This window comes from Pseudophryne corroboree, unplaced genomic scaffold, assembly GCF_028390025.1.
Source record: "Pseudophryne corroboree isolate aPseCor3 unplaced genomic scaffold, aPseCor3.hap2 scaffold_628, whole genome shotgun sequence".
Classification (NCBI taxonomy): Eukaryota; Metazoa; Chordata; class Amphibia; order Anura; family Myobatrachidae; genus Pseudophryne; species Pseudophryne corroboree.
The window spans coordinates 178,982-248,019 of record NW_026970224.1 but is presented as its reverse complement, the minus strand read 5'-3'; the positions used below and the strand labels follow the sequence as shown (position 1 = coordinate 248,019).

The 69,038-nt window shown below is 48.2% G+C and overlaps 23 non-coding genes and 7 pseudogenes across 23 annotated transcripts; 1 reads left to right on the top strand and 29 right to left on the bottom strand.

Moving 5' to 3' along the window:
* Nucleotides 1–28,805: 28,805 nt before the first annotated feature.
* LOC135036012 (U1 spliceosomal RNA) lies at nt 28,806–28,969 on the bottom strand. Its single transcript, XR_010230857.1, has one exon. It is a non-coding gene; the product is annotated as a U1 spliceosomal RNA (small nuclear RNA).
* Nucleotides 28,970–29,661: 692 nt separating this feature from the next.
* Nucleotides 29,662–29,803, bottom strand: LOC135036041 (U1 spliceosomal RNA; annotated as a pseudogene).
* A 152-nt stretch (nt 29,804–29,955) lies between these two features.
* Nucleotides 29,956–30,119, bottom strand: LOC135036011 (U1 spliceosomal RNA). The gene has a single exon (XR_010230856.1). It is a non-coding gene; the product is annotated as a U1 spliceosomal RNA (small nuclear RNA).
* Nucleotides 30,120–30,790: 671 nt separating this feature from the next.
* LOC135036029 (U1 spliceosomal RNA) lies at nt 30,791–30,953 on the bottom strand. The gene has a single exon (XR_010230874.1). It is a non-coding gene; the product is annotated as a U1 spliceosomal RNA (small nuclear RNA).
* A 152-nt stretch (nt 30,954–31,105) lies between these two features.
* Nucleotides 31,106–31,269, bottom strand: LOC135036026 (U1 spliceosomal RNA). The gene has a single exon (XR_010230871.1). It is a non-coding gene; the product is annotated as a U1 spliceosomal RNA (small nuclear RNA).
* Nucleotides 31,270–31,964: 695 nt separating this feature from the next.
* LOC135036030 (U1 spliceosomal RNA) lies at nt 31,965–32,106 on the bottom strand (annotated as a pseudogene).
* A 152-nt stretch (nt 32,107–32,258) lies between these two features.
* Nucleotides 32,259–32,422, bottom strand: LOC135036021 (U1 spliceosomal RNA). The gene has a single exon (XR_010230866.1). It is a non-coding gene; the product is annotated as a U1 spliceosomal RNA (small nuclear RNA).
* Nucleotides 32,423–33,113: 691 nt separating this feature from the next.
* Nucleotides 33,114–33,255, bottom strand: LOC135036034 (U1 spliceosomal RNA; annotated as a pseudogene).
* Nucleotides 33,256–33,407: 152 nt separating this feature from the next.
* Nucleotides 33,408–33,571, bottom strand: LOC135036017 (U1 spliceosomal RNA). Its single transcript, XR_010230862.1, has one exon. It is a non-coding gene; the product is annotated as a U1 spliceosomal RNA (small nuclear RNA).
* Nucleotides 33,572–34,242: 671 nt separating this feature from the next.
* On the bottom strand, nt 34,243–34,405 carry LOC135036033 (U1 spliceosomal RNA). The gene has a single exon (XR_010230877.1). It is a non-coding gene; the product is annotated as a U1 spliceosomal RNA (small nuclear RNA).
* Nucleotides 34,406–34,557: 152 nt separating this feature from the next.
* LOC135036020 (U1 spliceosomal RNA) lies at nt 34,558–34,721 on the bottom strand. Its single transcript, XR_010230865.1, has one exon. It is a non-coding gene; the product is annotated as a U1 spliceosomal RNA (small nuclear RNA).
* A 674-nt stretch (nt 34,722–35,395) lies between these two features.
* LOC135036028 (U1 spliceosomal RNA) lies at nt 35,396–35,558 on the bottom strand. Its single transcript, XR_010230873.1, has one exon. It is a non-coding gene; the product is annotated as a U1 spliceosomal RNA (small nuclear RNA).
* A 152-nt stretch (nt 35,559–35,710) lies between these two features.
* LOC135036023 (U1 spliceosomal RNA) lies at nt 35,711–35,874 on the bottom strand. Its single transcript, XR_010230868.1, has one exon. It is a non-coding gene; the product is annotated as a U1 spliceosomal RNA (small nuclear RNA).
* Nucleotides 35,875–36,571: 697 nt separating this feature from the next.
* On the bottom strand, nt 36,572–36,713 carry LOC135036039 (U1 spliceosomal RNA; annotated as a pseudogene).
* A 149-nt stretch (nt 36,714–36,862) lies between these two features.
* LOC135036015 (U1 spliceosomal RNA) lies at nt 36,863–37,026 on the bottom strand. The gene has a single exon (XR_010230860.1). It is a non-coding gene; the product is annotated as a U1 spliceosomal RNA (small nuclear RNA).
* Nucleotides 37,027–37,697: 671 nt separating this feature from the next.
* LOC135036032 (U1 spliceosomal RNA) lies at nt 37,698–37,860 on the bottom strand. Its single transcript, XR_010230876.1, has one exon. It is a non-coding gene; the product is annotated as a U1 spliceosomal RNA (small nuclear RNA).
* Nucleotides 37,861–38,012: 152 nt separating this feature from the next.
* On the bottom strand, nt 38,013–38,176 carry LOC135036019 (U1 spliceosomal RNA). Its single transcript, XR_010230864.1, has one exon. It is a non-coding gene; the product is annotated as a U1 spliceosomal RNA (small nuclear RNA).
* A 695-nt stretch (nt 38,177–38,871) lies between these two features.
* Nucleotides 38,872–39,013, bottom strand: LOC135036038 (U1 spliceosomal RNA; annotated as a pseudogene).
* Nucleotides 39,014–39,165: 152 nt separating this feature from the next.
* LOC135036014 (U1 spliceosomal RNA) lies at nt 39,166–39,329 on the bottom strand. The gene has a single exon (XR_010230859.1). It is a non-coding gene; the product is annotated as a U1 spliceosomal RNA (small nuclear RNA).
* Nucleotides 39,330–40,000: 671 nt separating this feature from the next.
* Nucleotides 40,001–40,163, bottom strand: LOC135036036 (U1 spliceosomal RNA). Its single transcript, XR_010230879.1, has one exon. It is a non-coding gene; the product is annotated as a U1 spliceosomal RNA (small nuclear RNA).
* A 152-nt stretch (nt 40,164–40,315) lies between these two features.
* On the bottom strand, nt 40,316–40,479 carry LOC135036025 (U1 spliceosomal RNA). The gene has a single exon (XR_010230870.1). It is a non-coding gene; the product is annotated as a U1 spliceosomal RNA (small nuclear RNA).
* A 671-nt stretch (nt 40,480–41,150) lies between these two features.
* LOC135036031 (U1 spliceosomal RNA) lies at nt 41,151–41,313 on the bottom strand. The gene has a single exon (XR_010230875.1). It is a non-coding gene; the product is annotated as a U1 spliceosomal RNA (small nuclear RNA).
* A 152-nt stretch (nt 41,314–41,465) lies between these two features.
* On the bottom strand, nt 41,466–41,629 carry LOC135036018 (U1 spliceosomal RNA). The gene has a single exon (XR_010230863.1). It is a non-coding gene; the product is annotated as a U1 spliceosomal RNA (small nuclear RNA).
* A 695-nt stretch (nt 41,630–42,324) lies between these two features.
* LOC135036040 (U1 spliceosomal RNA) lies at nt 42,325–42,466 on the bottom strand (annotated as a pseudogene).
* Nucleotides 42,467–42,618: 152 nt separating this feature from the next.
* Nucleotides 42,619–42,782, bottom strand: LOC135036013 (U1 spliceosomal RNA). The gene has a single exon (XR_010230858.1). It is a non-coding gene; the product is annotated as a U1 spliceosomal RNA (small nuclear RNA).
* Nucleotides 42,783–43,453: 671 nt separating this feature from the next.
* Nucleotides 43,454–43,616, bottom strand: LOC135036035 (U1 spliceosomal RNA). Its single transcript, XR_010230878.1, has one exon. It is a non-coding gene; the product is annotated as a U1 spliceosomal RNA (small nuclear RNA).
* Nucleotides 43,617–43,768: 152 nt separating this feature from the next.
* On the bottom strand, nt 43,769–43,932 carry LOC135036024 (U1 spliceosomal RNA). The gene has a single exon (XR_010230869.1). It is a non-coding gene; the product is annotated as a U1 spliceosomal RNA (small nuclear RNA).
* A 695-nt stretch (nt 43,933–44,627) lies between these two features.
* LOC135036037 (U1 spliceosomal RNA) lies at nt 44,628–44,769 on the bottom strand (annotated as a pseudogene).
* A 152-nt stretch (nt 44,770–44,921) lies between these two features.
* On the bottom strand, nt 44,922–45,085 carry LOC135036022 (U1 spliceosomal RNA). The gene has a single exon (XR_010230867.1). It is a non-coding gene; the product is annotated as a U1 spliceosomal RNA (small nuclear RNA).
* Nucleotides 45,086–47,973: 2,888 nt separating this feature from the next.
* LOC135036027 (U1 spliceosomal RNA) lies at nt 47,974–48,129 on the top strand. Its single transcript, XR_010230872.1, has one exon. It is a non-coding gene; the product is annotated as a U1 spliceosomal RNA (small nuclear RNA).
* The last annotated feature ends 20,909 nt before the right edge of the window (nt 48,130–69,038 follow it).

The window sequence follows — 69,038 nt, the reverse complement described above, 5'->3', positions numbered from 1 at the left end:
AATTGTCGGAGGAGAAGCGTAAACTTGCCAATATGCCATTTACCACACGGAGTGGCAAGGAACGGCTGAGGCCCTGGCCTATGTTCATGGCTAGTGGTTCAGCTTCACATGAGGATGGAAGCACTCAGCCTCTCGCTAGAAAACTGAAAAGACTCAAGCTGGCAAAAGCACCGCAAAGAACTGTGCGTTCTTTGAAATCCCAAATCCACAAGGAGAGTCCAATTGTGTCGGTTGCGATGCCTGACCTTCCCAACACTGGACGTGAAGAGCATGCGCCTTCCACCATTTGCACGCCCCCTGCAAGTGCTGGAAGGAGCACCCGCAGTCCAGTTCCTGATAGTCAGATTGAAGATGTCAGTGTTGAAGTACACCAGGATGAGGAGGATATGGGTGTTGCTGGCGCTGGGGAGGAAATTGACCCGGAGGATTCTGATGGTGAGGTGGTTTGTTTAAGTCAGGCACCCGGGGAGACACCTGTTGTCCGTGGGAGGAATATGGCCGTTGACATGCCAGGTGAAAATACCAAAAAAATCAGCTCTTCGGTGTGGAGGTATTTCACCAGAAATGCGGACAACAGGTGTCAAGCCGTGTGTTCCCTTTGTCAAGCTGTAATAAGTAGGGGTAAGGACGTTAACCACCTCGGAACATCCTCCCTTATACGTCACCTGCAGCGCATTCATAATAAGTCAGTGACAAGTTCAAAAACTTTGGGTGACAGCGGAAGCAGTCCACTGACCAGTAAATCCCTTCCTCTTGTAACCAAGCTCACGCAAACCACCCCACCAACTCCCTCAGTGTCAATTTCCTCCTTCCCCAGGAATGCCAATAGTCCTGCAGGCCATGTCACTGGCAAGTCTGACGAGTCCTCTCCTGCCTGGGATTCCTCCGATGCATCCTTGCGTGTAACGCCTACTGCTGCTGGCGCTGCTGTTGTTGCCGCTGGGAGTCGATGGTCATCCCAGAGGGGAAGTCGTAAGCCCACTTGTACTACTTCCAGTAAGCAATTGACTGTTCAACAGTCCTTTGCGAGGAAGATGAAATATCACAGCAGTCATCCTACTGCAAAGCGGATAACTGAGTCCTTGACAACTATGTTGGTGTTAGACGTGCGTCCGGTATCCGCCGTTAGTTCACAGGGAACTAGACAATTTATTGAGGCAGTGTGCCCCCGTTACCAAATACCATCTAGGTTCCACTTCTGTAGGCAGGCGATACCGAGAATGTACACGGACATCAGAAAAAGACTCACCAGTGTCCTAAAAAATGCAGTTGTACCCAATGTCCACTTAACCACGGACATGTGGACAAGTGGAGCAGGGCAGGGTCAGGACTATATGACTGTGACAGCCCACTGGGTAGATGTATGGACTCCCGCCGCAAGAACAGCAGCGGCGGCACCAGTAGCAGCATCTCGCAAACGCCAACTCTTTCCTAGGCAGGCTACGCTTTGTATCACCGCTTTCCAGAATACGCACACAGCTGAAAACCTCTTACGGCAACTGAGGAAGATCATCACGGAATGGCTTACCCCAATTGGACTCTCCTGTGGATTTGTGGCATCGGACAACGCCAGCAATATTGTGTGTGCATTAAATATGGGCAAATTCCAGCACGTCCCATGTTTTGCACATACCTTGAATTTGGTGGTGCAGAATTTTTTAAAAAACGACAGGGGCGTGCAAGAGATGCTGTCGGTGGCCAGAAAAATTGCGGGACACTTTCGGCGTACAGGCACCACGTACAGAAGACTGGAGCACCACCAAAAACTACTGAACCTGCCCTGCCATCATCTGAAGCAAGAAGTGGTAACGAGGTGGAATTCAACCCTCTATATGCGTCAGAGGTTGGAGGAGCAGCAAAAGGCCATTCAAGCCTATACAATTGAGCACGATATAGGAGATGGAATGCACCTGTCTCAAGCGCAGTGGAGAATGATTTCAACGTTGTGCAAGGTTCTGATGCCCTTTGAACTTGCCACACGTGAAGTCAGTTCAGACACTGCCAGCCTGAGTCAGGTCATTCCCCTCATCAGGCTTTTGCAGAAGAAGCTGGAGGCATTGAAGAAGGAGCTAAAAGGGAGCGATTCCGCTAGGCATGTGGGACTTGTGGATGCAGCCCTTAATTCGCTTAACAAGGATTCACGGGTGGTCAATCTGTTGAAATCAGAGCACTACATTTTGGCCACCGTGCTCGATCCTAGATTTAAAGCATACCTTGGATCTCTCTTTCCGGCAGACACAGGTCTGCTGGGGTTGAAAGACCTGCTGGTGACAAAATTGTCAAGTCAAGCGGAACGCGACCTGTCAACATCTCCTCCTTCACATTCTCCCGCAACTGGGGGTGCGAGGAAAAGGCTCAGAATTCCGAGCCCACCCGCTGGCGGTGATGCAGGGCAGTCTGGAGCGACTGCTGATGCTGACATCTGGTCCGGACTGAAGGACCTGACAACGATTACGGACATGTCGTCTACTGTCACTGCATATGATTCTCTCAACATTGATAGAATGGTGGAGGATTATATGAGTGACCGCATCCAAGTAGGCACGTCACACAGTCCGTACTTATACTGGCAGGAAAAAGAGGCAATTTGGAGGCCCTTGCACAAACTGGCTTTATTCTACCTAAGTTGCCCTCCCACAAGTGTGTACTCCGAAAGAGTGTTTAGTGCCGCCGCTCACCTTGTCAGCAATCGGCGTACGAGGTTACATCCAGAAAATGTGGAGAAGATGATGTTCATTAAAATGAATTATAATCAATTCCTCCGCGGAGACATTGACCAGCAGCAATTGCCTCCACAAAGTACACAGGGAGCTGAGATGGTGGATTCCAGTGGGGACGAATTGATAATCTGTGAGGAGGGGGATGTACACGGTGATATATCGGAGGGTGAAGATGAGGTGGACATCTTGCCTCTGTAGAGCCAGTTTGTGCAAGGAGAGATTAATTGCTTCTTTTTTGGGGGGGGGTCCAAACCAACCCGTCATATCAGTCACAGTCGTGTGGCAGACCCTGTCACTGAAATGATGGGTTGGTTAAAGTGTGCATGTCCTGTTTTGTTTATACAACATAAGGGTGGGTGGGAGGGCCCAAGGACAATTCCATCTTGCACCTCTTTTTTCTTTTCTTTTTCTTTGCATCATGTGTTGATTGGGGAGGGTTTTTTTGGAAGGGACATCCTGCGTGACACTGCAGTGCCACTCCTAGATGGGCCCGGTGTTTGTGTCGGCCACTAGGGTCGCTAATCTTACTCACACAGTCAGCTACCTCATTGCGCCTCTTTTTTTCTTTGCGTCATGTGCTGTTTGGGGAGGGTTTTTTGGAAGGGCCATCCTGCGTGACACTGCAGTGCCACTCCTAGATGGGCCCGGTGTTTGTGTCGGCCACTAGGGTCGCTAATCTTACTCACACAGCTACCTCATTGCGCCTCTTTTTTTCTTTGCGTCATGTGCTGTTTGGGGAGGGTTTTTTGGAAGGGACATCCTGCGTGACACTGCAGTGCCACTCCTAGATGGGCCCGGTGTTTGTGTCGGCCACTAGGGTCGCTTATCTTACTCACACAGCGACCTCGGTGCAAATTTTAGGACTAAAAATAATATTGTGAGGTGTGAGGTATTCAGAATAGACTGAAAATGAGTGTAAATTATGGTTTTTGAGGTTAATAATACTTTGGGATCAAAATGACCCCCAAATTCTATGATTTAAGCTGTTTTTTAGTGTTTTTGGAAAAAAACACCCGAATCCAAAACACACCCGAATCCGACAAAAAAAATTCGGTGAGGTTTTGCCAAAACGCGTTCGAACCCAAAACACGGCCGCGGAACCGAACCCAAAACCAAAACACAAAACCCGAAAAATTTCAGGCGCTCATCTCTAATACTTACCCAACCCCTTCCTATCACCCCTCCCTCAGTAACCCACTATATCCCTGTCACCCACTATCTCCCAGTCACCCCGGCCTCAGTCACCCACTATCTCCCACTCATACATGCTTCAGTCACCCACTATCTCCCAGTCATCCCTGCCTCAGTCACCTACTGACACCAGTGCAGACATTTCTGCTGCGGCCTCTCCACTCTCCAGCGTGAACGTCCTGACGACTGAGGAAATCCGCTTCCTAGTTGAGGACTCCGGGAATGAACACTGCCGATATTGCTGTCAGATGACTTTCTACCCAACGGAGGATTTTTGATACTTCCAGCTTTGCCATGCAGTTTCGAGTGCCGCCTTGATGATTTGTGTACACTACCGTGGTGGCGTTGTCAGATTGTACTTGAACAGGCCTGTTCTGTACTAGAGGCAGGGCCAGTGTCAATTAATTGAACACTGCCTGCAATTCCAGAATGTATATCAGGAGGAGAGATTCCTCCCTGGTCCACCGACCCTGGAGAAAGTGTTGCTCCAACACCATGGCCCAGCCCAAAAGACTGGCATCCATTGTCAGGAGGACACAGTTGGAGATCCAGAAGGGATGGCCCCTGCTCAACTGTTGGTCCTGTAGCCACCAGCTCAGTGTCAGACGAACCTCCTGAGTCAAGGAGATCATTTGAGACATCATCCGATGAGGCAGGCCGTCCCACTTGGAGAGGATTAACCTCTGCAGAGGGCGGTAATGAAATTGAGCGTACTCTACCATATCGAAAGCCGACACCATGAGGTCTAGTACTTGCATCGCCGTGTGTATCAACACTCTTGGGCGAGAGAGGACGATACTGTCCTGAATTTTCAGGACTTTCTCTGGAGACAGAAACAATTGTTGGCTGTGTGTGTCCAGCAGTGCCCCTAGGTGCACAATGTTCCGAGCAGGGACCAGCGAGGACTTTTTTCAGTTGATGAGCCACCCGTGGACTTTTAGGAATTGGACCGCCAGTTCCAGATAACTGTGGAGAACCTCTTGGGAGTTCACCAGGATCAGCAAGTCGTCCAGATTTGGCAGGATCCTGATTCTCTGATGGTGAAGGGTCGTCATCACGGCCATGACCTTGGTGAATATCCGAGGTGCCGTGGCCAAACCAGAAGGCAGGACTTGAAATCCAAAAACAAACCAGGCACAACACTGCTTAGCTTCCATCATCAGATGAGATTGGACCAGTGGCGTAACTACTGCCCCCGCAGTCCTCGCGGTGGCTTGGGGGCGAGGGGCTGCGGGGGCGCCACTGATTTACAGCAGACTGACATGCGGACGAGCGTCCGCATGTCAGTCTGCAGTCTCCTTCCCTCCGCCGCTTTTTGGAGGGACACGGAGGGCACACAGCGCGCCTCCCTGTGTCCCTCCTGCTGCATCATCTCCGGCGGCCGCGGGTCTAATAGGGGGAAGTGCCGTCCGTGAGCTCTAATTGGCTCACGAACCGGCACTTCCCCCTATTAGACCCGCGGCCGCCGGAGATGATGCAGCAGGAGGGACACAGGAGAGACGAGCTGTGCCCTCCGTGTCCCTCCAAAAAGCGACGGCGGGGGGGGGGGGTAAATATCTGGCACTGGGGGCATATATGGCACGGGGGGGGGAGGGAGGAATATCTGGCACTGGGGCATTTCTGGCACTGGGGGAATATCTGGCACTGGGGGCATATCTGGCACTGGGGGGGATATCTGGCACTGGGGCATATATGGCACTGGGGGGGAATATCTGGCACTGGGGGCATATATGGCACTGGGGGGGGGGTATCTGGCACTGGGGGCATATATGGCACGGGGGGCATATATGGCACTGGGGGGAATATCTGGCACTGGGGGCATATATGGCACTGGGGGGAATATCTGGCACTGGGGGCATATGTGTACCTGGCACATGGGGGGGACGACTATATTTGGCACTGGGGCATGTAAGTACCTGGCACCGTGGGGGAATATCTGGCACTGGGGACATATGTGGCACTGGGAGCACAGCCCTAGCTACAAGGACTACCTCCTAGCAACGAGCATGACACCCAGTGCATGAAACATCTGGCAACGAGCATGACACCCAGTGCATGAAACACCTGGCAACGAGCATGACACCCAGTGCATGAAACCCCTGGCAACGAGCATGACACCCTGAGCATGAAAACCCCTGGCACCGTGCATGGAACCAAGAGCATGAAACCCCTGGCAACGAGCATGACACCCAGTGCATGAAACCCCTGACAACGAGCAGGTAATTGAAAAGTAATTAGAAGCCTTACTGTAGGACTTAATGTGTAATGGGCATTACGGTGTGTGGCATAATGTATCACGGACATTGCGGTGTGTGTCATAATGTGTCGCAGGCATTACGGTGTATGGTATACTATATCGCGGGCATTGTGATATGTGGTATAATGTCTCAGGGTCATTGCAGTGTGTGGCATAATGTATCACGGACATTGCGGTGTGTGTCATAATGTGTCAGGCATTACGGTGTGTGGTATACTATATCACGGGCATTGTGGTATGTGGTATAATGTCTCAGGGTCATTGCAGTGTGGCATAATACATAACGGGCATTGCGATGTGTGGCATAGGGTATAACGGGCAGGGCATTGCGGTATGTGTCACAGGCATTACGGTGTATGGTATACTATATCACGGGCATTGTGGTATAATGTCTCAAGGTCATTGCAGTGTGTGGCATAATGTGTCACAGGCATTGTATGTGCTATAATGTATCGGGCATTGCAGTGTGTGGCATAATGTATCACGGACATTGCGGTGTGTGTCATAATGTGTCACAGACATTGTATGTGCTATAATGTATCAGGGGCATTGCAGTGTGTAGCATAATGTATAACGGGCATTGCGATTCCTGTCATAATGTGTCACAGGCATTATGGTGTGTGGCATAATGTGTCACAGACATTACGGTGTGTGGCATAATGTGTCGGGGGCATTACAGTGTGTGCATATTGTGTCGTGCATTGTTGTGTGCGGCATAATGTCTAAGGGTCATTGCAGTATGTGGCATAATGTATACTGGGCATTACTATAAGGAGGAAAAATTACAAATAATGTAAGGGGCATGAATCAGGATTATTTTTCTTTCCTGTGGTGGCCAACGTAAGGGCATGCAGGTTGCAAAACTGGGGTATAAGGTAGTCTTTTCCTGCAATGCCACGCCCCTTTATGCGAAACCACGCCCACTCCAACAAAACCACGCCCATTTTTTGACGCGCACGCCTTAGGCGCGCGCATATTTATCCCTTTCTTGCTCCCAATTATGGAGCATGAAGGGGGGGGGGGGGGGGGGCGCCGAAGAATTTTTTGGCTTGGGGGAGAAAAATTTCTAGTTACGCCACTGGATTGGACATATCCAGTGTGATACGGCTGTAGATGATTTTTGCTGTTTCTAACTTCTACATCAATGAATAAGTTTCAAAATAGAATGCATCAAGAGAACGGTGTTGGTAGTATAAAACTACCTACAGCACCTGGTATTCCCAGGTGGTCTCACATCCAAGAACAAACCAGGCCTAAGATCAGGTGATATTGGGCATATACAGTGTGGTGTGGCTGTAGATGAGCTTAGTGGTTTCTGTTAGAGTTCTTCTACTTCTAACTACTAGTACATAAATGAATAAGCGGCCGGTTTATTAAACCTGGTGGAATGATAATTTGCATGGTGATAAAGTACCAGCCAATCAGCTCCTAATTGCCATGTCACAGGCTGGGTTTGAAAAATGACAGCTAGGAGCTGACTGGCTGGTACTTTATCACCTTGCACTTTATCAGTTCACCAGGCTTAATAGATCTGCCCCAATGTTTCAAAATGGAATGCATCAAGAGAACGGTGTTGGTATTGTAAAAATACACACAGCTCCTGGTATTTCCTGGTGGTCTCCCATCCAAGTACTAAAACCAGGACCAACACTGCTCAGCTTCCATGATCAGGAGAGATTGGGCAAATCCAGTGTGCTGTGGCTGTAGATGAGCTCGTGGTTTCTGTTAGAGCTCTTCTACTTCTAACTTCTGGTACATAAAAGAATATGTGTAAAAATTAAATGTACAGTACCAAGAAAAGGGTGTTGGTAGTTTAAAAACACCTAAAGAATCTGATAATACATGGATGGGAGACTGCTTGGTAGTAACAAAGTCCAATACTGCTTTGCTTCAAAGATCAAATGAGATTGGGCATATCCAGTGTGGTGTGGCTTTAGATAAGCTTTGTGGTTTCTGTTAGAGCTCTTCTACTTCTAACTACTGGTACATTAATGAATATGTATAAGGTTGTAGTTTATCCAATATCCCTTTACTACCTTACCTCCCCCCCCCCCCCTCCCTTCCTTATAGCTTCCTTTGTTCTCTCCTCCTCGTGTGTGCGTTATTTGTTTTCTCATACGTCCTAGAGGATGCTGGGATCACATTAAGAACCATGGGGTATAGACGGGATCCGCAGGAGACATGGGCACTTTAAGACTTTCAAAGGGTGTGAACTGTCTCCTCCCTCTATGCCCCTCCTCCAGACTCCAGTTTTAGAATTGTGCCCAGTGAGACTGGATGCACTACAGGGGAGCTCTACTGAGTTTCTCTGAAAAGACTTATGTTAGTTTTTCTTATTTTCAGGGAGGCTGCTGGCAACAGTCTCCCTGCTTCGTGGAACTTAGGGGAGAGAAGTATGACCAACTTCTAGTGAGTTCAATGGCTCTGCTTCTGGCTGACAGGACACCATTAGCTCCTGAGGGTGCTGATCGCTGAGTACGCCTAGATGCCCACTCCCGTAGCCTGCCATCACCCCCTTACAGAGCCAGAAGTCAGAAGACAGGCGAGTAGCAGAAGAACAGAAGACTTCTTCTCCAGTGACGGCATTCTGAGGTACCACGCAGCGAGCGGAATGCTGTGCGCCATGCTTCCACACAAACACAGGCACTGCAGGGTGCAGGGCATGTGGGTGGGTGGGGGGGGGCACCCTGGGCAGCATAAATTCCTCACAAAAGGCTGGCAAAAGTGGACATTAGTGCCTGGGCACTGTCCTTACCCTGCCAGCGTAATTAATTATTTGTTTCTGAGCGGGACAGAAGCGTGCCATTACAGCGGCGGGGCTTCTTCCTCACCTCACCAGCACATCTATAGAGCGTTACAAGTCTATCACTATAGAGTTTATTATTTCCCAGACTGTGTACTTTTGGCGCTGGGTTGTGAGCTGAAAAATCCTCTCTGTCCCTCTGACAGATTTACTGTAGGACTATCCCCCATAAGCCGATGTGTCTGTGGGTACTTGGTACATGTGTGTCAACATGTCGGTGGCTGAATGTTTTTCCCAAGAGGAAACTATATTAGGAATGCAGACATATGATGGTGGCCCTGTTGGCACCACCAATAACTGACTGGGTGAAAGTTTCAATAATATCAGAGTGAGGTTGGATAAATCTGTGTCCCAGACACAGACGTAGAGAATAGATGTGATGTTCATGGCTATGCTTCTTTTCCCTCAGGCCCGCAAAAATGTTACTACACACTGATACTGACTCGGATACTGATTCCTATGTCGACCATAATATTTCCTGATTAGATCCAATATTGGCAAGGAGCATTCAGTACATGATTGTGGATATTAAGGACATATTAACATCACTGAGGACCCTGCTGTTCCTGACAAAGGGGTCTATATGTATGTATATATAGATATATAATGAAAGCTGATGTAACGTTCCTCCATCTCTGTTTGAGAAAGTCTGGGCCAGCTCGACAAGATGGTTTCAAATCCCCAAAAGGTTTCCGATTGTTTATTCATTTCCTGCTGCGGACAGAATAAAGTGGGAGTCACCCCCTGTTCTGCACGGGGCCCTGTCACAAATCCAGCGGATCGTATGCAGGAAGCTACATTATTTCTAGTTATGTAACCACGGGTACATTACTTAGACCTGCCATTACATGCGCATGGGTGAGTAGTAGTATTCAAGAATTGGTCGAATACCTTGTCTTCCGATATAGATATCTTGGAGAGATGGGATACTCCTTACGTTGGATCATATCAAGGACACTGCAGCATACTTACGACTGCAAGGGATATAGGACTCTTGAGTTCACGGGCCAAATTCATGGCAGTCTCGGATAGGAGGGCATTGTGGATTCACCAAGGGAATGCTGATGCTGACTCCAAGAAGAAAGGGAGTCTCTTCCCTATGAAGGTGAAGCCTTGTTTGGCAACGGCCTAGTTAATTTGATCTCGGCAGCTCCCGCAGGTAAGTCAACCTTCTTGCCCTATGTTCCCTCTCAACGGATGAAGACGCATCATTGTCTAACGCAGTCATTTTGTCCCAATAGATATGCAAGAAGTTAAGATTCCCCTTTCTTTGCAGGTAGAGGAAGGAGAAGAGGGAAGAGGTCTGTAGCCTCTTCAAGATCGCAGGAGCAGAGATCGTCCTCTGCTTCTGCCAAATCCACTGCATGACGCTGGGGCTCTCTTGCACGAGCCCACACCAGTGGGGGCACGTCTAAAACACTTCAGTCAGTTCTGGATTAATTTGGACCTGGACTCGTGGGTTTTACAAATAGTGTCACAAGGGTACAAACTGGGGTTTCAAGACGTTCCCCCTCACCGATTGTTCAAATCGGCCTTAGTCAGCAGGGAGAAGGTTTTTATTCAAGCCTCTTCGTGCTCCCGAAGCCGGACGGCTCAGTCAGACCAATCTTAAATCTGAAATCCCTCAATTTCTACCTAAAGAAATTCAATTTCAAGATGGAATCTCTCAGGGTAGGGATCTCCAGTCCGGAGGAAGGAGATTTCATGGTTTTGGTAGACATAAGGATGCCTAATTACATGTTCCCGTTTAGCCACTGCATCAAGCTACCTGAGGTTTGCAATTCAGGATTGTCATTACCAATTTCAGACGTTGACGTTTGGTCTGTCCAAGGCTCCGAGGATTTTCACCAGGGTGATGGTGGAAATGATGGTTCTCCTTCGCAAGCAAGGAGTCACAATTATGCCGTACTTGGATGATCTCCTGATAAAGGCGAGATCCAGGGACCAGTTGGTGCAAAACATCTACTCTCCCTGACAGTTCTTCAACAACATGGTTGGCTCCTAAACTTGCCAAAATCACAGTTGGTCCCAATGACGCGGTTGTTGTTTCTGGGAGTCATACTGGACACAGAATAGGCTTTCTTCCAGTGGAAAGGCTATGGAGTTCCAGAGTCTGGTCAAACAAATTCTGAAACCAGCAAGAGTGTTAATCCATCAATGCATTCTGTTGCTGGGGAAGATGGTTGCGGCCTACGAGGCCATTCAGTTTGGCAGGTTCCATGCCAGAGTGTTCCAGTGGGACCTGTTGGACAAGTGGTCCGGATCCCACCTACACATGCACCGGAGGATAATCCTGTCTTCCAAGACCAGAATCTTACTCCATTGGTGGCTGCACAGTTCTCACCTCCTAGAGGGGCGATGGTTCGGGATCCAGGACTGGATCCTAGGGACCATGGATGCAACCCTCCGAGGCTGGGGAGCAGTCACACAGGGGGAAAACATCCAAGGAAGATGGTCAAGTCAGGAAAGTTTTCTCCACATAAATGTTCTGGAGTTAAGGGCCATTTAATAACTGCAGACACAGTACGCACTGGGACGGGTGCCCAGCATCCTCTACGGACTAAGAGAAAAGGATTTACCGGTAGGTATTAAAATCCTATTTTCTCTAACGTCCTAGAGGATGCTGGGGACTCCGTAAGGACCATGGGGATAGATAGGCTCCGCAGGAGACATGGGTACTTTAAGAAAGACTTTAGTTCTGGGTGTGCACTGGCTCCTCCCTCTATGCCCCTCCTCCAGACCTCAGTTTGATACTGTGCCCAGTGGAGACTGGGTGCTTTTCAGGAGCTCTCCTGAGCTTTCTGACAGAAAGTATTTTGTTAGGTTTTTAATTTTCAGGGAGCACTGCTGGCAACAGACTCCCTCATCGAGGGACTGAGGGGAGAGAAGCAGCCCTACTCTCTGAGTTGCAAGGTCCTGCTTCTTAGGCTACTGGACACCATTAGCTCTAGAGGGAATGGTACGCAGGATCTCACCCTCGCCGTCCGTCCCAGAGCCGCGCCTCCGTCCCCCTTGCAGATCCGGAAGATAGAAGCCGGGTGAGTATGAGAAGAAAAGAAGACTTCAGAGGCGGCAGAAGACTTCATGATCTTCACTGAAGTAACGCACAGCACTGCAGCTGTGCGCCATTGCTCCCATACACCTCACACACTCCGGTCACTGTAAGGGTGCAGGGCGCAGGGGGGGGGGGTACCCTGGGCAGCAATATAAACCTCTTTTTGGCAAAAATATAACACATATACAGCGGGGCACTGTATATATGTATGAGCCCCCGCCAATTTTACAGTTTAAGCGGGACAGAAGCCTGCCGCCGATGGTGCGGGGCTTCTCCCTCAGCACTCACCAGCGCCGTTTTTTCTTCACAGCACCGCTGAGAGGAAGCTCCCCGGACTCTCCCCTGCTTATACCACGGTAGACAAGAGAGTTGAAAAGAGGGGGGGGGGGGCACATAATTTGGCGCAAATTACATACAGCAGTACTACTGGGCAAACATTAAGTTACTGTGTATTCCTGGGTTATATAGCGCTGGGGTATGTGCTGGCATACTCTCTCTCTGTCTCTCCAAAGGGCCTTGTGGGGAAACTGTCTTCAGAAAAAGCATTCCCTGTGTGTGTGGTGTGTCGGTACACGTGTGTCGACATGTCTGAGGAAGAAGGCTATATTAGAGAGGAGCAGGAGCAAATGAATGTGGTGTCTCCGCCGACAGCTGATTGGATGGATATGTGGAATGTTTTAAATGCTAGTGTAAACTCATTGCACAAAAGATTAGACAAGGCTGAAGCTTTGGGACAGTCAGGGTCTCAACCCATGCCTGATCCTATGTTGCAGGGACTGTCAGGGTCTCATAAGCGCCCACTATCCCAGATTGTTGACACAGATACAGACACGGATTCTGACTCCAGTGTCGATTACGATGATGCAAAGTTACAGCCAAAATTGGCAAAATCCATTCGATATATGATTATGGCAATAAAAGATGTTTTGCACATCAGAGAGGAACCCCCTGTCCCTGACAAGAGGGTACATATGTACAAGGTGAAAAAGCCTGAGGTAACCTTTGAGGGGGTCACACGAGCTGAACGAGTTATGTGAAAAAGCTTGGGAATCTCCAGATAAAAGACTGCAGATTTCCAAAAGGATTCTTATGGCGTATCCTTTCCCATCAATGGATAGGTTACGATGGGAATCCTCCCCTAGGGTGGACAAAGCATTAACACGCTTATCCAAGAAGGTAGCACTCCCGTCCCAGTATACGGCTACCCTCAAAGAGTCTGCTGACCGCAAACAGGAGATTACCCTGAAGTCCATTTATACACATTCAGGTACCTTACTCAGACCGGCAATTGCGTCGGCCTGGGTGTGTAGTGCTGTAGCGGCATGGACGGATACCTTATCTGAGGGGATGGATACCCTAGATAAGGATACTATTTTATTGACCCTGGGGCATATAAGAGATGCTGTCCTATATATGTGTGTATGCAAACTACAGGTGGTGCTGCAGGGCTCACACCCTTTTACTTGTCTTGTAGAGCAACTCTGGAGCTGTTTCTGGGTCCAGCTGCTGCAAGAAATCAGCTTGAATGCTTCAGGGGCTGGGGCATGGCCAACATGAGCCCACACTGATGGGGGGTGGGGGTGTATAAAGCGATTTAGGGGTCATCCAAGCGCAACCCCACAAAGGCCGCCATGCCCTGCGTGACCCTTTTCTCTTTTCATATGCAGACGAGGGTTGCAGCCAACTATGCCCACTGCTTGGATGACATCACTATATGCAAATCCATCTGCTGCAGGCCTTCCCCCAGGAATGCTTGCAGTAGTTGTTGCATTTGGTTTGTTGTTTGGGGGTGCTTCAGTATTAGGCAGCCTTCTGCCCTCCCACATATGTACAAGGGAAAGAAGCCTGAGGTAACCTTTCCCCCCTCACACGAGCTGAACGAGTTATGTGAAAAAGCTTGGGAATCTCCAGATAAAAGACTGCAGATTTCCAAAAGGATTCTTATGGCGTATCCTTTCCCATCAACGGATAGGTTACGATGGGAATCATCCCCTAGGGTGGACAAAGCATTAACACGCTTATCCAAGAAGGTAGCCCTCCCGTCCCAGGATACGGCTACCCTCAAAGAGTGTGCTGACCGCAAACAGGAGACTGTCAGGGTCTCATAAGCGCCCACTATCCCAGATTGTTGACACAGATACAGACACGGATTCTGACTCCAGTGTCGATTACGATGATGCAAAGTTACAGCCAAAATTGGCAAAATCCATTCGATATATGATTATGGCAATAAAAGATGTTTTGCACATCAGAGAGGAACCCCCTGTCCCTGACAAGAGGGTACATATGTACAAGGTGAAAAAGCCTGAGGTAACCTTTGAGGGGGTCACACGAGCTGAACGAGTTATGTGAAAAAGCTTGGGAATCTCCAGATAAAAGACTGCAGATTTCCAAAAGGATTCTTATGGCGTATCCTTTCCCATCAATGGATAGGTTACGATGGGAATCATCCCCTAGGGTGGACAAAGCATTAACACGCTTATCCAAGAAGGTAGCCCTCCCGTCCCAGTATACGGCTACCCTCAAAGAGTCTGCTGACCGCAAACAGGAGATTACCCTGAAGTCCATTTATACACATTCAGGTACCTTACTCAGACCGGCAATTGCGTCGGCCTGGGTGTGTAGTGCTGTAGCGGCATGGACAAATACCTTATCTGAGGGGATGGATAGCCTAGACAAGGATACTATTTTATTGACCCTGGGGCATATAAGAGATGCTGTCCTATATATGTGTGTATGCAAACTACAGGTGGTGCTGCAGGGCCCACACCCTTTTACTTGTCTTGTAGAGCAGCTCTGAAGCTGTTACAGTGCCCAGCTGCTGCAAGAAATCAGCTTGAATGCTTCAGGGGCTTGGGCATGGCCAACATGAGCCCCACACCGAAGGAGGGTGGGGGTGTTTAATGCAAACTTGGGGTTATACAAGCGCCGCAAAAGGCCGCTATGCCCTGCATGCCCCTTTTCTCTTTTCATATACAGATGAGGGTTCCAGCCAACTTTGGCCCACTGCTTGGATGACATCACCGTATGCAAATCCGTCTGCTGCAGACCTTCCCCCAGGAATGCTTGCAATAGTTGTTGCATATGGTTTAATGTCTGAGGGTGCTTCAGTATTAGGCAGCCTTCTGCCCTCCCACATTCGTCTGAAAATGTGTTCTCCCTGCAGTTGTTGTTCCCAGATGAGAGTTCCCTTGTGCTTCCTCAGTTGAATCTCCTTAACTTGACAGGGGTGTGCCCGAGCAGCCGCCCTCCACAGCCCTATCCCAACACATACTTATCTTGCATATGAGATCTCTTGATCATGAAGATAGTTCTCACAGGGTGAGGTTCATCCATTACATTTTAAAGTAGGAAGGTACAAATTACATATTCAAATTACATATATGTGCTGGATTCAAATGTTTTCCCCCCTTCCTTTCTCAATTGTGCCCATCAGCAGCTATTCTAATGTTGCTGCCAATGGGTGTGACGCATTCATTTCTTCTGTGGGGTACACTGGACTCCACAAGGATTCACATTGTATATGTACACCAGAGTAGGATCTTGATCTGAGGCACCAACAGGCTCAAAGCTTTTGACTGTTCCCAAGATGCTCAGCGCCCCCTCCTCTATAACCTCGCTTCCATGAACAGGGAGCTCAGTTTGTAGTTGGTGCCTTCAGTAGCAGGCCACTTAACAGGGGGCTGCCTCAGGCAGCCTATTCTTAGCTATTAATTTTGGCAAGAAAAGAAGAACTTTTTTATAAGAATCTACAAGGGCTGCAGCAGGCTAGGTCTAATAGACCTCTTTACTGCAGCTCCATCACTCCCAGTGGCGCAGTATACTCCCGTGCCCCGGTTGCTGGGTCACTGCAGCGGAGGCTCCGGTTTCTTCCTAAGGTCAGTCACACACACACCGCCCTCCGGGATCACGAGGCCGCTGATGGGGGGCGGGCCGCGTGCGCACTGGCGTGGACACTGATTACTGGGCAGCCGCTCCACTAGCCACCAGGAACAGTTAAGGAGCACAGCTCTGGGGGTTTTTCTCCTATATTAACCCCATTTTGTACTACCCGCAGTGCATTGTGATAGGTAATGGGGCCTGATTCAGGTTGGATCGCAATCCAACTGCAAAAACTGCTAAGAGCATCCGCATCAGCCTGCATTTTCTGCGGCACCCCGCAGATAATGCGATCACCTCTGCCTGTGAATCGGTGAAGGGGGGTCAACAACACTCCATTTCCAAGTCGGAGATGGAGCGGTGCGGGGGCACGGTTTCAAAATGGGGTCGGCAACGGAGAAACAGGAGGCGTGGTCAGAGCAGCTGCATGACATCACATGGGCCGGACTCTGCCAGTGGAGCCCCAGCGTCATGAGGTAGATTTTGTAGAGGCCGGGGAGGACTTCTGTTCCTGGGAACTAGCTGTGTTGTGCAGCTTTATTCCTCTGCCCCTACCTCTGGCAAGAAAGGACGCACCTCGCACTTTCTTGTTTCTTTGTGACCGAAAGGACTGCATTTGATAATGCGGAGCTTTCTTATGCTGTGAGGGAACATAAGGTAAAAAATTAGATTTTCCAACTGTAGCTGTGCGTGTTAATGCTTTGTCCATCCTACGGGAGGATTTCCATCGTAACCTATCCGTTGATGGAAAAGGATACGCCATAAGAATCCTTTTGGAAATCTGCAGTCTTTTATCTGGAGATTCCCAAGCTTTTTCACATAACTCGTTCAGCTCGTGTGACCCCCTCAAAGGTTACCTCAGGCTTCTTTCCCTTGTACATATGTACCCTCTTGTCAGGGACAGGGGGTTCCTCTGTGATGTGCAAAACATCTTTTATTGCCATAATCATATATCGAATGGATTTTGCCAATTTTGGCTGTAACTTTGCATCATCGTAATCGACACTGGAGTCAGAATCCGTGTCGGTATCTGTGTCAACAATCTGGGATAGTGGGCGCTTATGAGACCCTGACAGTCCCTGCAACATAGGATCAGGCATGGGTTGAGTCCCTGACTGTCCCAAAGCTTCAGCCTTGTCTAATCTTTTGTACAATGAGTTTACACTAGCATTTAAAACATTCCACATATCCATCCAATCAGGTGTCAGCGGAGACACCACATTCATTTGCTCCCGCTCCTCTCTAATATAGCCTTCTTCCTCAGACATGTCGACACACGTGTACAGACACACCACACACACAGGGAATACTTTTTCTGAAGACAGTTTCCCCACAAGGCCCTTTGGAGAGACAGAGAGAGAGTATGCCAGCACACTCCCCAGCGCTATATAACCCAGGAATAACACAGTAACTTAATGTTTGTCCAGTAGCGCTGCTGTATGTAATTTGCGCCGAATTATGTGCCCCCCCCTCTCTTTTCAACCCTCTTCTCTACCGTGGTATAAGCAGGGGAGAGTCCGGGGAGCTTCCTCTCAGCGGTGCTGTGGAGAAAAAATGGCGCTGGTGAGTGCTGAGGGAGAAGCCCCGCCCCCTCGGCGGCGGGCTTCTGTCCCGCTTAAACTGTAAAATTGGTGGGGGCTCATACATATATACAGTGCCCAGCTGTATATATGTTATATTTTTGCCAAAAAGAGGTTTATATTGCTGCCTAGGGCGCCCCCCCTTGCGCCCTGCACCCTTACAGTGACCGGAGTATGTGAGGTGTATGGGAGCAATGGCGCACAGCTGCAGTGCTGTGCGCTACCTCAGTGAAGATCATGAACTCTGTGGAGCCCGTCTATCCCCATGGTCCTTACGGAGTCCCCAGCATCCTCTAGGACGTTAGAGAAACTAGGATTTTAATACCTACCGGTAAATCCTTTTCTCTTAGTCTGTTGAGGATGCTGGGCACCCGTCCCAGTGTGTACTGTGTCTGCAGTTATTAAATGGCCCTTAACTCCAGAACATTTATGTGGAGACAACTTTCCTGACTTGACCATCTTCCTTGGACGTTTTCCCCCTGTGTGACTGCTCCCCAGCCTCGGAGGGTTGCATCTGTGGTCCCTAGGATCCAGTCCTGGATCCCGAACCATCGCCCCTCTAGGAGGTGAGAACTGTGCAGCCACCAATGGAGTGAGATTCTGGTCTTGGAAGACAGGATTATCCTCCGGTGCATGTGTAGGTGGGATCCGGACCAATTGTCCAACAGGTCCCACTGGAACACTCTGGCATGGAACCTGCCAAACTGAATGGCCTCGTAGGCCACAACCATCTTCCCCAGCAACTGAATGCATTGATGGATTAACACTCTTGCTGGTTTCAGAATTTGTTTGACCAGACTCTGGATCTCCATAGCCTTTCCACTGGAAGAAAACCTCTTCTGTGTCCAGTATGTGTTATGATTCCAGCACTCTGGTCAGAGAAGATCTTATGGCAAGGACCGGAGCACTGGAACGGAATGCTGGGGAAGGGAGCAGGACAGGAAAATAGCCCCTGGCGCCCTAACTCTGTTGTCTCACCCGTGTTGTCAGAAATCCCCTGCGAGACTATGGTTTCTTGAGCCCTTGGCAGCCGCGTTTGAAGGGCGGATTATGTCTGCCCAACTTCGATGCCCCCCGGTCTTAATGAGAGACAAAGGGAAACCCGAGACAGGGTTATAACAAGAGGCCCTCTAACTAAACAACCAGGCCAGGGGCTAAGCAAACTCAAAACTATAATATGTGCGGAGAAACCGCCAGGAAAAAGGACAACCAAAATATCCACTTGTCCAATTCTCCTACCCGGCACCGCCGAGTACCAGAGAGGACTTGTGGAAGCGGAACCCTCCGCAAATGCTCCAAACACAAAATATAAAAGGTAAAGCAGCTGAGCCGCAACACACGGCAGAGCCGCAACTCACGAACACCACTGGATATAAAACGGTGATCAGTCAGGACTCCAGGGAACCAAACGACCTCTTGGGATGAGATGACAACTCCCGAATACGTCTGCGGACTGGAATGACCGGATACAGCAGGACTGGAAACAGACTCTCAGCAAACAAAGGCAGCATGCAGGAAGCTATTACCGGCGTCTGTGAGAAGCCCTGGGAGTGTATTTAACAAGGAGTCCTCCAATCAGCTGCTAATGGCTGATTAGAATAAATGCCGTGCAGCTGCCTTGCTGCACGGCCAGAGAGCAGGTGAATATCTTAATTTCCTAAAGCCTAGCAACGGGGAACGCGGTCCGCCAGTGGCGTCCCCGTTGCTAGGGTCCGTGCGGCTCAGCGCGCCCGGCGTCTAGCGTTGCTAGGGAGCCGGCGGCTGTACGTGCACGGCATCTCTAGTTGCTAGGCGCCGGGCCGCGCAGACCATCAAGCGGACCCCGGCGCCTAACAGTACCCCCCCCTTGAGGAGGGGTCAAGGAACCCCTAAAGCCAGGTTTCTGAGGAAATTCCCGAAAAAATGCCCTCTTGAGCCTCGGGGCATGAAGATCCTTATCCAGGACCCAAGACCTTTCCTCCGGACCATAGCCTTTCCAGTGAACCAGAAAATACAGCCGATCCCGGGACAATTTGGAATCGAGAACCTTCTCTACCAAGAACTCCTGTTGTCCCTGTACATCCACTGGAGATCTACCCTGAGAGATCTTCCGAGGAAATCTACTGGAAGAAACGTATTGTTTCAACAGGGAACAATGAAACGTATTTCCAATCCTGAGAGATCTTGGTAAACGTAACCGAAAGGCAACTGGGTTGACTCTTTTAATAATAAGAAATGGCCCAATAAATTTGGGTCCCAGTCTAGCTGAGGATTGTCGAAGCCTGATGTTGCGAGTCGACAACCACACCCTATCTCCCACCTTAAAAGTGCAAGGACGTCGGAGCCTGTCAGAAAATGTCTTCTCTCGAAAGGCCGCTTTTCTGAGAGCAAGGTGCACCTTTTTCCAAATGGCTCTGAGATGGGAGGTTAAGGTAAGCGAGGAGACTGAGGAATGATGAAAAAAAGAATTAGCTCTGGGGTGAAAACCAAAAACTGAAAAGAATGGAGACTCTTTAGTGGAGGAATGACAAGAATTATTGTAAGCAAATTCAGCCAACGGAAGAAACTCGGACCAATCATTCTGGAGTTTGGCTAAATACAAGCGCAAATATTGTTTCAATGATTGGTTAACTCGTTCGGTTTGCCCGTTGGATTGTGGGTGGTAACCGGATGTTAACGACAATTTCATCTTCAATGAGGCACAAAAACATTTCCAGAATTGTGCGATGAATTGTGGACCCCGATCAGAAACAATATCAGTAGGCAACCCATGAAGCCTGAATACATGGCGGAGAAACAAAACTGCCAACCCTTGGGCAGAAGGCAATCGGGGAAGAGCAATAAAATGAGCCATTTTACTAAAACGGTCCACTACCACCCATATGACTCGGAATCCGGCTGAAAGGGGAAGGTCAACCACAAAATCCATGGAAATATGAGACCACGGCCTGAGAGGAACATTTAAGGGCATAAGTTGCCCGATGGGCAAGGAACGGGGAACCTTATGCTGTGCACAAACCTGACATGAATAAACAAATTCCTTGACGTCTTTAGAAAGACCAGGCCACCATACTGAGCGAGAGACTAACTCCAATGTCTTAGAGACTCCTGGATGCCCTGAAACTTTGTTATCATGGAATTCCGTTAAAACAGTAACTCTCAAAAACTCAGGGACGTAAAGACGACCAGCAGGAGTAATTCTAGGAGCTTGGTGTTGAAGCTGTTTTAACTGGGTAAATAAATCTTGTGTGAGGCCCGCCCAGATGACCGAAGATGGAAGTATGGGGGTAACAGGATTGTTATTGTGAACCGGAAGAAAGCTATGTGACAGGGCATCAGCCTTAGTATTCTTGGAACCAGGCCTGAAAGTGATTATAAATTTGAAACGCGTAAAAAATAATGCCCAATGTGCCTGCCGGGCATTAAGCCGCTTAGCCGATTCAATGTATTGCAGGTTCTTATGGTCAGTCAATACCGAAATAGTATGTTTTGCTCCCTCCAGCCAATGCCTCCACTCCTCGAAAGCCCATTTTACCGCCAGTAACTCCCGATTACCAATGTCATAGTTGGATTCAGCGGAGGAGAATTTCCTGGACATAAAGGCACAAGGATGTAACTCCAGAGACTCCGGATCCTTTTGAGAAAGGATAGCCCCCACTCCAACCTCCGAGGCATCAACCTCCACCACAAAGGGCAATTCCGGATTAGGATGTCTAAGGACTGGAGCCGAGACAAAGGCTTGTTTCAAGGCCCGGAAGGACAACTCAGCTTCACGCGACCAGTTGGTAGGATCCGCTCCTTTCTTTGTCAGAGCTACAATGGGAGCAACCAGGTCAGAAAAAGAATGAATGAACCTCCTATAATAATTCGCAAACCCTAAAAAACGCTTAATAGCTTTTAAATTGGTGGGTTGCGCCCAACTAAGGATGGCCTGGAGTTTCTTTGGTTCCATGGAAAATCCCTGAGGGGAAATTATGTACCCTAAAAAAGATACTTCCGTGACATGAAACTCAAACTTCTCCAGCTTGGCATATAAATGATTCTCACATAACTTTTGAAGAACCAGACGCACCTGGGTAACATGTTGTTCCATTGATTTAGAAAAAATCAGGATGTCGTCTAAGTAAACGACCACGAATTTCCCTAGGAAGTCACGGAGCACATCGTTAATGAGGTCTTGAAAAACTGCCGGAGCATTGGACAGGCCGAACGGCATCACCAGGTATTCGTAGTGACCCGACTGAGTACTGAAGGCCGTTTTCCACTCATCTCCAGATTTAATTCGGATGAGGTTGTACGCTCCTCTAAGGTCAATTTTAGAAAAAATCACAGCAGAACGTAACTGATCAAAGAGTACAGAAATCAACGGCAAAGGATAGGTGTTTTTAACTGAGATCTTATTCAGGGCTCTAAAATCAATGCAAGGTCTAAGCGAGCCATCCTTTTTCTCCACAAAGAAGAAGCCTGCACTTAAAGGAGATTTTGATGGTCTAATAAATCCTTTCTCAAGGCTCTCCTTTACATAATCATTCATAGCCGCAGTTTCTGGCCCGGATAATGCATATAATCTTCCCTTTGGCAATGCGGCACCAGGAATTAACTCAATAGCACAATCATAAGGCCGATGGGGAGGCAGAATGTCCGCATTGCCTTTGGAGAAAACATCAGCAAACTCCTGGTATTCCACCGGAATGAGTTCTGGAATGATAGCTGCTACTCTGACTGGAAACGTGATACATTCCTTATCACAAAAAGTACCCCAATGTGAAATCTCCCCCGACCGCCAATCAATGGTGGGATTATGAAAGGCCAGCCAAGGGTGACCCAGAACAACTGGAACTGCTGGGCAATGTGTAAGAAAGAACTCGATTTTCTCGGAATGTAGAGCTCCTACTGTAAGTAGTACAGGGGGTGTACGGAGAGAAATAATCCCATTAGACAGCGGACTCCCATCTAAGCCATGCATGGTGACACACCTACCCAAAGGTAACTGAGGAATGCCTAAGGCCTTAGCCCAAGTTAAATCCATAAAGTTTCCTGCAGCTCCACTGTCGACAAAAGCCGACACCGAAGAACTGAGGCTGCCAAAGGAAACTTTAACTGGGACTAAAAGGGAGTTATTCGAGGAGATAAGCTGCAGACCTTAGGTGAACCCCCTCACAATTCACCTGGTCAAAGCGTTTCCCGACTTGTTCGGACAATTACGAGCAAAATGTCAGACAAAGACCAGAATTTTGCCTTCTGGCTCTTTCTGCAGGAGACAGCCGGGAGAGATCCATCTGCATGGTCTCCTCTACGTCTTCAGGAATGGAATATACACACGGACTTGACCTTACAGGTGCTCCTTTTTCAGCCCTCCGCTCTCTGAGACGACGATCAATCTTAATAGAAAGCTCCATGAGTTTATCGAGAGTCTCAGGAGCGGGGTACTGAAGGAGACTGTCTTTTATAGACTCTGATAAGCCGAGGCGAAACTGACTGCGCAGGGCTGGGTCATTCCAGCCACAGTCGTTCGACCAACGGCGAAACTCCGTACAATAAACCTCTGCAGGATTTCTACCCTGTCTGAGAGCGCGCAACTGACTTTCAGCGGACGCCTCTCTATCAGGGTCATCATACAAGAGCCCTAAAGACTCAAAAAAAGCGTCAACTGACAACAATGCCGGATCCTCTGCTCTTAAACCAAATGCCCAGGTCTGAGGATCCCCCTGGAGCAAAGAAATAATAAACCCGACCCGCTGAGATTCAGTACCCGAGGAAGTCGGTCTTAAACGAAAATAAAGTTTACAGGATTCTTTAAAATTAAAAAACTCTTTTCTATCACCAGAAAAACGGTCAGGCAAATGCATCTTTGGTTCAGGGACTACCCTTGGGGAAGCTCGCAAAAGATCTTCCTGCGACTTCACCCGAAGAGAAAGATCCTGAACCATCTGAGTAAGTTCTTGAATCTGGCTGACTAAGAGCTGACCAGGATTTGGCCCTAAACCTGTTGGATTCATGAGGCCGATAAACTCTCACAAAACTGAATGAGAAAAAATTAAACCCCGTTTAATTTTAAGTTTTGGTATGGCCGGTAATAATGTTATGATTCCAGCACTCTGGTCAGAGAAGATCTTATGGCAAGGACTGGAGCACTGGAACGGAATGCTGGGGAAGGGAGCAGGACAGGAAAATAGCCCCTGGCGCCCTAACTCTGTTGTCTCACCCGTGTTGTCAGAAATCCCCTGCGAGACTATGGTTTCTTGAGCCCTTGGCAGCCGCGTTTGAAGGGCGGATTATGTCTGCCCAACTTCGATGCCCCCCGGTCTTAATGAGAGACAAAGGGAAACCCGAGACAGGGTGATAACAAGAGGCCCTCTAACTAAACAACCAGGCCAGGGGCTAAGCAAACTCAAAACTATAATATGTGCGGAGAAACCGCCAGGAAAAAGGACAACCAAAATATCCACTTGTCCAATTCTCCTAACCGGCACCGCCAAGTACCAGAGAGGACTTGTGGAAGCGGAACCCTCCGCAAATGCTCCAAACACAAAATATAAAAGGTAAAGCGGCTGAGCCGCAACACACGGCAGAGCCGCAACTCACGAACACCACTGGATATAAAACGGTGATCAGTCAGGACTCCAGGGAACCAAACGACCTCTTGGGATGAGATGACAACTCCCGAATACCGGACTTCTGCGGACTGGAATGACCGGATACAGCAGGACTGGAAACAGACTCTCAGCAAACAAAGGCAGCATGCAGGAAGCTATTACCGGCGTCTGTGAGAAGCCCTGGGAGTGTACTTAACAAGGAGTCCTCCAATCAGCTGCTAAAGGCTGATTAGAATAAATGCCGTGCAGCTGCCTTGCTGCACGGCCAGAGAGCAGGTGAATATCTTAATTTCCTAAAGCCTAGCAACGGGGAACGCGGTCCGCCAGTGGCGTCCCCGTTGCTAGGGTCTGTGCGGCTCAGCACGCCCGGCGTCTAGCGTTGCTAGGGAGCCGGTGGCTGTACGTGCACGGCGTCTCTAGTTGCTAGGCGCCGGGCCGCGCAGACCATCAAGCGGACCCCGGCGCCTAACAGTATGACTCCCAAAAACAACAACCGCGTCATTGGGACCAACTGCGATTTTGGCAAGTTTAGGAGCCAACCATGTTGTTGAAGAACTGTCAGGGAGAGTGCAATGTTTTGCACCAACTGGTCCCTGGATCTCGCCTTTATCAGGAGATCATCCAAGTACGGGATAATTGTGACTCCTTGCTTGCGAAGGAGAACCATAATTTCCGCCATCACCCTGGTGAAAATCCTCGGAGCCGTGGACAGACCAAACGGCAATGTCTGAAATTGGTAATGACAATCCTGAATTGCAAACCTTAGGTAGCTTGAGGCAGTGGATAAATGGGAACATGTAAGTAGGCATCCTTTATGTCTACCAAAACCATGAAATCTCCGTCCTCCGGACTGGAGATCACTGCCCTGAGAAATTCCATCTTGAAATTGAATTTCTTTAGGAAGAAATTGAGGGATTTCAGATTTAAGATTGGTCTGACTGAGCCGTCCGGCTTCGGGACCACGAAGAGGCTTGAATAAAAACCTTCTCCCTGCTGACTAAGGCCAATTTGAACAATCCGTGAGGGGGAACGTCTTGAAACCCCAGTTTGTACCCTTGGGACACTATTTGTAAAACCCACGAGTCCAGGTCCGAATGAATCCAGAACTGACTGAAGAGTTTTAGACGTGCCCCCACTGGTGTGGGCTCCTGCAAGAAAGCCCCAGTGTCATGCAGTGGATTTGGCAGAAGCAGAGGACAATCTCTGGTCCTGCGATCTTGAAGAGGCTACAGACCTCTTCCTTTTCCTTCCTCTACCTGCAAAGAAAGGGGAATCTTAACTTCTTGCATATCTATTGGGCCAAAATGACTGCGGTAGATATTGATGCGTCTTCATCCGTTGAGAGGGAACATAGGGCAAGAAGGTTGACTTACCATTGAAATGAGGATGCATCTTGCTGCCTTTCCAATGAAGCAAGTTTAATTTAGTAATAGGTGAAAAACCATCCTTACAAAGGTGTTAATCAGAGACTTGGCTTTGTGGACACTTTTCAGAGAACAAATTTGTTAGCATAAAAATAAAGCCAGAAAATGAAGAGCTGTTTAATCACTCAATTGGATTTTTCTGCCAGCATATTTTTTTTCTCTGCAACCCACTGCTAAATTGTGCTTCCTAGCTGTTTTTATAAAATCACTGAATCAAATCTAACTCTGATTACATCAGAGAAGGCCAGGTACCCTACACCATAACAGGGGGTTTGAAATTTTGACTTGTCTACTTAAAGATCACCAAAATCTGATAACAAGGTCAATTAGGTCCCTGGGTGGGATTGAACCACCAACCTTATGGTTAATAGCCGTACATACTAACTGATTGCGCCACAGAGACACTTTGCAAAAGTCCATACTGACAAAGGCTAATAAGCATTCATCTAAAATGTTTCCTAGAAAAACTTTAAAAAGTCAATAATCTGGAGAGTTTTTGTAAGATGTTTCTTCCATCAACCAACGAAGAAACACATTGGTACTTTCCCATGATGAGTGAGTGCTTCAGGATCTCTTGCACTTACATGTGCCGCAGAGTACTGCAATGGAAGCATGCTGGGCCCATAACCCAGAGGTATGCAGATTGAAACTATCCTCTGCTATATGCATTTTTTTTTTGTTAATTAAAGTAATCCAAAACTGGGATTGATATTTTGTCTCTTTTATTTTTACTTAAAGTACAATAACTTTTACCATTTTAATTTGTTTTAATAGTATATTGACAGTATTGTTTTCTTTCAAAAATCCACTTCATTTTCTTTACCCTATTATTAAAATGGTAATTGACAAAAACAAACTACATTGTCACCAGAAGAGCAATACAAAATATACAAGTGATATATTAAAATCATCTTTCCAGCTTGAATTTCAATGATGCATTGGGGCAACGATTTTGTGAGAAACATCTTCACCCTTAAATATTTTCTTAATTCCTTACCTGTGTGCTAATTAGATATCACCTTGTTTTCACATTAAACAGACTTCCACATGAGAAAGCAGCAAGGATGCAGTGGCGTTAATGTTTCCTGGTGTCAACCTGTATTATTTCAGTAGACATTGAAATGAGGATGCATCTTGCTGCCTTTCCAATTAAGCAAGTTTAATTTAGTAATAGGTGAAAAACCATCCCTACAAAGGTGTTAATCAGAGACTTGGCTTTGTGGACACTTTTCAGAGAACAAATTTGTTAGCATAAAAATAAAGCCAGAAAATGAAGAGCTGTTTAATCACTCAATTGGATTTTTCTGCCAGCATATTTTTTTTTTCTGCAACCCACTGCTAAATTGTGCTTCCTAGCTGTTTTTTATAAAATCACTTAATCAAATCTAACTCTGATTACATCAGAGAAGGCCAGGTAACCTACATCATAAGAGGGAGGTTGAAATTTTGACTTGTCTACTTAAAGATCACCAAAACCTGATAACAAGGTCAATTACGTCCCTGGGTGGGATTGAACCACCAACCTTTTGGTTAGTAGCCAAACACACGAACTGATTGCGCCACAGAGACACTTTGCAAAAGTGCATACTGACAAAGGCTAATAAGCATTCATCTAGAACGTTTCCTAGAAAAACTTTAAAAAGTCAATAATCTGGAGAGTTTTTGTAAGATGTTTCTTAGATCAACCAACGAAGAAACACCTTGGTACTTTCCCATGATGAGTGAGTGCTTCAGGATCTCTTGCACTTACATGTGCAGCAGAGTACTGCAATGGAAGCATGCTGGGCCCATAACCCAGAGGTAGGCAGATTGCAACTATCCTGTGCTATATGCATTTTTTTTTTAATTAAAGTAATCCAAAACTGGGATTGATATTTTAGCTCTTTTATTTTTACTTAAAGTACAATAACTTTTACCATTTTAATTTGTTTTAATAGTATATTGACAGTATTGTTTTCTTTCAAAAATCCACTTAATTTTCTTTACCCTATTATTAAAATGGTAATTGACAAAAACAAACTACATTGTCACCAGAAGAGCAATACAACATGTACAAGTGATATATTAAAATCATCTTTCCAGCTTGAATTTCAATGATGCATTGGGGCAACGATTTTGTGAGAAACATCTTCACCCTTAAATATTTTCTTAATTCCTTACCTGTGTGCTAATTAGATATCACCTTGTTTTCACATTAAACAGACTTCCACATGAGAAAGCAGCAAGGATGCAGTGGCGTTAATGTTTCCTTGTGTCAACCCGTATTATTTCAGTAGACATTGAAATGAGGATGCATCTTGCTGCCTTTCCAATGAAGCAAGTTTAATTTAGTAATAGGTGAAAAACCATCCCTACAAAGGTGTTAATCAGAGACTTGGCTTTGTGGACCCTTTTCAGAGAACAAATTTGTTAGCATAAAAATAAAGCCAGAAAATGAAGAGCTGTTTAATCACTCAATTGGATTTTTCTGCCAGCATTTTTCTTTTTCTCTGCAACCCACTGCTAAATTGTACTTCCTATCTGTTTTTTTATAAAATCACTTAATCAAATCTAACTCTGATTACATCAGAGAAGGCCAGGTACCCTACACCATAAGAGGGGGTTTGAAATTTTGACTTGTCTACTTAAAGATCACCAAAATCTGATAACAAGGTCAATTACGTCCCTGCTTGGGAATGAACCACCAACCTTTTGGTTAATAGCCGAACACACTAACCGATTGCGCCACGGAGACACTTTGCAAAATGTACATACTGACAAAGGCTAATAAGCATTCATCTAGAACGTTTCCTAGAAAAACTTTCAAAAGTCAATAATCTGGAGAGTTTTTGTAAGAATTTTCTTAAATCAACCAATGAAGAAACACATTGGTACTTTCCCATGATGAGTGAGTGCTTCAGGATCTCTTGCACTTACATGTGCAGCAGAGTACTGCAATGGAAGCATGCTGGGCCTATAACCCAGAGGTAGGCAGATTGAAACTATCCTCTGCTATATGCTTTTTTTTTGTTAATTAAAGTAATCCAAAACTGGGATTGATATTTTAGCTCTTTTATTTTTACTTAAAGTACAATAACTTTTACCATTTTAATTTGTTTTAATAGTATATTGACAGTATTGTTTTCTTTCAAAAATCCACTTAATAGTATCTCACCTGGCAGGTAAGTATGAGTTGGGCTAGAGCTGGGGAGGGTCGCTGCTCGGGCACCCCCCTGTCAAGTGAAGGAGATCCAACTGAGGCAGCACAAAGGAACTCTTGAAAGAAGAACAAGGCTAGAGGAAGATCTGAGACAAAGAAATCTGACTTTTACCAGAGCTGACCAGAGGAAAGCACAAACACAGTCCCCCACTACCACAAATAATGCAGTCGAGTTTCCCACATTTGGGGAAATCACAGGGGTCAGCATACCCAGAATGCAATGAATGAACCTCACCCTGGGAGAACAATCTTCATGACCATGGTATCTCCTGTGCAAAATAAGTATGATTTGAGATAGGGCTGGGGAGGGCCGCTGCTCAGGCACATCTCTGTCAAGTAAAGGAGATTCAACTGAGGCAGCACAAGGGAACTCTCATCTGGGGACAACAACTGCAGGGAAAACACATATTTTCAGATGAACATGGGAGGGCAGAAGGCTGCCTAATACTGAAGCACCCCCAAACAACAAACCAAATGCAACAACTAGTGCAAGCATTCCTGGGGGAAGGTCTGCAGAAGACGGATTTGCATACGGTGATGTCATCCAAGCAGTGGGCCAAAGTTGGCTGGAACCCTCGTCTGCATATGAAAAGAGAAAAGGGGTATGCAGGGCATGGCGGCCTTTTGCGGCGCTTGGATGACCCCTAGTTCGCATTAAACACCCCCACCCTCCTTCAGTGTGGGGCTCATGTTGGCTATGCCCCAGCCCCTGAAGCATTCAAGCTGATTTCTTGCAGCAGCTGGGCACTGTAACAGCTCCAGAGCTGCTCTGTAAGGCAAGTAAAAGGGTGTGGGCCCTGCAGCACTACCTGTAGTTCGCATTGTGCGTTGCAAGGCACAAATTAAGCATACGGGAGAAGTCAGGATAGTGCGCAAGGGCATAGAAGGGAGCGGCTCAAGAAAAGAGAAGTGGAAACAGACAGCAAACTAGGCTGGAGAGAGACCTGAGACAAAGAGATCTCAATTATACGAGAGCCGACCAGGGGAAACACAAATTATGCAGTCAAGTTTCAGACATTTGGGGAAATCGCAGGAGCAGCACACCCAGAGTGCAATGGGTGAGCCTTGCCCTGGGAGAAGCAACTTCATGATCATAGTATCTCACCTGGCATTTAAGTAGGAGTTGGGCTAGAGCTGGGGAGGGTCGCTGCTCGGGCACCCCCCTGTCAAGTGAAGGAGATCCAACTGAGGCAGCACAAGGGAACTCTCGAAAGAAGAACAAGGCTAGAGGAAAATCTGAGACAAAGAAATCTGACTTTTACCAGAGCTGACCAGAGGAAAGCACAAACACAGTCCCCCACTACCACAAATAATGCAGTCGAGTTTCCCACATTTGGGGAAATCACAGGGGTCAGCATACCCAGAATGCAATGAATGAACCTCACCCTGGGAGAACAATCTTCATGACCATGGTATCTCCTATGCAAAATAAGTATGATTTGGGATAGGGCTGGGGAGGGCCGCTGCTCAGGCACATCTCTGTCAAGTAAAGAAGATTCAACTGAGGCAACACAAGGGAACTCTCATCTGGGGACAACAACTCCAGGGAGAACACATATTTTCAGATGAACATGGGAGGGCAGAAGGCTGCCTAATACTGAAGCACCCCCAAACAACAAACCAAATGCAACAACTAGTGCAAGCATTCCTGGGGGAAGGCCTGCAGCAGATGGATTTGCATATGGTGATGTCATCCAAGCAGTGTGTCAAAGTTGGCTTCAACCCTCGTCTGCATATGAAAAGAGAAAAGGGGCGTGCAGGGCATGGCGGCCTTTTGCGGCGCATGGATGACCCCTAGTTCGCATTAAACATCTCCACCCTCCTTCGGTGTGGGGCTCATGTTGGCTATGCCCCAGCCCCTGAAGCATTCAAGCTGATTTCTTGCAGCAGCTGGGCACTGTAACAGCTCCAGAGCTGCTCTGTAAGGCGAGTAAAAGGGTGTGGGCCCTGCAGCACTACCTGTAGTTCGCATTGTGCGTTGGAAGGCACAAATTAAGCAGACGGGAGAAGTCAGGATAGTGCGCAAGGGCATAGAAGGGAGCGGCTCAAGAAAAGAGAAGTGGAAACAGACAGCAAACTAGTCTGGAGAGAGACCTGAGACAAAGAGATCTGAATTATACGAGAGCCGACCAGGGGAAACACAAATTATGCAGTCAAGTTTCCCACATTTGGGGAAATCGCAGGAGCAGCACACCCAGAGTGCAATGGGTGAGCCTTGGCCTGGGAGAAGCACCTTCCTGATCATAGTATCTCACCTGGCAGGTAAGTAGGAGATGGGCTACAGCTGGGGAGGGTTGCTGCTCGGGCACCCCCCTGTCAAGTGAAGGAGATCCAACTGAGGCAGCACAAGGGAACTCTCGAATGAAGAACAATACTAGAGGAAGATCTGAGACAAAGAAATCTGACTTTTACCAGAGCTGACCAGAGGAAAGAACAAACACAGTCCCCCACTACCACAAATAATGCAGTCGAGTTCCCCACATTTGGGGAAATCACAGGGGTCAGCATTCCCAGAATGCAATGAATGAACCTCACCCTGGGAGAGCAATCTTCATGACCATGGTATCTCCTATGCAAAATAAGTATGTTTTTGGATAGGGCTGGGGAGGGCCGCTGCTCAGGCACATCTCAGTCAAGTAAAGGAGATTCAATTGAGGCAGCACAAGGGAACTCTCATCTGGGGACAACAACTGCAGGGAGAACACATATTTTCAGATGAACATGGGAGGGCAGAAGGCTGCCTAATACTGAAGCACCCCCAAACAACAAACCAAAAGCAACAACTAGTAGAAGCATTCCTGGGGGAAGGTCTGCAGAAGACGGATTTGCATACGGTGATGTCATCCAAGCAGTGGGCCAAAATTGGCTGGAACCCTCATCTGCATATGAAAAGAGAAAAGGGGTATGCAGGGCATGGCGGCCTTTTGCGGCGCTTGGATGATCCCTAGTTCGCATTAAACACCCCCACCCTCCTTCGGTGTGGGGCTCATGTTGGCCATGCCCCAGCCCCTGAAGCATTCAAGCTGATTTCTTGCAGCAGCTGGGCACTGTAACAGCTCCAGAGCTTCTCTGTAAGGCAAGTAAAAGGGTGTGGGCCCTGCAGCACTACCTGTAGTTTGCATTGTGCATTGTAAGACACAAAGTAAGCAGACGGGAGGAGAAGTCATTATAGTGCACAAGGGTATTGAAGGGAGGGGCTCAAGAAAAAAGAAGTGGAAACAGACAGCAAACTAGGCTGGAGAGAGACCTGAGACAAAGAGATCTGAATTATATGAGAGCCGACCAGGGGAAACACAAATTATGCAGTCAAGTTTTCCACATTTGGGGAAATCGTAGGGGCAGCACACCCAGAGTGCAATGGGTGAGCCTTGCCCTGGGAGAAGCACCTTCCTGATCATAGTATCTCACCTGGCAGGTAAGTAGGAGTTGGGCTAAAGCTGGGGAGGGTCGCTGCTCGGGCACCCCCCTGTCAAGTGAAGGAGATCCAACTGAGGCAGCACAAGGGAACTCTCGAAAGAAGAACAAGGCTAGAGGAATATCTGAGACAAAGAAATCTGACTTTTACCAGAGCTGACCAGAGGAAAGCACAAACACAGTCCCCCACTACCACAAATAATGCAGTCGAGTTTCCCACAATTGGGGAAATCACAGGGGTCAGCATACCCAGAATGCAATGAATGAACCTCACCCTGGGAGAACAATCTTCATGACCATGGCATCTCCTATGCAAAATAAGTATGATTTGGGATAGGGCTGGGGAGGGCCGCTGCTCAGGCACATCTCTGTCAAGTAAAGGAGATTCAACTGAGGCAGCACAAGGGAACTCTCATCTGGGGACAACAACTGCAGGGAGAACACATATTTTCAGATGAACATGGGAGGGCAGAAGGCTGCCTAATACTGAAGCACCCCCAAACAACAAACCAAATGCAACAACTAGTGCAAGCATTCCTGGGGGAAGGCCTGCAGCAGATGGATTTGCATATGGTGATGTCATCCAAGCAGTGAGTCAAAGTTGGCTTCAACCCTCGTCTGCATATGAAAAGAGAAAAGGGCATGCAGGGCATGGCGGCCTTTTGCGGCGCTTGGATGACCCCTAGTTCGCATTAAACACCTCCACCCTCCTTCGGTGTGGGGCTCATGTTGGCTATGCCCCAGCCCCTGAAGCATTCAAGCTGATTTCTTGCAGCAGCTGGGCACTGTAACAGCTCCAGAGCTGCTCTGTAAGGCAAGTAAAAGGGTGTGGGCCCTGCAGCACTACCTGTAGTTTGCATTGTGCGTTGCAAGGCACAAATTAAGCAGGCGGGAGAAGTCAGGATAGTGCGCAAGGGCATAGAAGGGAGCGGCTCAAGAAAAGAGAAGTGGAAACAGACAGCAAACTAGGCTGGAGAGAGACCTGAGACAAAGAGATCTGAATTATATGAGAGCCGACCAGGGGAAACACAAATTATGCAGTCAAGTTTCCCACATTTGGGGAAATCGCAGGAGCAGCACACCCAGAGTGAAATGGGTGAGCCTTGCCCTGGGAGAAGCACCTTCATGATCATAGTATCTCACCTAGCAGGTAAGTAGGAGTTGGGCTAGAGCTGGGGAGGGTCGCTGCTCGGGCACCCCCCTGTCAAGTGAAGGAGATACAACTGAGGCAGCACAAGGAAACTCTCGAAAGAAGAACAAGGCTAGAGGAAGATCTGAGACAAATAAATCTGACTTTTACCAGAGCTGACCAGAGGAAAGAACAAACACAGTCCCCCACTACCACAAATAATGCAGTCGAGTTTCCCACATTTGGGGAAATCATAGGGGTCAGCATACCCAGAATGCAATGAATGAACCTCACCCTGGGAGAACAATCTTCATGACCATGGTATCTCCTATGCAAAATAAGTATGATTTGGGATAGGGCTGGGGAGGGCCGCTGCTCAGGCACATATCTGTCAAGTAAAGGAGATTCAACTGAGGCAGCACAAGGGAACTCTCATCTGGGGACAACAACTGCAGGGAGAACACATATTTTCAGATGAACATGGGAGGGCAGAAGGCTGCCTAATACTGAAGCACCCCCAAACAACAAACCAAATGCAACAACTAGTGCAAGCATTCCTGGGGGAAGGCCTGCAGCAGATGGATTTGCATATGGTGATGTCATCCAAGCAGTGGGTCAAAGTTGGCTTCAACCCTCGTCTGCATATGAAAAGAGAAAAGGGGCGTGCAGGGCATGGCGGCCTTTTGCGGCGCTTGGATGACCCCTAGTTCACATTAAACACCTCCACCCTCCTTCGGTGTGGGGCTCATGTTGGCTATGCCCCAGCCCCTGAAGCATTCAAGCTGATTTCTTGCAGAAGCTGGGCTCTGTAACAGCTCCAGAGCTGCTCTGTAAGGCAAATAAAAGGTTGTGGGACCTGCAGCACTACCTGTAGTTTGCATTGTGCGTTGCAAGGCACAAAGTAAGCAGACGGGAGAAGTCAGTATAGTGCGCAAGGGCATAAAAGGGAACGGCTCAAGAAAAGAGAAGTGGAAACAGACAGCAAACTAGGCTGGAGAGAGACCTGATGCAAAGAGATCTGAATTATACGAGAGCCGACCAGAGGAAACACAAATTATGCAGTCAAGTGTCCCACATTTTGGGAAATCACAGGAGCAGCACACCCAGAGTGCAATGGGTGAGCCTTGCCTTGGGAGAAGCACCTTCCTGATCATAGTATCTCACCTGGCAGGTAAGTAGGAGTTGGGCTAGAGCTGGGGAGGGTCGCTGCTCGGGCACCCCCCTGTCAAGTGAAGGAGATCCAACTGAGGCAGCACAAGGGAACTCTCGAAAGAAGAACAAGGCTAGAGCAAGATCTGAGACAAAGAAATCTGACTTTTACCAGAGCTGACCAGAGGAAAGCACAAACACAGTCCCCCACTACCACAAATAATGCAGTCGAGTTTCCCACAATTGGGGAAATCACAGGGGTCAGCATACCCAGAATGCAATGAATGAACCTCACCCTGGGAGAACAATCTTCATGACCATGGCATCTCCTATGCAAAATAAGTATGATTTGGGATAGGGCTGGGGAGGGCCGCTGCTCAGGCACATCTCTGTCAAGTAAAGGAGATTCAACTGAGGCAGCACAAGGGAACTCTCATCTGGGGACAACAACTGCAGGGAGAACACATATTTTCAGATGAACATGGGAGGGCAGAAGGCTGCCTAATATTGAAGCACCCCCAAACAACAAACCAAATGCAACAACTAGTACAAGCATTCCTGGAGGAAGGTCTGCAGAAGACGGATTTGCATACGGTGATGTCATCCAAGCAGTGGGCCAAAGTTGTCTGGAACCCTCATCTGCATATGAAAAGAGAAAAGGGGTATGCAGGGCATGGCGGCCTTTTGAGGCGCTTGGATGACCCCTAGTTCGCATTAAACACCCCCACCCTCCTTCGGTGTGGGGCTCATGTTGGCTATGCCCCAGCCCCTGAAGCATTCAAGCTGATTTCTTGCAGCAGCTGGGCACTGTAACAGCTCCAGAGCTGCTCTGTAAGGCAAGTAAAAGGGTGTGGGCCCTGCAGCACTACCTGTAGTTCGCATTGTGCATTGTAAGGCACAAAGTAAGCAGACGGGAGGAGAAGTCAGGATAGTGCACAAGGGTATAGAAGGGAGGGGCTCAAGAAAAAAGAAGTGGAAACAGACAGCAAACTAGGCTGGAGATAGACCTGAGACAAAGAGATCTGAATTATACGAGAGCCGACCAGAGGAAACACAAATTATGCAGTCAAGTGTCCCACATTTGGGGAAATCACAGGAGCAGCACACCCAGAGTGCAATGGGTGAGCCTTGCCCTGGGAGAAGCACCTTCCTGATCATAGTATCTCACCTGGCAGGTAAGTATGAGATGGGCTAGAGCTGGGGAGGGTCGCTGCTCGGGCACCCCCCTGTCAAGTGAAGGAGATCCAACTGAGGCAGCACAAGGGAACTCTCGAAAGAAGAACAAGGCTAGAGGAAGATCTGAGACAAAGAAATCTGACTTTTACCAGAGCTGACCAGAGGAAAGCACAAACACAGTCCTCCACTACCACAAATAATGCAGTCGAGTTTCCCACAGTTGGGGAAATCATAGGGGTCAGCATACCCAGAATGCAATGAATGAACCTCACCCTGGGAGATCAATCTTCATGACCATGGTATCTCCTATGCAAAATAAGTATGATTTGGGATAGGGCTGGGGAGGGCCGCTGCTCAGGCACATCTCTGTCAAGTAAAGGAGATTCAACTGAGGCAGCACAAGGGAACTCTCATCTGAGGACAACAACTGCAGGGAGAACACATATTTTCAGATGAACATGGGAGGGCAGAAGGCTGCCTAATACTGAAGCACCCCCAAACAACAAACCAAATGCAACAACTAGTACAAGCATTCCTGGGGGAAGGTCTGCAGAAGACGGATTTGCATACGGTGATGTCATCCAAGCAGTGGGCCAAAGTTGGCTGGAACCCTCATCTACATATGAAAAGAGAAAAGGGGTATGCAGGGCATGGCGGCCTTTTGCGGCGCTTGGATGACCCCTAGTTCGCATTAAACACCCCCACCCTCCTTCGGTGTGGGGCTCATGTTGGCCATGCCCCAGCCCCTGAAGCATTCAAGCTGATTTCTTGCAGCAGCTGGGCACTGTAACAGCTCCAGAGCTGCTCTGTAAGGCAAGTAAAAAGGTGTGGGCCCTGCAGCACTACCTGTAGTTTGCATTGTGCATTGGAAGGCACAAAGTAAGCAGACGGGAGGAGAAGTCAGGATAGTGCACAAGGGTATAGAAGGGAGGGGCTCAAGAAAAAAAAAAAGTGGAAACAGACAGCAAACTAGGCTGGAGAGAGACCTGAGACAAAGAGATCTGAATTATATGAGAGCCGACCAGGGGAAACACAAATTATGCAGTCAAGTTTCCCACATTTGCGGAAATCGCAGGAGCAGCACACCAAGAGTGCAATGGGTGAGCCTTGCCCTGGGAGAAGCAACTTCATGATCATAGTATCTCACCTGGCAGGTAAGTAGGAGTTGGGCTAGATCTGGGGAAGGTCGCTGCTCGGGCACCCCCCTGTCAAGTGAAGGAAATCCAACTGAGGAAGCACAAGGGAACTCTTGAAAGAACAAGGCTAGAGGAAGATCTGAGACAAAGAAATCTGACTTTTACCAGAGCTGACCAGAGGAAAGCACAAACACAGTCCTCCACTACCACAAATAATGCAGTTGAGTTTCCCACATTTGGGGAAATCATAGGGGTCAGCATACCCAGAATGCAATGAATGAACCTCACCCTGGGAGATCAATCTTCATGACCATGGTATCTCCTATGCAAAATAAGTATGATTTGGGATAGGGCTGGGGAGGGCCGCTGCTCAGGCACATCTCTGTCAAGTAAAGGAGATTCAACTGAGGCAGCACAAGGGAACTCTCATCTGGGGACAACAACTGCAGGGAGAACACATATTTTCAGATGAACATGGGAGGGCAGAAGGCTGCCTAATATTGAAGCACCCCCAAACAACAAACCAAATGCAACAACTAGTACAAGCATTCCTGGGGGAAGGTCTGCAGAAGACGGATTTGCATACGGTGATGTCATCCAAGCAGTGGGCCAAAGTTGGCTGGAACCCTCATCTATATATGAAAAGAGAAAAGGGGTATGCAGGGCATGGCGGCCTTTTGCGGCGCTTGGATGACCCCTAGTTCACATTAAACACCTCCACCCTCCTTCGGTGTGGGGCTCATGTTGGCTATGCCCCAGCCCCTGAAGCATTCAAGCTGATTTCTTGCAGAAGCTGGGCTCTGTAACAGCTCCAGAGCTGCTCTGTAAGGCAAATAAAAGGTTGTGGGACCTGCAGCACTACCTGTAGTTCGCATTGTGCGTTGCAAGGCACAAAGTAAGCAGACGGGAGAAGTCAGTATAGTGCGCAAGGGCATAAAAGGGAACGGCTCAAGAAAAGAGAAGTGGAAACAGACAGCAAACTAGGCTGGAGAGAGACCTGATGCAAAGAGATCTGAATTATACGAGAGCCGACCAGAGGAAACACAAATTATGCAGTCAAGTGTCCCACATTTTGGGAAATCACAGGAGCAGCACACCCAGAGTGCAATGGGTGAGCCTTGCCTTGGGAGAAGCACCTTCCTGATCATAGTATCTCACCTGGCAGGTAAGTAGGAGTTGGGCTAGAGCTGGGGAGGGTCGCTGCTCGGGCACCCCCCTGTCAAGTGAAGGAGATCCAACTGAGGCAGCACAAGGGAACTCTCGAAAGAAGAACAAGGCTAGAGCAAGATCTGAGACAAAGAAATCTGACTTTTACCAGAGCTGACCAGAGGAAAGCACAAACACAGTCCCCCACTACCACAAATAATGCAGTCGAGTTTCCCACAATTGGGGAAATCACAGGGGTCAGCATACCCAGAATGCAATGAATGAACCTCACCCTGGGAGAACAATCTTCATGACCATGGCATCTCCTATGCAAAATAAGTATGATTTGGGATAGGGCTGGGGAGGGCCGCTGCTCAGGCACATCTCTGTCAAGTAAAGGAGATTCAACTGAGGCAGCACAAGGGAACTCTCATCTGGGGACAACAACTGCAGGGAGAACACATATTTTCAGATGAACATGGGAGGGCAGAAGGCTGCCTAATATTGAAGCACCCCCAAACAACAAACCAAATGCAACAACTAGTACAAGCATTCCTGGGGGAAGGTCTGCAGAAGACGGATTTGCATACGGTGATGTCATCCAAGCAGTGGGCCAAAGTTGGCTGGAACCCTCATCTGCATATGAAAAGAGAAAAGGGGTATGCAGGGCATGGCGGCCTTTTGAGGCGCTTGGATGACCCCTAGTTCGCATTAAACACCCCCACCCTCCTTCGGTGTGGGGCTCATGTTGGCTATGCCCCAGCACCTGAAGCATTCAAGCTGATTTCTTGCAGCAGCTGGGCACTGTAACAGCTCCAGAGCTGCTCTGTAAGGCAAGTAAAAGGGTGTGGGCCCTGCAGCACTACCTGTAGTTCGCATTGTGCATTGTAAGGCACAAAGTAAGCAGACGGGAGGAGAAGTCAGGATAGTGCACAAGGCTATAGAAGGGAGGGGCTCAAGAAAAAAGAAGTGGAAACAGACAGCAAACTAGGCTGGAGAGAGACCTGAGACAAAGAGATCTGAATTATATGAGAGCCGACCAGGGGAAACACAAATTATGCAGTCAAGTTTCCCACATTTGCGGAAATCGCAGGAGCAGCACACCAAGAGTGCAATGGGTGAGCCTTGCCCTGGGAGAAGCAACTTCATGATCATAGTATCTCACCTGGCAGGTAAGTAGGAGTTGGGCTAGATCTGGGGAGGGTCGCTGCTCGGGCACCCCCCTGTCAAGTGAAGGAAATCCAACTGAGGAAGCACAAGGGAACTCTTGAAAGAAGAACAAGGCTAGAGGAAGATCTGAGACAAAGAAATCTGACTTTTACCAGAGCTGACCAGAGGAAAGCACAAACACAGTCCTCCACTACCACAAATAATGCAGTTGAGTTTCCCACATTTGGGGAAATCATAGGGGTCAGCATACCCAGAATGCAATGAATGAACCTCACCCTGGGAGATCAATCTTCATGACCATGGTATCTCCTATGCAAAATAAGTATGATTTGGGATAGGGCTGGGGAGGGCCGCTGCTCAGGCACATCTCTGTCAAGTAAAGGAGATTCAACTGAGGCAGCACAAGGGAACTCTCATCTGGGGACAACAACTGCAGGGAGAACACATATTTTCAGATGAACATGGGAGGGCAGAAGGCTGCCTAATACTGAAGCACCCCCAAACAACAAACCAAATGCAACAACTAGTGCAAGCATTCCTGGGGGAAGGCCTGCAGCAGATGGATTTGCATATGGTGATGTCATCCAAGCAGTGAGTCAAACTTGGCTTCAACCCTCGTCTGCATATGAAAAGAGAAAAGGGGCATGCGGGGCATGGCGGCCTTTTGCGGCGCTTGGATGACCCCTAGTTCGCATTAAACACCTCCACCCTCCTTCGGTGTGGGGCTCATGTTGGCTATGCCCCAGCCCCTGAAGCATTCAAGCTGATTTCTTGCAGCAGCTGGGCACTGTAACAGCTCCAGAGCTGCTCTGTAAGGCAAATAAAAGGGTGTGGGCCCTGCAGCACTACCTGTAGTTTGCATTGTGCGTTGGAAGGCACAAATTAAGCAGACGGGAGAAGTCAGGATAGTGCGCAAGGGCATAGAAGGGAGCGGCTCAAGAAAAGAGAAGTGGAAACAGACAGCAAACTAGGCTGGAGAGAGACCTGAGACAAAGAGATCTGAATTATACGAGAGCCGACCAGGGGAAACACAAATTATGCAGTCAAGTTTCCCACATTTGGAGAAATCGCAGGAGCAGCCCACCCAGAGTGAAATGGGTGAGCCTTGCCCTGGGAGAAGCACCTTCATGATCATAGTATCTCACCTAGCAGGTAAGTAGGAGTTGGGCTAGAGCTGGGGAGGGTCGCTGCTCGGGCACCCCCCTGTCAAGTGAAGGAGATACAACTGAGGCAGCACAAGGAAACTCTCGAAAGAAGAACAAGGCTAGAGGAAGATCTGAGACAAAGAAATCTGACTGTTACCAGAGCTGACCAGAGGAAAGAACAAACACAGTCCCCCACTATCACAAATAATGCAGTCGAGTTTCCCACATTTGGGGAAATCATAGGGGTCAGCATACCCAGAATGCAATGAATGAACCTCACCCTGGGAGATCAATCTTCATGACCATGGTATCTCCTATGCAAAATAAGTATGATTTGGGATAGGGCTGGGGAGGGCCGCTGCTCAGGCACATCTCTGTCAAGTAAAGGAGATTCAACTGAGGCAGCACAAGGGAACTCTCATCTGGGGACAACAACTGCAGGGAGAACACATATTTTCAGATGAACATGGGAGGGCAGAAGGCTGCCTAATACTGAAGCACCCCCAAACAACAAACCAAATGCAACAACTAGTACAAGCATTCCTGGGGGAAGGTCTGCAGAAGACGGATTTGCATACGGTGATGTCATCCAAGCAGTGGGCCAAAGTTGGCTGGAACCCTCATCTATATATGAAAAGAGAAAAGGGGTATGCAGGGCATGGCGGCCTTTTGCGGCACTTGGATGACCCCTAGTTCACATTAAACACCTCCACCCTCCTTCGGTGTGGGGCTCATGTTGGCTATGCCCCAGCCCCTGAAGCATTCAAGCTGATTTCTTGCAGAAGCTGGGCTCTGTAACAGCTCCAGAGCTGCTCTGTAAGGCAAATAAAAGGTTGTGGGACCTGCAGCACTACCTGTAGTTCGCATTGTGCGTTGCAAGGCACAAAGTAAGCAGACGGGAGAAGTCAGTATAGTGCGCAAGGGCATAAAAGGGAACGGCTCAAGAAAAGAGAAGTGGAAACAGACAGCAAACTAGGCTGGAGAGAGACCTGATGCAAAGAGATCTGAATTATACGAGAGCCGACCAGAGGAAACACAAATTATGCAGTCAAGTGTCCCACATTTTGGGAAATCACAGGAGCAGCACACCCAGAGTGCAATGGGTGAGCCTTGCCTTGGGAGAAGCACCTTCCTGATCATAGTATCTCACCTGGCAGGTAAGTAGGAGTTGGGCTAGAGCTGGGGAGGGTCGCTGCTCGGGCACCCCCCTGTCAAGTGAAGGAGATCCAACTGAGGCAGCACAAGGGAACTCTCGAAAGAAGAACAAGGCTAGAGCAAGATCTGAGACAAAGAAATCTGACTTTTACCAGAGCTGACCAGAGGAAAGCACAAACACAGTCCCCCACTACCACAAATAATGCAGTCGAGTTTCCCACAATTGGGGAAATCACAGGGGTCAGCATACCCAGAATGCAATGAATGAACCTCACCCTGGGAGAACAATCTTCATGACCATGGCATCTCCTATGCAAAATAAGTATGATTTGGGATAGGGCTGGGGAGGGCCGCTGCTCAGGCACATCTCTGTCAAGTAAAGGAGATTCAACTGAGGCAGCACAAGGGAACTCTCATCTGGGGACAACAACTGCAGGGAGAACACATATTTTCAGATGAACATGGGAGGGCAGAAGGCTGCCTAATATTGAAGCACCCCCAAACAACAAACCAAATGCAACAACTAGTACAAGCATTCCTGGGGGAAGGTCTGCAGAAGACGGATTTGCATACGGTGATGTCATCCAAGCAGTGGGCCAAAGTTGTCTGGAACCCTCATCTGCATATGAAAAGAGAAAAGGGGTATGCAGGGCATGGCGGCCTTTTGAGGCGCTTGGATGACCCCTAGTTCGCATTAAACACCCCCACCCTCCTTCGGTGTGGGGCTCATGTTGGCTATGCCCCAGCCCCTGAAGCATTCAAGCTGATTTCTTGCAGCAGCTGGGCACTGTAACAGCTCCAGAGCTGCTCTGTAAGGCAAGTAAAAGGGTGTGGGCCCTGCAGCACTACCTGTAGTTCGCATTGTGCATTGTAAGGCACAAAGTAAGCAGACGGGAGGAGAAGTCAGGATAGTGCACAAGGGTATAGAAGGGAGGGGCTCAAGAAAAAAGAAGTGGAAACAGACAGCAAACTAGGCTGGAGAGAGACCTGAGACAAAGAGATCTGAATTATATGAGAGCCAACCAGGGGAAACACAAATTATGCAGTCAAGTTTCCCACATTTGCGGAAATCGCAGGAGCAGCACACCAAGAGTGCAATGGGTGAGCCTTGCCCTGGGAGAAGCAACTTCATGATCATAGTATCTCACCTGGCAGGTAAGTAGGAGTTGGGCTAGATCTGGGGAGGGTCGCTGCTCGGGCACCCCCCTGTCAAGTGAAGGAAATCCAACTGAGGAAGCACAAGGGAACTCTTGAAAGAAGAACAAGGCTAGAGGAAGATCTGAGACAAAGAAATCTGACTTTTACCAGAGCTGACCAGAGGAAAGCACAAACACAGTCCTCCACTACCACAAATAATGCAGTTGAGTTTCCCACATTTGGGGAAATCATAGGGGTCAGCATACCCAGAATGCAATGAATGAACCTCACCCTGGGAGATCAATCTTCATGACCATGGTATCTCCTATGCAAAATAAGTATGATTTGGGATAGGGCTGGGGAGGGCCGCTGCTCAGGCACATCTCTGTCAAGTAAAGGAGATTCAACTGAGGCAGCACAAGGGAACTCTCATCTGGGGACAACAACAGCAGGGAGAACACATATTTTCAGATGAACATGGGAGGGCAGAAGGCTGCCTAATACTGAAGCACCCCCAAACAACAAACCAAATGCAACAACTAGTGCAAGCATTCCTGGGGGAAGGCCTGCAGCAGATGGATTTGCATATGGTGATGTCATCCAAGCAGTGAGTCAAAGTTGGCTTCAACCCTCGTCTGCATATGAAAAGAGAAAAGGGGCATGCAGGGCATGGCGGCCTTTTGCGGTGCTTGGATGACCCCTAGTTCGCATTAAACACCTCCACCCTCCTTCGGTGTGGGGCTCATGTTGGCTATGCCCCAGCCCCTTAAGCATTCAAGCTGATTTCTTGCAGCAGCTGGGCACTGTAACAGCTCCAGAGCTGCTCTGTAAGGCAAATAAAAGGGTGTGGGCCCTGCAGCACTACCTGTAGTTTGCATTGTGCGTTGGAAGGCACAAATTAAGCAGACGGGAGAAGTCAGGATAGTGCGCAAGGGCATAGAAGGGAGCGGCTCAAGAAAAGAGAAGTGGAAACAGACAGCAAACTAGGCTGGAGAGAGACCTGAGACAAAGAGATCTGAATTATACGAGAGCCGACCAGGGGAAACACAAATTATGCAGTCAAGTTTCCCACATTTGGAGAAATCGCAGGAGCAGCACACCCAGAGTGAAATGGGTGAGCCTTGCCCTGGGAGAAGCACCTTCATGATCATAGTATCTCACCTAGCAGGTAAGTAGGAGTTGGGCTAGAGCTGGGGAGGGTCGCTGCTCGGGCACCCCCCTGTCAAGTGAAGGAGATACAACTGAGGCAGCACAAGGAAACTCTCGAAAGAAGAACAAGGCTAGAGGAAGATCTGAGACAAAGAAATCTGACTTTTACCAGAGCTGACCAGAGGAAAGAACAAACACAGTCCCCCACTACCACAAATAATGCAGTCGAGTTTCCCACATTTGGGGAAATCATAGGGGTCAGCATACCCAGAATGCAATGAATGAACCTCACCCTGGGAGATCAATCTTCATGACCATGGTATCTCCTATGCAAAATAAGTATGATTTGGGATAGGGCTGGGGAGGGCCGCTGCTCAGGCACATCTCTGTCAAATAAAGGAGATTCAACTGAGGCAGCACAAGGGAACTCTCATCTGGGGACAACAACTGCAGGGAGAACACATATTTTCAGATGAACATGGGAGGGCAGAAGGCTGCCTAATACTGAAGCACCCCCAAACAACAAACCAAATGCAACAACTAGTACAAGCATTCCTGGGGGAAGGTCTGCAGAAGACGGATTTGCATACGGTGATGTCATCCAAGCAGTGGGCCAAAGTTGGCTGGAACCCTCATCTATATATGAAAAGAGAAAAGGGGTATGCAGGGCATGGCGGCCTTTTGCGGCTCTTGGATGACCCCTAGTTCGCATTAAACACCCCCACCCTCCTTCGGTGTGGGGCTCATGTTGGCCATGCCCCAGCCCCTGAAGCATTCAAGCTGATTTCTTGCAGCAGCTGGGCACTGTAACAGCTCCAGAGCTGCTCTGTAAAGCAAGTAAAAAGGTGTGGGCCCTGCAGCACTACCTGTAGTTTGCATTGTGCATTGGAAGGCACAAAGTAAGCAGACGGGAGGAGAAGTCAGGATAGTGCACAAGGGTATTGAAGGGAGGGGCTCAAGAAAAAAGAAGTGGAAACAGACAGCAAACTAGGCTGGAGAGAGACCTGAGACAAAGAGATCTGAATCATATGAGAGCCGACCAGGGGAAACACAAATTATGCAGTCAAGTTTCCCACATTTGCGGAAATCGCAGGGGCAGCACACCCAGAGTGCAATGGGTGAGCCTTGCCCTGGGAGAAGCAACTTCATGAGCATAGTATCTCACCTGGCAGGTAAGTAGGAGTTGGGCTAGAGCTGGGGAGGGTCGCTGCTCGGGCACCCCCCTGTCAAGTGAAGGAAATCCAACTGAGGCAGCACAAGGGAACTCTCGAAAGAAGAACAAGGCTAGAGGAAAATCTGAGACAAAGAAATCTGACTTTTACCAGAGCTGACCAGAGGAAAGCACAAACACAGTCCCCCACTACCACAAATAATGCAGTCGAGTTTCCCACATTTGGGGAAATTACAGGGGTCAGCATACCCAGAATGCAATGAATGAACCTCACCCTGGGAGAACAATCTTCATGACCATGGTATCTCCTATGCAAAATAAGTATGATTTGGGATCAGTGGCGTAACTAGAAATTTTTCTCCCCCAAGCCAAAAAATTCTTTGGCGCTCCCCACAATTGGCACTATTAAAGGGATAAATGTGCGCGCGCCGCAAAATAGGGTGTGTGGCTTCGTTGGGATGGGCGTGGCTTTACTGTTCCAGTGGGACCTGTTGGACAAGTGGTCCGGATCCCACCTACACATGCACCGGAGGATAATCCTGTCTTCCAAGACCAGAATCTCACTCCATTGGTGGCTGCACAGTTCTCACCTCCTAGAGGGGCGAAGGTTCGGGATCCAGGACTGGATCCTAGGGACCATGGATGCAGCCCTCCGAGGCTGGGGAGCAGTCACACAGGGGGAAAACGTCCAAGGAAGATGGTCAAGTCGGGAAAGTTGTCTCCACATAAATGTTCTGGAGTTAAGGGCCATTTAATAACTGCAGACACAGTACGCACTGGGACGGGTGCCCAGCATCCTCTACGGACTAAGAGAAAAGGATTTACCGGTAGGTATTAAAATCCTATTTTCTCTAACGTCCTAGAGGATTCTGGGGACTCCGTAAGGACCATGGGGATAGACGGGCTCCGCAGGAGACATGGGCACTTTAAGAAAGACTTTAGTTCTGGGTGTGCAGTGGCTCCTCCCTCTATGCCCCTCCTCCATACCTCAGTTTGATACTGTGCCCAGTGGAGACTGGGTGCTTTTCAGGAGCTCTCCTGAGCTTTCTGACAGAAAGTATTTTGCTAGGTTTTTAATTTTCAGGGAGCACTGCTGGCAACAGACTCCCTGCATCGAGGGACTGAGGGGAGAGAAGCAGCCCTACTCTCCGAGTTGCAAGGTCCTGCTTCTTAAGCTACTGGACACCATTAGCTCCAAAGGGATTAGCTCCAAAGGGATTGGTACGCAGGATCTCACTCTCGCCGTCCGTCCCCCTCGCAGAGCCGGAAGATAGAAGCCGGGTGAGTATGAGAAGAAAAGAAGACTTCAGAGGCGGCAGAGGACTTCATGATCTTCATTGAGGTAACGCACAGCACTGCAGCTGTGCGACATTGCTCCCATACACCTCACATACTCCGGTCACTGTAAGGGTGCAGGGCGCAGGGGGGGCGCCCTGGGCTGCAATTTAAACCTCTTTTTGGCAAAAATATAACATATATACAGCTGGGCACTGTATATATGTATGAGCCCCCGCCAATTGTACAGTTTAAACGGGACAGAAGCCCGCCGCCGAGGGGGCGGGGCTTCTCCCTCAGCACTCACCAGCGCCATTTTTTCTCCACAGCACCGCTGAGAGGAAGCTCCCCGGACTCTCCCCTGCTTATACCACGGTAGACAAGAGGGTTGAAAAGAGAGGGGGGGGGGCACATAATTCGGCGCAAATTACATACAGCAGCGCTACTGTGCAAACATTAAGTTACTGTGCTATTCCTGGGTTATATAGCGCTGGGGTATGTGCTGGCATACTCTCTCTCTGTCTCTCCAAAGGGCCTTGTGGGGGAAATGTCTTCAGTAAAAGTATTCCCTGTGTGTGTGGTGTGTCGGTACGCGTGTGTCGACATGTCTGAGGAAGAAGGCTATATTAGAGAGGAGCGGGAGCAAATGAACGTGGTGTCTCCGCCGACACCTGACTGGATGGATATGTGGAATGTTTTAAATGCTAGTGTAAACTCATTGCACAAAAGATTAGACAAGGCTGAAGCTTTGCGACAGTCAGGGTCTCAACCCATGCCTGATCCTATGTCGCAGGGACTGTCAGGGTCTCATAAGCGCCCACTATCCAGATTGTTGACACAGATACCGACACGGATTCTGACTCCAGTGTCGATTACGATGATGCAAAGTTACAGCCAAAATTGGCAAAATACATTTGATATATGATTATGGCAATAAAAAATGTTTTGCACATCACAGAGGAGCCCCCTATCCCTGACAAGAGGGTACATATGTACAAGGTAAAGAAGCCTGAGGTAACCTTTCCCCCCTCACACGAGCTAAACGAGTTATGTGAAAAAGCTTGGGAATCCCCTGCAGATTTCCAAAAGGATTCTTATGGCGTATCCTTTCCCATCAACGGATAGGTTACGATGGGAATCCTCCCCTTGGGTGGACAAAGCATTAACACGCTTATCCAAGAAGGTAGCCCTCCCGTCCCAGGATACGGCTTCCCTCAAAGAGTCTGCTGACCGCAAACAGGAGATTACCCTGAAGTCCATTTATACACATTCAGGTACCTTACTCAGACCGGCAATTGCGTCGGCCTGGGTGTGTAGTGCTGTAGCGGCATGGACGGATACCCTAGATAAGGCTACTATTTTATTGCCCCTGGGGCATATAAGAGATGCTGTCCTATATATGTGTGTATGCAAACTACAGGTGGTGCTGCAGGGCTCACACCCTTTTACTTGTCTTGTAGAGCAACTCTGGAGCTGTTACTGGGTCCAGCTGCTGCAAGAAATCAGCTTGAATGCTTCAGGGGCTTGGGCATGGCCAACATGAGCCCCACACTGATGGGGGTGTATAAAGCGATCTAGGGGTCATCCAAGCGCAACCCCACAAAGGCCGCCATGCCCTGCGTGACCATTTTCTCTTTTCATATGCAGACGAGGGTTGCAGCCAACTATGCCCATTGCTTGGATGACATCACCATATGCGAATCCATCTGCTGCAGGCCTTCCCCCAGGAATGCTTGCACTAGCTGTTGCATTTGGTTTGTTGTTTGGGGGGTGCTTCAGTATTAGGCAGCCTTCTGCCCTCCCACATTCGTCTGAAAATGTGTTCTCCCTGCAGTTGTTGTCCCCAGATGAGAGTTCCCTTGTGCTGCCTCAGTTGAATCTCCTTTACTTGACGGAGGTGTGCCTGAGCAGCGGCCCTCCCCAGCCCTATCTCAAATCATACTTATTTTGCATAGGTGATACCATGGTCATGAAGATTGTTTTCCCAGGGTGAGGTTCATTCATTGCATTCTGGCCTCTGTGATTTCCCCAAATGTGGGAAACTCGACTGCATAATTTGTGGTAGGGGGGGGACTGCATTTGTGCTTTCCCCTGGTTGGCTCTGGTATAATTCAGATCTCTTTGTCTCAGGTCTCTCTCCAGCCTAGTTTGCTGTCTGTTTCCACTTCTCTTTTCTTGAGCCCCTCCCTTCTATGCCCTTGCGCACTATCCTGACTTCTCCCATCTGCTTACTTTGTGCCTTCCAACGCACAATGCGAACTACAGGTAGTGCTGCAGGGCCCACGCCCTTTTACTTGCCTTACAGAGCAGCTCTGGAGCTGTTACAGTGCCCAGCTGCTGCAAGAAATCAGCTTGAATGCTTCAGGGGCAGGGGCATGGCCAACATGAGCCCCACACCGAAGGAGGGTGGGGGTGTTCAATGCGAACTAGGGGTCATGCAAGCGCCCCTTTTCTCTTTTCATATGCAGATGAGGGTTCCAGCCAACTTTGGCCTACTGCTTGGATGACATCACCGTATGCAAATCCGTCTGCTGCAGACCTTTCCCCAGGAATGCTTGCACTAGTTGTTGCATATGGATTGATGTTTGTGGGTGCTTCAGTATTAGGCAGCCTTCCGCCCTCTCATGTTTATCTGAAAATATGTGGTCTCCTTGCAGTTGTTGTCCCCAGACAAGAGTTTTCTTGTGCTTCCTCAGTTGAATCTCCTCAACTTGACGGGGGTGTGCCCGAGCAGCCGCCCTCCACAGCCCTATCTCAACACATGCTTTTCTTGCGTATGAGATCTCTTGATCATGAAGATAGTTCTCACAGGGTGAGGTTCATCCATTACATTTTAAAGTAGGAAGGTACAAATTACATATTCAAATTACATATATGTGCTGGATTCAAATGTTTTCCCCCCTTCCTTTCTCAATTGTGCCCATCAGCAGCTATTCTAATGTTGCTGCCAATGGGTGTGACACATTCATTTCTTCTGTGGGGTACACTGGACTCCACAAGGATTCACATTGGGGTGTAGAGTAGGATCTTGATCTGAGGCACCAACAGGCTCAAAGCTTTTGACTGTTCCCAAGATGCTCAGCGCCCCCTCCTCTATAACCTCGCTTCCATGAACAGGGAGCTCAGTTTGTAGTTGGTGCCTTCAGTAGCAGGCCACTTAACAGGGGGCTGCCTCAGGCAGCCTATTCTTAGCTATTAATTTTGACAAGAAAAGAAGAACTTTTTTTATAAGAATCTACAAGGGCTGCAGCAGGCTAGGTCTAATAGACATCTTTACTGCAGCTCCATCACTCCCAGCGGCGCAGTATACTCCCGTGCCCTGGTTGCTGGGTCACTGCAGCGGAGGCTCCGGTTTCTTCCTAAGGTCAGTCACACACACACTGCCCTCCAGGGGTATCCCCAGGTAAGCTGGCTCTCAGATGCTGTAGGTGCCATTACCATGTGGCCTTACACTCGGAATTTAACCCAGATATATATATGTAATTATTTATGGGGTGGGTGTGGGGTGCAGTGGCCCCTGTGTCGGTATGGGTGGGCTGCTGCAGGTCGGCACACCCTAACACTTTATTAACACTTATTATTTTTCCTATCACTTTGTATATATTATTTTAATCACACCACTTACATAGCACTTCTGTGCTTCTTATTAACCCCTATTAATTTTCACCTGTGTGCTGACCTGGGGTGGCCGACCTGTGCCGACATTGTGGGGTCCTGCGCCCCGGGCCCATACCTAGTATTAGGGACCCCCAGTGACGGAGAAGCCTTGTCGATCGGCCTGGGGGCTTAACCCTATATCTGCAGATATACGCAACTAAGATCTCCGTATTATCTGACCATTATTATATAGCAATATTATTCACTCGGTGTGCATTAGGGAACACAGTTTTTTTCCTACACAGAATTACCCCTCCCCTTTTAGCACCTGAGTGACATTACAATCTGATTGAGCAGCTTTCCACCTTGTGTATTGTATATAGAGAGGCACAAATGGGTCAGCATTAGGAGGGATTGCTGACTCTAGTAGTGCCATAGGGGAAGGCAGGGGTATCCCCAGGTAAGCTGGCTCTCAGATGCTGTAGGTGCCATTACCATGTGGCCTTACACTGGGAATTTAACCCAGATATATATATGTAATTATTTATGGGGTGGGTGTGGGGTGCAGTGGCCCCTGTGTCGGTATGGGTGGGCTGCTGCAGGTCGGCACACCCTAACACTTTATTAACACTTATTATTTTTCCTATCACTTTGTATATATTATTTTAATCACACCACTTACATAGCACTTCTGTGCTTCTTATTAACCCCTATTAATTTTCACCTGTGTGCTGACCTGGGGTGGCTGACCTGTGCCGACATTGTGGGGTCCTGCGCCCCGGGCCCATACCTAGTATTAGGGACCCCCAGTGACGGAGAAGCCTTGTCGATCGGCCTGGGGGCTTAACCCTATATCTGCAGATATACGCAACTAAGATCTCCGTATTATCTGACCATTATTATATAGCAATATTATTCACTCGGTGTGCATTAGGGAACACAGTTTTTTTCCTACACAGAATTACCCCTCCCCTTTTAGCACCTGAGTGACATTACAATCTGATTGAGCAGCTTTCCACCTTGTGTATTGTATATAGAGAGGCACAAATGGGTCAGCATTAGGAGGGATTGCTGACTCTAGTAGTGCCATAGGGGAAGGCAGGGGTATCCCCAGGTAAGCTGGCTCTCAGATGCTGTAGGTGCCATTACCATGTGGCCTTACACTGGGAATTTAACCCAGATATATATATATGTAATTATTTATGGGGTGGGTGTGGGGTGCAGTGGCCCCTGTGTCGGTATGGGTGGGCTGCTGCAGGTCGGCACACCCTAACACTTTATTAACACTTATTATTTTTCCTATCACTTTGTATATATTATTTTAATCACACCACTTACATAGCACTTCTGTGCTTCTTATTAACCCCTATTAATTTTCACCTGTGTGCTGACCTGGGGTGGCCGACCTGTGCCGACATTGTGGGGTCCTGTGCCCCGGGCCCATACCTAGTATTAGGGACCCCCAGTGACGGAGAAGCCTTGTCGATCGGCCTGGGGGCTTAACCCTATATCTGCAGATATACGCAACTAAGATCTCCGTATTATCTGACCATTATTATATAGCAATATTATTCACTCGGTGTGCATTAGGGAACACAGTTTTTTTCCTACACAGAATTACCCCTCCCCTTTTAGCACCTGAGTGACATTACAATCTGATTGAGCAGCTTTCCACCTTGTGTATTGTATATAGAGAGGCACAAATGGGTCAGCATTAGGAGGGATTGCTGACTCTAGTAGTGCCATAGGGGAAGCCAGGGGTATCCCCAGGTAAGCTGGCTCTCAGATGCTGTAGGTGCCATTACCATGTGGCCTTACACTGGGAATTTAACCCAGATATATATATGTAATTATTTATGGGGTGGGTGTGGGGTGCAGTGGCCCCTGTGTCGGTATGGGTGGGCTGCTGCAGGTCGGCACACCCTAACACTTTATTAACACTTATTATTTTTCCTATCACTTTGTATATATTATTTTAATCACACCACTTACACAGCACTTCTGTGCTTCTTATTAACCCCTATTAATTTACACCTGTGTGCTGACCTGGGGTGGCCGACCTGTGCCGACATTGTGGGGTCCTGCGCTCCGGGCCCATACCTAGTATTAGGGACCCCCAGTGACGGAGAAGCCTTGTCGATCGGCCTGGGGGCTTAACCCTATATCTGCAGATATACACAACTAAGATCTCCGTATTATCTGACCATTATTATATAGCAATATTATTCACTCGGTGTGCATTAGAGAACACAGTTTTTTTCCTACACAGAATTACCCCTCCCCTTTTAGCACCTGAGTGACATTACAATCTGATTGAGCAGCTTTCCACCTTGTGTATTGTATATAGAGAGGCACAAATGGGTCAGCATTAGGAGGGATTGCTGACTCTAGTAGTACCATAGGGGAAGCCAGGGGTATCCCCAGGTAAGCTGGCTCTCAGATGCTGTAGGTGCCATTACCATGTGGCCTTACACTGGGAATTTAACCCAGATATATATGTAATTATTTATGGGGTGGGTGTGGGGTGCAGTGGCCCCTGTGTCGGTATGGGTGGGCTGCTGCAGGTCGGCACACCCTAACACTTTATTAACACTTATTATTTTTCCTATCACTTTGTATATATTATTTTAATCACACCACTTACATAGCACTTCTGTGCTTCTTATTAACCCCTATTAATTTTCACCTGTGTGCTGACCTGGGGTGGCCGACCTGTGCCGACATTGTGGGGTCCTGTGCCCCGGGCCCATACCTAGTATTAGGGACCCCCAGTGACGGAGAAGCCTTGTCGATCGGCCTGGGGGCTTAACCCTATATCTGCAGATATACGCAACTAAGATCTCCGTATTATCTGACCATTATTATATAGCAATATTATTCACTCGGTGTGCATTAGGGAACACAGTTTTTTTCCTACACAGAATTACCCCTCCCCTTTTAGCACCTGAGTGACATTACAATCTGATTGAGCAGCTTTCCACCTTGTGTATTGTATATAGAGAGGCACAAATGGGTCAGCATTAGGAGGGATTGCTGACTCTAGTAGTGCCATAGGGGAAGCCAGGGGTATCCCCAGGTAAGCTGGCTCTCAGATGCTGTAGGTGCCATTACCATGTGGCCTTACACTGGGAATTTAACCCAGATATATATATGTAATTATTTATGGGGTGGGTGTGGGGTGCAGTGGCCCCTGTGTCGGTATGGGTGGGCTGCGGCAGGTCGGCACACCCTAACACTTTATTAACACTTATTATTTTTCCTATCACTTTGTATATATTATTTTAATCACACCACTTACACAGCACTTCTGTGCTTCTTATTAACCCCTATTAATTTTCACCTGTGTGCTGACCTGGGGTGGCCAACCTGTGCCGACATTGTGGGGTCCTGCGCCCCGGGCCCATACCTAGTATTAGGGACCCCCAGTGACGGAGAAGCCTTGTCGATCGGCCTGGGGGCTTAACCCTATATCTGCAGATATACACAACTAAGATCTCCGTATTATCTGACCATTATTATATAGCAATATTTTTCACTCGGTGTGCATTAGAGAACACAGTTTTTTTCCTACACAGAATTACCCCTCCCCTTTTAGCACCTGAGTGACATTACAATCTGATTGAGCAGCTTTCCACCTTGTGTATTGTATATAGAGAGGCACAAATGGGTCAGCATTAGGAGGGATTGCTGACTCTAGTAGTACCATAGGGGAAGCCAGGGGTATCCCCAGGTAAGCTGGCTCTCAGATGCTGTAGGTGCCATTACCATGTGGCCTTACACTGGGAATTTAACCCAGATATATATATGTAATTATTTATGGGGTGGGTGTGGGGTGCAGTGGCCCCTGTGTCGGTATGGGTGGGCTGCTGCAGGTCGGCACACCCTAACACTTTATTAACACTTATTATTTTTCCTATCACTTTGTATATATTATTTTAATCACACCACTTACATAGCACTTCTGTGCTTCTTATTAACCCCTATTAATTTTCACCTGTGTGCTGACCTGGGGTGGCCGACCTGTGCCGACATTGTGGGGTCCTGTGCCCCGGGCCCATACCTAGTATTAGGGACCCCCAGTGACGGAGAAGCCTTGTCGATCGGCCTGGGGGCTTAACCCTATATCTGCAGATATACGCAACTAAGATCTCCGTATTATCTGACCATTATTATATAGCAATATTATTCACTCGGTGTGCATTAGGGAACACAGTTTTTTTCCTACACAGAATTACCCCTCCCCTTTTAGCACCTGAGTGACATTACAATCTGATTGAGCAGCTTTCCACCTTGTGTATTGTATATAGAGAGGCACAAATGGGTCAGCATTAGGAGGGATTGCTGACTCTAGTAGTGCCATAGGGGAAGCCAGGGGTATCCCCAGGTAAGCTGGCTCTCAGATGCTGTAGGTGCCATTACCATGTGGCCTTACACTGGGAATTTAACCCAGATATATATATGTAATTATTTATGGGGTGGGTGTGGGGTGCAGTGGCCCCTGTGTCGGTATGGGTGGGCTGCGGCAGGTCGGCACACCCTAACACTTTATTAACACTTACTATTTTTCCTATCACTTTGTATATATTATTTTAATCACATCACTTACACAGCACTTCTGTGCTTCTTATTAACCCCTATTAATTTTCACCTGTGTGCTGACCTGGGGTGGCCAACCTGTGCCGACATTGTGGGGTCCTGCGCCCCGGGCCCAAACCTAGTATTAGGGACCCCCAGTGACGGAGAAGCCTTGTCGATCGGCCTGGGGGCTTAACCCTATATCTGCAGATATACACAACTAAGATCTCCGTATTATCTGACCATTATTATATAGCAATATTATTCACTCGGTGTGCATTAGAGAACACAGTTTTTTTCCTACACAGAATTACCCCTCCCCTTTTAGCACCTGAGTGACATTACAATCTGATTGAGCAGCTTTCCACCTTGTGTATTGTATATAGAGAGGCTCAAATGGGTCAGCATTAGGAGGGATTGCTGACTCTAGTAGTACCATAGGGGAAGCCAGGGGTATCCCCAGGTAAGCTGGCTCTCAGATGCTGTAGGTGCCACTACCATGTGGCCTTACACTGGGAATTTAACCCAGATATATATATGTAATTATTTATGGGGTGGGTGTGGGGTGCAGTGGCCCCTGTGTCGGTATGGGTGGGCTGCTGCAGGTCGGCACACCCTAACACTTTATTAACACTTATTATTTTTCCTATCACTTTGTATATATTATTTTAATCACACCACTTACATAGCACTTCTGTGCTTCTTATTAACCCCTATTAATTTTCACCTGTGTGCTGACCTGGGGTGGCCGACCTGTGCCGACATTGTGGGGTCCTGCGCCCCGGGCCCATACCTAGTATTAGGGACCCCCAGTGATGGAGAAGCCTTGTCGATCGGCCTGGGGGCTTAACCCTATATCTGCAGATATACACAACTAAGATCTCCGTATTATCTGACCATTATTATATAGCAATATTATTCACTCGGTGTGCATTAGAGAACACAGTTTTTTTCCTACACAGAATTACCCCTCCCCTTTTAGCACCTGAGTGACATTACAATCTGATTGAGCAGCTTTCCACCTTGTGTATTGTATATAGAGAGGCACAAATGGGTCAGCATTAGGAGGGATTGCTGACTCTAGTAGTACCATAGGGGAAGCCAGGGGTATCCCCAGGTAAGCTGGCTCTCAGATGCTGTAGGTGCCATTACCATGTGGCCTTACACTGGGAATTTAACCCAGATATATATATGTAATTATTTATGGGGTGGGTGTGGGGTGCAGTGGCCCCTGTGTCGGTATGGGTGGGCTGCTGCAGGTCGGCACACCCTAACACTTTATTAACACTTATTATTTTTCCTATCACTTTGTATATATTATTTTAATCACACCACTTACATAGCACTTCTGTGCTTCTTATTAACCCCTATTAATTTTCACCTGTGTGCTGACCTGGGGTGGCCGACCTGTACCGACATTGTGGGGTCCTGCGCCCCGGGCCCATACCTAGTATTAGGGACCCCCAGTGACGGAGAAGCCTTGTCGATCGGCCTGGGGGCTTAACCCTATATCTGCAGATATACGCAACTAAGATCTCCGTATTATCTGACCATTATTATATAGCAATATTATTCACTCGGTGTGCATTAGGGAACACAGTTTTTTTCCTACACAGAATTACCCCTCCCCTTTTAGCACCTGAGTGACATTACAATCTGATTGAGCAGCTTTCCACCTTGTGTATTGTATATAGAGAGGCACAAATGGGTCAGCATTAGGAGGGATTGCTGACTCTAGTAGTGCCATAGGGGAAGCCAGGGGTATCCCCAGGTAAGCTGGCTCTCAGATGCTGTAGGTGCCATTACCATGTGGCCTTACACTGGGAATTTAACCCAGATATATATATGTAATTATTTATGGGGTGGGTGTGGGGTGCAGTGGCCCCTGTGTCGGTATGGGTGGGCTGCTGCAGGTCGGCACACCCTAACACTTTATTAACACTTATTATTTTTCCTATCACTTTGTATATATTATTTTAATCACACCACTTACATAGCACCTCTGTGCTTCTTATTAACCCCTATTAATTTTCACCTGTGTGCTGACCTGGGGTGGCCGACCTGTGCCGACATTGTGGGGTCCTGCGCCCCGGGCCCATACCTAGTATTAGGGACCCCCAGTGACGGAGAAGCCTTGTCGATCGGCCTGGGGGCTTAACCCTATATCTGCAGATATACGCAACTAAGATCTCCGTATTATCTAACCATTATTATATAGCAATATTATTCACTCGGTGTGCATTAGGGAACACAGTTTTTTTCCTACACAGAATTACCCCTCCCCTTTTAGCACCTGAGTGACATTACAATCTGATTGAGCAGCTTTCCACCTTGTGTATTGTATATAGAGAGGCACAAATGGGTCAGCATTTAGGAGGGATTGCTGAATCTAGTAGTGCCATAGGGGAAGCCAGGGGTATCCCCAGGTAAGCTGGCTCTCAGATGCTGTAGGTGCCATTACCATGTGGCCTTACACTGGGAATTTAACCCAGATATATATATGTAATTATTTATGGGGTGGGTGTGGGGTGCAGTGGCCCCTGTGTCGGTATGGGTGGGCTGCTGCAGGTCGGCACACCCTAACACTTTATTAACACTTATTATTTTTCCTATCACTTTGTATATATTATTTTAATCACACCACTTACATAGCACTTCTGTGCTTCTTATTAACCCCTATTAATTTTCACCTGTGTGCTGACCTGGGGTGGCCGACCTGTGCCGACATTGTGGGGTCCTGCGCCCCGGGCCCATACCTAGTATTAGGGACCTCCAGTGACGGAGAAGCCTTGTCGATCGGCCTGGGGGCTTAACCCTATATCTGCAGATATGCGCAACTAAGATCTCCGTATTATCTGACCATTATTATATAGCAATATTATTCACTCGGTGTGCATTAGGGAACACAGTTTTTTTCCTGATAGGTAATAGAGCCTGATTCAGGTTGGATTGCAATCGCAATAAGCAATCTAACTGCAAAAATTGCTAAGAGCATACGCATGCGCCTGCATTTTCTGCGGCACCCCGCAGATAATGCGATCGCCTCTGACTGTCAATCGGTGCTGGGGGGGGGAGTCAGCAACACTCCGTTTCTAAGTCGGAGATGGAGCGGTGCGTGGGCAGGGCTTCAAAATGGGGTCGGCAACGGAGAAACAGGAGGCGTGGTCAGAGCGGCTGCATGACATCACATGCAGCAGCTGCGATCACAAAAATGGTGGCGGCTTCCTGCGCACACATACAGTCTGCACCAACTGGAGGCTAACCCATTTTTTATGATCACGCTGAACTGCACTGCGACTGCAATTTCAGCGTGGTCAAGAAGGGAGGCGGCATGCTGGGTGGCCCCAGCATGTGAACCAAAGGATTGCAAATTCTGTTACTTAGCGGAATTTGCAATCCTTACTGAATTAGGCCCATTGATTACAAAATTTATTTGTAAATATTTGAAGTTTTTCTTCAGGGACTAACACAAAAGATGCTTGGGGCTACTAACACATGGGTAAGCCACGTAAAGCTTTCCATGGGTCAGTGGCATCACAATGGGGTTGCGGCCCACACCCGAGTGTCACCCGCCAAGGGGGGTGACACCAAAGTGCCGGCTCCTCTTCAGTGACAGAATATGGGTGTTTCACTGTGACATTACGTGCAACACCCAGTTTCTGTCACTGTGCAGGAGCCAGCACCACTCACACACTAGTCCCCGGGTGCAGCCCCCAACCCCCGGGATACCCGGAGCAACAAAATGGAGATTCAGGCCAACAGGCCACACCCCTACCTATGAGACCATGCCTCCTTTTTACCATTGCGCTGCTTATCTGCGCGCACTGCATTACAATCTCCCTCGCTGCCTCTCTGGGTGTCACCAATGATAGTGACACCTTTGCCATGCTTGTAGCAGCTGGTCCTAAGATCTACGCCTCCAGCCCTGAGTGTTTGCCCTTGTGACTTGTTGATCATCATAGCGAAGCAGATTCTTACAGAAAACTGCAGGGGCTTAGATTGAAAAGAAAAACATTGACGAACCCATCATTTCAGCAACAGGGTCTGCCACACGGCTGACTGAAATGACTGGGTGGTTTGGGCCCCCACCAAAAAAGAAGCAATCAATCTCTCCTTGCACAAACTGGCTCTACAGAGGCAAGATGTCCACCTCATCATCCTCCGATTCCTCACCCCTTTCACTGTGTACATCGCCCTCCTCACAGATTATTAATTCGTCCCCACTGGAATCCACCATCTCAGATCCCTGTGTACTTTCTGGAGGCAATTGCTGGTGAATGTCTCCACGGAGGAATTGATTATAATTCATTTTGATGATCATCATCTTCTCCACATTTTCTGGAAGTAACCTCGTACACCGATTGCTGACAAGGTGAGCGGCTGCACTAAACACTCTTTTGGAGTACACACTGGAGGGAGGGCAACTTAGGTAGAATAAAGCCAGTTTGTCCAAGGGCCTCCAAATTGCCTCTTTTTCCGGCCAGTATACATACGGACTGTCTGACGTGCCTACCTGGATGCGGTCACTCATATAATCCTCCACCATTCTTTCAAAGGTGACAGAATCATATGCAGTGACAGTAGACGACATGTCAGTAATCGTTGCCAGGTCCTTCAGTCCGGACCAGATGTCAGCACTCACTCCAGACTGCCCTGCATCACCGCCAGCGGGTGGGCTCGGAATTCTTAGCCTTTTCCTCGCACCCCCAGTTGCGGGAGAATGTGAAGGAGGAGCTGTTGACGGGTCACGTTCCGCTTGACTTGACAATTTTCTCACCAGCAGGTCTTTGAACCTCTGCAGACTTGTGTCTGCCGGAAAGAGAGATACAATGTAGGTTTTAAATCTAGGATCGAGTACGGTGGCCAAAATGTATTGCTCTGATTTCAACAGATTGAATCCTGGTTAAGCGAATTAAGGGCTCCATCCACAAGTCCCACATGCCTAGCGGAATCGCTCTGTTTTAGCTCCTCCTTCAATGTCTCCAGCTTCTTCTGCAAAAGCCTGATGAGGGGAATGACCTGACTCAGGCTGGCAGTGTCTGAACTGACTTCACGTGTGGCAAGTTCAAAGGGTTGCAGAACCTTGCACAACGTTGAAATCATTCTCCACTGCGCTTGAGTCAGGTGCATTCCCCCTACTTTGCCTATATCGTGAGTAGATGTATAGGCTTGAATGGCCTTTTGCTGCTCCTCCATCCTCTGAAGCATATAGAGGGTTGAATTCCACCTCGTTACCACCTCTTGCTTCAGAAGATGGCAGGGCAGGTTCAGGAATGTTTGGTGGTGCTCCAGTCTTCGGCACGCGGTGGCTGAATGCAGAAAGTGGCCCGCAATTCTTCGGGCCACCGACAGCATCTCTTGCACGCCCCTGTAATTTTTTAAATAATTCTGCACCACCAAATTCAATGTATGTGCAAAACATGGGACGTACTGGAATTTGCCCAGATGTAATGTACGCACAATATTGGTGGCGTTGTCCGATGTCACAAATCCCCAGGAGAGTCCAATTGGGGTAAGCCATTCTGCGATGATGTTCCTCAGTTTCCGTAAGAGGTTGTCAGCTGTGTGCCTCTTATGGAAAGCGGTGATACAAAGCGTAGCCTGCCTAGGAACGAGTTGGCATTTGCGAGATGCTGCTACTGGTGCCGCCGCTGCTGTTCTTGCTGCGGGAGGCAATACATCTACCCAGTGGGCTGTCACAGTCATATAGCCCTGAGTCTGCCCTGCTCCACTTAACCACGGACATGTGGACTAGTGGACATTGGGTACAACTGCATTTTTTAGGACACTGGTGACTCTTTTTTGAGGTCTGTATACATTTTCGGTATCGCCTGCCTAGAGAAATGGAACCTAGATGGCATTTGGAACCGGGGACACAGTACCTCAATCAAGTCTCTAGTTGCCTCTGAATTAACGATGGGTACCGGAACCACGTTTCTCACCACCCAGGCTGACAAGACCTGAGTTATCCGCTTTGCAGCAGGATGACTGCTGTGATATTTCATCTTCCTCGCAAAGGACTGTTGGACAGTCAATTGCCTACTGGAAGTAGTACAAGTGGTCTTCCGACTTCCCCTCTGGGATGACGATCGACTCCCAGCAGCAACAACAGCAGCGCCAGCAGCAGTAGGCGTTAAACTCAAGGATGCATCGGAGGAATCCCAGGCAGGAGAGGACTCGTCAGACGTGCCAGTGACATGGCCTGCAGGACTATTGGCTTTCCTGTCTAAGGAGGAAATTGACACTGAGGGAGTTGGTGGTGTGGTTTGCAGGAGCTTGGTTACAAGAGGAAGGGATTTAGAGGTCAGTGGACTGCTTCCGCTGTCATCCAAAGTTTTTGAACTTGTCACTGACTTATGATTAATGCGCTGCAGGTGACGTATAAGGGAGGATGTTCTGAGGTGGTTAACGTCCTTACCCCTACTTATTACAGCTTGACAAAGGCAACACATGGCTTGACACCTGTTGTCCGCATTTGTGTACAGGATGCATACCTTCATGTTCCCATTTATCCATCTCATCAGGCGTACCTCAGATTTGCGGTACAGGACTGTCATTGCCAATTTCAGACGTTGCTGTTTGGTCTCTCCACGGCCCAGAGAATTTTCACCAAGGTAATGGCGGAAATGATGGTTCTCCTGCGCAAGCAAGGTGTCACAATTATCCCGTACTTGAGCGATCTCATAAAAGCGAGATCAAGAGAGCAGTTGCTGAACAGCGTATCACTTTCACTGGATTTTCGGCTGGATTTTCAATATCCCAAAGTCGCAGTTGGTTCCTACGACTCGTCTGTCTTTCTTGGGCATGATTCTGGACACAGACCAGAAGAGGGTTTATCTCCCGATAGAAAAGGCCCAGGAACTCATGACTCTTGTCAGGAACCTATTGAAACCAAAACTTGTGTCAGTGCATCACTGCACTCGAGTCCTGGGAAAGATGGTGGCATCATACGAAGCCATTCCATTCGGCAGGTTCCATGCGAGGACTTTCCAATGGGACCTACTGGACAAGTGGTCCGGGTCACATTTACAGATGCATTGGTTGATCACCCTGTCCCCCAGGGTCAGGGTATCACTCCTGTGGTGGCTGCAGAGTGCTCACCGTCTCGAGTGACGCAGATTCGGCATTCAGGACTGGATCCTGGTGACCACAGATGCAAGCCTCCAAGGTTGGGGAGCAGTCACACAGGGAAGAAATTTCCAAGGTCTTTGGTCAAGTCAAGAGACTTGTCTTCACATCAACATCCTGAAACTAGGGGCCATATACAATGCCCTACGTCAAGCGGAGACCTTACTTTGCGACCAACCGGTTCTGATCCAGTCAGACAACATCACCGCAGTGGCTCATGTAAACCGCCAAGGCGGCACAAGGAGCAGAGTGGCGATGGCACAAGCCACCAGAATTCTTCGCTGGGTGGAGAATCACGCAAGCGCACTGTCAGCAGTGTTCATTCTGGGAGTGGACAACTGGGAAGCAGACTTCCTCAGCAGACACAACCTACATCCGGGAGAGTGGGGACTTCATCAGGAAGTCTTTGCACAGATTACAAGTTGGTGGGAACTGCCACAGATAGACATGATGGCGTCCCGGCTCAACAAAAAGCTACATAGGTATTGCGCAAGGTCAAGAGACCCTCAGGCAGTAGCTGTAGACGCCCTAGTGACACCGTGGGTGTTCCGGCCGATCTATGTATTTCCTTCTCTTCCTCTCATACCCAAGGTGTTGAGGATAATAAGACAAAGAGGAGTGAGAACAATCCTCATTGTTCCAGATTGGCCACGGAGGACCTGGTATCCGGATCTGCAGGAAATGCTCACAGAAGATCCGTGGCCTCTTCCTCTAAGACAGGACCTGTTGCATCAGGGGCCCTGTCTGTTCCAAGACTTACCGCGGCTGCGTTTCACGGCATGGTGGTTGAATGCCGGATCCTAGCAGTGAAAGGCATTCCGGTTGAGGTCATCCCTACGCTGATAAAGGCTAGGAAGGATGTAACGTCAAAACATTACACCGTATATGGCGAAATTATGTTTCTTGGTGTGAGGCCAGGAATGCTCCTATGGAAGAATTCCATCTGGGCCGTTTCCTTCACTTCCTACAAACTGGAGTGAATTTGGGCCTAAAATTAGGCTCTATTAAGGTCCAGATTTCGGCCTTATCCATTTTCTTTCAAAAAGAATTGGTTTCTCTTCCAGAAGTTCAGACTTTTGTAAAAGGAGTGCTGCATATTCAGCCTCCTTTTGTGCCTCCGGTGGCACCTTGGGACCTTAACGTGGTGTTAAGTTTTCTAAAATCACACTGGTTTGAACCACTTAAAACGGTGGAGTTAAAATATCTCACGTGGAAGGTGGTCATGTTATTAGCCTTGGCTTCGGCTAGGCGAGTGTCGGAATTAGCAGCTTTGTCACATAAAAGCCCATATTTGGTGTTCCATGTGGATAGAGCGGAATTGCGGACCCGTCCTCAATTCCTACCAAAAGTGGTCTCATCTTTTCATATGAACCAACCTATTGTGGTGCCTTTGGCTACGCGTGACTTGGAGGATTCCGAGTTACTTGATGTGGTCAGGGCTTTGAAAATTTACGTGGCCAGGACGGCTAGAGTCAGGAAAACTGAAGCGCTGTTTGTCCTGTATGCAACCAACAAGATTGGTGCCCCTGCTTCAAAGCAGGCTATTGCTCGCTGGATTTGTAACACAATTCAGCAAGCGCATTCTATGGCTGGATTGCAGTTACCGAAATCGGTCAAGGCCCATTCCACGAGGAAAGTGGGCTCTTCTTGGGCGGCTGCCCGAGGGGTCTCGGCACTACAGCTGTGTCGAGCTGCTACTTGGTCAGGTTCAAACACCTTTTCAAAATACTATAAGTTTGATACCCTGGCTGAGGAGGAACTCATGTTTGCTCAATCGGTGCTGCAGAGTCATCCGCACTCTCCCGCCCGTTTTGGAGCTTTGGTATAATCCCCATGGTCCTTACGGAGTCCCCAGCATCCTCTAGGACGTTAGAGAAAATAAGATTTTAAACCTACCGGTAAATCTTTTTCTCGTAGTCCGTAGAGGATGCTGGGCGCCCGTCCCAAGTGCGGACTACTTCTGCAATACTTGTATATAGTTATTGCTTCAATAAGGGTTATGTTATAGTTGCATCGGTCCTGTACTGATGCTACAGTATGTTGTTTTTTCGTACTCATTTCTGTGTAGTTTATCACAAGTTATACGGTGTGATTGGTGTGGCTGGTATGAATCTTGCCCTGGATTAACAAAATCCTTTTCTCGTACTGTCAGTCTCCTCTGGGCACAGTTTCTCTAACTGTGGCATAGAGGGGCATAGAGGGAGGAGCCACTGCACACCCAGAACTAAAGTCTTTCTTAAAGTGCCCTTGTCTCCTGCGGAGCCCGTTTATCCCCATGGTCCTTACGGAGTCCCCAGCATCCTCTACGGACTACGAGAAAAAGATTTACCGGTAGGTTTAAAATCTTATTTTCTACTTTATTCTTTTCTATCCTAGTTTATTACGACCAACTCTCATCCAAGGAGTTTGACATTCTACTACCTGCATGCAATTTAAATTGCTTAAATTGTTTATATGGTTGATTTGTACTTCACAATCCATAATCTGCAACTTGGATGTACTTGTGTCATTGAAAATCTTATAATAAAAATGTTTATATATTGAAATAAAAAGTTATAAGACATATGCATTCAATATTTGAAGAAACAAAATAAAATAAAGCTATGTATTGGGTTTCACTAACAAGCACATTGGAAGACTTGACTACTGTTAAAAGACATGCATTACATGGTATAGAGCCACAAACCACAATGTAGTAAAATAAAAACAAACTTACATGTGTATCAAACCTATGTGAGGCTTACATTGATAGTACAAGATCAACACTCTATCAACTGTGCAAACTAGACTGCACATAAATGCCATAAAATTTATCTGAGATTTTAGTAAATAAGGCCTGTTGCTGTCCGGGTCACACAGCCGTCACGGCCCGCCCCCATACGGTCCGGTCATGTCTGCGTTGTCCTGACTGTGCCCCCAAAATGGCGGCACAACGCCGCTGGCCCGACTCCTCCTGCCCAGTGACCGCCTCTGCCTGTCAATCAGGCAGAGGCGCTCACTGGGCAGAGATGCTGATCGCATCTCTGGCATGTGCCGGTGCACTGTGGCACCAGCACACACGCACTTCAGACCTGATCTCCTGTTGTGTGAATATGCACAGCAGGGATCAGGTCTTAATTAGGCCCTATATACAGCTGTCAGTAAAGCAGGGATGTGCTGCTGCCAGTGAGGCAGGGATGTGCTGCTGTCAGTGAAGCAGTGATGTGCTGCTGTCAGTGAAGCAGTGATGTGCTGCTGTCAGCGAGGCAGTGATGTGCTGCTGTCAGCGAGGCAGGGATGTGCTGCTATAAGTGAGGCAGGGATGTGCTGCCGTCAATGAGGCAGGGATGTGCTGCCGTCAATGTTGCAGGGATGTGCTGCTGTCAACGTTGCAGGGATGTGCTGCTGTCAGTGAAGCAGGAATGTGCTGCTGCAGTGAGGCAGAGATATGCTGCCCACTATCTCCCTATCACCCCTGCCTGAGTCACACACTTTCCCTTTCACCCCTGCCTCAGTTACCCACTATCTCCCAGTCACCGCTGCCTCAGTCAACCACTATACCTGCGACCCCTGCCGCAGTCACCCACTATCCCTGTCACCCCTGCCTCAGTCACCCACTGTCACCCTATCACCCCTGCTTCAGTCACCCACTATCCCTGTCAACCCTGCCTCAGTCTCTTACTGTCCCTGTCACCCCTGCCACAGTCATCCACTATCTCCCTATCATCCCTGCCTTATTCATTTATTATCCCTGTCACCCACTTTCTTCCCATACTTACCCAACCCCTTCCTATCACCCCTCCCTCAGTAACCCACTATCTCCCTGTCACCCCTGCCTCAGTCACCCACTATCATTGTCACCCCTGCATCAGTCACCCACTATCTCCCAGTCACCCCGGCTTCAGTCACCCACTATCTCCCACTCATACATGCTTCAGTCACCCACTATCTCCCAGTCATCCCTGCCTCAGTCACCTACTGACACCAGTGCAGATATTTCTGCTGCAGCCTCTCCACTCTCCAGCGTGAACTTCCTGACGACTGAGGAAATCCGCTTCCCAGTTGAGGACTCCGGGAATGAACACTGCCGATATTGCTGGCAGGTGACGTTCTACCCAACTGAGGATTTTTTTATACTTCCAGCTTTGCCATGCAGTTTCGAGTGCCGCCTTGATGATTTGTGTACACTACCATGGTGGCGTTGTCCGATTGTACTTGAACAGGCCTGTTCTGTACTAGAGGCAGGGCCAGTATCAATGAATTGAACACTGCCCGCAATTCCAGAATGTTTATCGGGAGGAGAGATTCCTCTCTGGTCTACCGATGGTGAAGGGTCGTCATCACGGCCATGACCTTGGTGAATTTCCGAGGTGCCGTGGCCAAACCAGAAGGCAGGACCTGAAATCCAAAAACTAACCAGGCACAACACTGCTTAGCTTCCAACATCAGATGAGATTGGACATATCCAGTGTGATGCGGCTGTAGATGATTTTTGCTGTTTCTAACTTCTACATCAATGAATAAGTTTCAAAATAGAATGCATCAAGAGAACGGTGTTGGTAGTATAAAACTACCTATAGCACCTGGTATTCCCAGGTGGTCTCACATCCAAGAACAAACCAGGCCTAAGATCAGGTAATATTGGGCATATACAGTGTGGTGTGGCTGTAGATGAGCTTAGTGGTTTCTGTTAGAGTTCTTCTACTTCTAACTACTAGTACATAAATGAATAAGCGGCCGGTTTATTAAACCTGGTGGAATGATAATTTGCATGGTGATAAAGTACCAGCCAATCAGCTCCTAATTGCCATGTCACACGCTGGGTTTGAAAAATGACAGCTAGGAGCTGACTGGCTGGTACTTTATCACCTTGCACTTTATCAGTTCACCAGGCTTAATAGATCTGCCCCAATGTTTCAAAATGGAATGCATCAAGAGAATGGTGTTGGTATTGTAAAAATACACACAGCTCCTGGTATTTCCTGGTGGTCTCCCATCCAAGTACTAAAACCAGGACCAACACTGCTCAGCTTCCATGATCAGGAGAGATTGGGCAAATCCAGTGTGCTGTGGCTGTAGATGAGCTGGTGGTTTCTGTTAGAGCTTTTCTACTTCTAACTTCTGGTACATAAAAGAATACGTGTAAAAATTAAATGTACCAAGAAAAGGGTGTTGGTAGTTTAAAAACACCTAAAGAATCTGATAATACATGGATGGGAGACTGCTTGGTAGTAACAAAGTCCAATACTGCTTTGCTTCAAAGATCAAATGAGATTGGGCATATCCAGTGTGGTGTGGCTTTAGATAAGCTTTGTGGTTTCTGTTAGAGCTCTTCTACTTCTAACTACTGGTACATTAATGAATATGTATAAGGTTGTAGTTTATCCAATATGCCTTTACTACCTTACCTTCCCCCCCCCCCCCCCCCCTCCCCTCCTTATAGCTTCCTTTGTTCTCTCCTCCTCGTGTGTGCGTTATTAGTTTTCTCATACGTCCTAGAGGATGCTGGTATCACTTTAAGAACCATGGGATATAGACGGGATCCGCAGGAGACATGGGCACTTTAAGACTTTCAAAGGGTGTGAACTGTCTCCTCCCTCTATGCCCCTCCTCCAGACTCCAGTTTTAGAATTGTGCCCAGTGAGACTGGATGCACTACAGGGGAGCTCTACTGAGTTTCTCTGAAAAGACTTATGTTAGTTTTTCTTATTTTCAGGGAGGCTGCTGGCAACAGTCTCCCTGCTTCGTGGGACTTAGGGGAGAGAAGTATGACCAACTTCTAGTGAGTTCAATGGCTCTACTTCTGGCAGACAGGACACCATTAGCTCCTGAGGGTGCTGATCGCTGGGTACGCCTAGATGCCCACTCCCGTAGCCTGCCATCACCCCCTTACAGAGCCAGAAGTCAGAAGACAGGCGAGTAGCAGAAGAACAGATGGCATTCTGAGGTACCACGCAGCGAGCGGAATGCTGTGCGCCATGCTCCCACACAAACACAGGCACTGCAGGGTGCAGGGCGTGGGGGGGGCACCCTGGGCAGCATAAATTCCTCACAAAAGGCTGGCAAAAGTGGACATTAGTGCCTGGGCACTGTCCTTACCCCGCCAGCATAATTAATTATTTGTTTCTGAACGGGACAGAAGCGTGCCATTACAGCGGCGGGGCTTCTTCCTCACCAGCACACCTATAGAGCGTTACAAGTCTATCACTATAGAGTTTATTATTTCCAGACTGTGTACTTTTGACGCTGGGTTGTGAGCTGAAAAATCCCATCTGTCCCTCTGACAGATTTACTGTAGGTCTATCCCCCATAAGCCGATGTGTCTGTGGGTACTTGGTACATGTGTGTCAACATGTCGGTGGCTGAATGTTTTTCCCAAGAGGAAACTATATTAGGAATGCAGACATATGATGGTGGCCCTGTTGGCACCACCAATAACTGACTGGGTGAAAGTTTCAGTAATATCAGAGTGAGGTTGGATAAATCTGTGTCCCAGACACAGACGTAGAGAAAAGATGTGAGGTTCATGGCTATGCTTCTTTTCCCTCAGGCCCCGCAAAAATTTTATTTTGCCCAGTTACTACACACTGATACTGACTCGGATACTGATTCCTATGTCGACCATAATATTTCCTGATTAGATCCAATATTGGCAAGGAGCATTCAGTACATGATTGTGGATATTAAGGACATATTAACTAGAGATGAGCGGGTTCGGTTTCTCTGAATCCGAACCCGCCAGAACTTCATGGTTTTTTTCACGGGTCCGAGCAGACTCGGATCTTCCCGCCTTGCTCGGTTAACCCGAGCGCGCCCGAACGTCATCATGACGCTGTCGGATTCTCGCGAGACTCGGATTCTATATAAGGAGCCGCGCGTCGCCGCCATTTTCACACGTGCATTGAGATTGATAGGGAGAGGACGTGGCTGGCGTCCTCTCCATTTAGATTATAAGAGACTGAGAGAGATTTACTGGAGCTGACTAGGAGGAGTACTGTTACTGTAGAAGTGTAGAGACTGAGTGGAGAGAGTTTACTAGTGAGGACAGTGCAGTTTACTTTATAATCCGTTCTCTGCCTGAAAAAAGCGATACACAGCACACAGTGACTCAGTCACATACCATATCTGTGTGCACTGCTCAGGCTCAGGCCAGTGTGCTGCATCATCTATTATCTATATATAATATTATATATATCTGTCTGACTGCTCAGCTCACACAGCTTATAATTGTGGGGGAGACTGGGGAGCACTACTGCAGTGCCAGTTATAGGTTATAGCAGGAGCCAGGAGTACATAATATATTATATAGTGAGTGACCACCAGACACACAGTGCAGTTTATTTAATATATCCGTTCTCTGCCTGAAAAAAGCGATACACACAGTGACTCAGTCAGTCACATACCATATCTGTGTGCACTGCTCAGGCTCAGGCCAGTGTGCTGCATCATCTATTATCTATATATAATATTATATATATCTGTCTGACTGCTCAGCTCACACAGCTTATAATTGTGGGGGAGACTGGGGAGCACTACTGCAGTGCCAGTTATAGGTTATAGCAGGAGCCAGGAGTACATAATATATTATATAGTGAGTGACCACCAGACACACAGTGCAGTTTATTTAATATATCCGTTCTCTGCCTGAAAAAAGCGATACACACAGTGACTCAGTCAGTCACATACCATATCTGTGTGCACTGCTCAGGCTCAGGCCAGTGTGC